This window comes from Mirounga angustirostris, unplaced genomic scaffold, assembly GCF_029215605.1.
Source record: "Mirounga angustirostris isolate CCGP_5_RB_7025 unplaced genomic scaffold, mMirAng1.0.hap1 SCAF_15, whole genome shotgun sequence".
Taxonomy (NCBI): domain Eukaryota; kingdom Metazoa; phylum Chordata; class Mammalia; order Carnivora; family Phocidae; genus Mirounga; species Mirounga angustirostris.
In genome coordinates this window covers 17415844-17487932 of record NW_026991723.1, presented here as the reverse complement: position 1 = coordinate 17487932, position 72089 = coordinate 17415844, and the positions used below count along the sequence as shown (strand labels likewise).

General features: G+C 40.9%; 1 long non-coding RNA gene across 1 annotated transcript; it reads right to left on the bottom strand.

Moving 5' to 3' along the window:
• Window positions 1-28049: 28049 nt before the first annotated feature.
• LOC123849568 (uncharacterized) lies at window positions 28050-66261 on the bottom strand. The gene is made up of 4 exons (XR_006792107.2): window positions 66132-66261; window positions 55091-55212; window positions 38563-38656; window positions 28050-28149 (listed from the first exon to the last, which is right to left on the bottom strand). It is a non-coding gene; the product is annotated as an uncharacterized LOC123849568 (long non-coding RNA).
• Window positions 66262-72089: the final 5828 nt, after the last annotated feature.

Below are 72089 nucleotides of genomic sequence, written 5' to 3'. Positions count from 1 at the left end.
ATTTGCAAAGGACAGAAATAATTCATGCATGATCGGGGGGACCAGGAGAGAGGGAGAAAAAGATGTATTCTTTGGCTGCTTGGGTTACCTACTAATGAGGGACTGGGGTTGAAAAAAGGAGTTCAGAGCTCTGTCCATTAGAGGTGTCCACTTCCGCTAAGTGTTGGATTAAACTGAACTATGGCCACGGGGGAGGAGTGTGACAGGTTGCTTTGAAGGAGAGCATCCTGAAGAGGGACCGCGGCACTCCCTCTCACCCCACTCCTGGCTCTTGGGTCATTACCATTATAATTACCATTCATTATAATGCTACAGCATTTTAAATGCCAATTTCAGTTGGTGACTTAAATAAAAGCAAGACGATCAAACCACACACATCCTAGCAGTCAGAAGAATTTTTAATTTGGTCAAGAGCAAGCTTTCTCCTCACTGAGGTTCCAGATCTCTGCTGTATTACCACCTCAGCAGGGCACAAGCGAATGAAGGAGTGAAAACCTAGAGTCTTCCCTTTACTCCTTGGAATTCTTTACACTAAGAAGCAGAGCGCAGCAGTTTAGATACGGTTGAGGTACTAGGTCACACAATGAATCCTTCTGGGGCCCTTTTCTCTGAATTCCATATCCAAAGCCAAGCAGACAGCAATACTGTGATCTGAGTATAAAAGAGTTTATACCACCTAGAGGCTTGGCATAGGGTTTCTGGATGCATGAATGATGGACCTGCTGCCACTCAGCCAGCCTTCTGAATAACTCTCGGAGCCTGGGAAGAGTTTCCCAGATAACTAAGTGACCTTTGCATCTCTGAGAAGGAAAATGCTAATAATTGAACTGAACTGAATTAAATTTAAAAGTCTAACTTGTAGCAAGTAAATACTTATATCACAATGTCTTCCAAAAATTAATGTACAATTTCACAACTTCTTCTGCAGTGCGTTCAAATAACCTTTAAAAATTAGGATAATTACAGTGCTTGTCTTCCTGAAGACCCTGTGTTCCCCAGAAGAAAATGGTTTCATTTCCTTGTTTCTGTTATATCAGTAAAACATTTTATGAAAAAAAAAAAAAGAAAAGAAAAAAATTAGGTGCTTGCATTTACAGGGGATAAAATTTTAAATTCACTCAGATACACTTTGGCGTTTCTTTATCATCTTCTCTATTCAGGTATTTTTAGTAAAGGAATAGACTTTATCACACGTGGCCAGGTCCAGGACTAGATGGGGTTACCAAGGCACCTCACGTGCAAAATTGCATGAAGTGTCACTGTCAACAACAAGCAAGTGCTCAAGCTAACTGCGGGGCCCCACCTTGCTAAGTATGGGTCAAACAAGAGCTCTGGCCTATGAGCATGAGCCCACTGCCCTGCACTTCATTCACTCCCTCATCATTCACTCAACAAATACTGAGCATCTGATATGTACCAGGTATTATGCTAGATGCTCACTGAACAAAATCGACAGAATTTCCTGGCTTCCTATTCCCAGGAGGGAACACAATAAGAAACAAACATGATAATTAAGACAGACTACAGTATGTTGGAATGGGATAAGCACTCTGGTTAAATAAAGAAAGAAGGGGTAGGGGAAACCTGGAGTGCCAGAGAGAACTATACTGTTAGATGGAGGGGTCTAGATTTATAAGGATCAGTGATCCTCAGTAAGAAGATATTTGGGCAATTACTTGAGGGAAATGTGGAGTGGGCCAGGCAGCTATCCAGTGGGAAATCATTCCAGGCATCAGGGACAGTCAATGCAAAGGCCCTGAGGCACAAATGTGTCTGATGTGGTTAGAAAGCAGTGAAGAGTACAAGGTGGCTAAGCAGAGTGAATAAGGGAGTGAAGGACACTGGATATGGTCAGAGAGATCAGGAAGCACATGCAGAACTTGCAGTATATTGTTAAGACTGTGGATTAAATTCAGAAAGAAATGAGGAGCCACTGTGCAATTTTGAGCAGAAGAGTGAGACCATTATGCAATTTTGAGCAGAAGAGTGAGATCATCTGTTCTAAGTTTAGCAGGACCATTCTGGCTGCTTTGTTGATGATGACTTTTAAAGGTAGAGCCATCAGAATCTCCTGGTGGATTGGATACAGGATGAGATAGAAGGGAGTCAAAGGAAACTCTGAGGTATTTGTTCTTAGCTATTGGAAGGAGAGCATTTCCATTTTCTGACATGGGAAAGATTATAGGTGTAGCAATGTTATGGGTAAAGACCTGAATTTTGATTTTGGATAAATTGGAGATGTATATAAGAGTTCTAATCAAAGATCTTAAGAAGGGGGTTAAAATATACAAGTTGAAAGCAGGAGAAGAATCCAGGCTAAAGATGAATATTTTGGAGTCATCAGCATAAAGAGGTTGTCTGAAATTCTGAAACTGGATGCGATGCCCAAAAAGGAAGAAGAGAGAACCACAGGCTGAGGCCTGCAGCATTCCAGTGGCAAGAGAAGAGGAAGAAGAGGAACCTACACAAGGAAAACCAAGGGAATGTGTTCTCAAGGAGTCCGATAAAAGGAGTGATCAGATGTCAGGTGCTGTTAATGGTCAAACTGGATGAGGCTGAGAGGTCATTAGCAGATCAAACAACACGGAGATCATCAGTGATATTTTTTTTTTTTTTTGAGCACATGGAGGGAGGAGGAGGGTACATGGGAGGGAGAGCGAGATCTTAAGCAGGCTTCACATTCAGTGCATGTGTAGCCCCCCTGACATGGGGCTCTACCTCATGACCCTGAGATCATGACCTGAGCTGAAATCATAGGACGCTTAACTAACTGAGCCACCCAAGCACCCCCATCAGTGACTTTGGTAAGAGCGGCTTGAGTGGAGTCAGGTGACAGGTAAAAGCCTGATGGGAGAGGGATTGAGAAATGAAAGAATGGGAGACAGTAAGAATAAACACATTTCTAAAGGCGTTTTGATGTAAAGGAAAGTTAGCAAAATGGTACAGTGGCTTTCAGCAGCAGAAGGGTCAAGAAAGTATTTTAAAATAAGATCAGAGAGAGAAAAGATGAAAAAAATAATAGTGTGTTTCTATGCTGATGAGAACTGGCTCTTGTCAATGCGGTTTCTCTGCTGCGGCACTCTGCTATTAACATTCTATTTCACCGGGAATATCTTCATATACACAGCAAATAGTTTCATGCTTTCACAGAATAAATGAATTTAGGATTATTTTAATAGGCAAAGAACCTGGCAGATGATAAAACACAATTCAGAAGTTAAAAAGCAAGCCCCTAAGGCTGGGAAAGTTGGGTGGACATAGGTCAATAATTCAAAGAATTCTCTAGAAAATGGAGAAGATAAAGATATCAGCCAATAAAATAATAACCGTATGTTAATCAAAAGTAACAAATTGCCATGTTAGAAATTCATCACCATAGGGACTATGCCATCATGGTCCCTAATTCAGTTATTGCTTAAATATCCAGTAAATATATTTGCTAATATTTTAATAAGTACTCATCTTTTTCCAAAGAAGTTCCTAAAACAGAAGTGAGGTCTCTGGAACCAAGGAAATATAGCAGGTGTAAATTCATGACCACCACAATTGCATGCAAAATAGACCACATTAGTTCAGTCTTCTAAATAAAATGTCTAATCTTGTTCCCATTAGGGTTAGGCTAAAATCCTGGAATGGGGGCTTACACAGTCTAGATTTTCAGGGAGACCCCAATAGTTTTAGATCTATGATGATCCTCACGATGTGATTAGGTAGAGAAGTCAACGTGGTTGATCCCCTCAATTCGAGAAGGCTAGAAGCTCATAAGACTAACATTTCTTCCTACTTAACTGCATTAAGCTGTTTGTTTTTCTCAGGTCAATCTTCTATTCCAGGCAGAGAAATGGCAGAGTAGGAGTAGGTGTGGGTTCCTGAGAAAACACTTTTTTCCTGGGTTGGGCAATTTCTCTGTCCCCCAGATTGATGGTTTCTGCTTCTACCTAAACTGCATTCTTCCCTATCTCCCTTGTTTCAGGCAGCAAGTTATCCTGCAGTAACACACTCTCAGGGGGCTCACAACACAAAAGTTTCTTTCTTGACCATGTTTCTTGTCAGTCGCATGTTGGAGATGGCTCTAATTCCTATCTTCTTTACCCAGGTGGTTGGGGCTGGCCCCAACTGGCTTCATGAGAAAAAGAGCACTAATACCTCACCATGAAACAACCCTGTAAGTTTCTTTTGGAAGTTGCATATAGCACAATGTATCTTCTGAAACACATCACATGGCCAACTCGATACCTGCAGAAATCAACTACCCACCGGGAGAAACATCCAAGAATTGAGAACAAGAGCACAATCTACCACACTCCCCCCTCTGGGGACATTTTAGAGAAACAAAATGTCAAGTCCCTTTCCTGGAGGGGAAAAGCAGTTAGCATTTTCTTTCTTAAGTCAGTTTGCTATAATATTACTAATCAGGCTCTGATCAGGCATTTAACACATTAATTCATCCAACCTTTAGAAGAATTCCGTGAGGTAGATACTATTTTACTCCCTCATTTTTATAGATAAAGGAATTCAGGCATAGAGATAAAGTCACTTGTTAAGAATAAACAAGTAATAAATTGTGGGTGCAGGAATAAGATCCCAGGGTCTGAGCTCTTAACTATTGTCCTACAGTTTTATTAAGAATTAGACCCAGGCACAGTACCTAGGGAGTCCTAATAAGAGAATGAGTGGCAATCATCTTGTTTCATTCTCCAGAAGTCCGAAAGGGGGATTTTCTTCCCCTCTGTGTTCTTTTGAAATGTAAAGTCTCGCTGTGCCATTTTCAGATTAAAGCCCAATTAAGGGCATAAAATACTTGTCCTATTGATTCTTCAGTAGGGAGGTTACAGCTATAATCATCTACTCCTAGGAGCCAGTTATCTTTCTAGATGCTCAGCTGTGACCTTTTATTCATGTATAGTGATTCCTCAGTCCACAGTCCAGGCCCTAACTTGTCTTGCTATGTGCCAAGAATTACCCACAAATTATTAAGGCTGTGTGTGCAGATCCCCCAGCAGGAATTTCTACCAGTTGCCCACTTCCTTCCATCCTCCCTTCTTTTCCCTATACCTGATATGAGTAATTGGGGTGACCTGCTGAACTAATGGAGTTTATAAAAGCAACAATCCCAGCATGCACTGTTACTAGGACTCTTCCTCTCCATCACCTTCAGTTGTGCGGGACGTGGTGGAGGGGGCTGTTTTTCAGGATAAAGGGCCACACTGCCATTTCTGCACTTTCTCCCTTACTTCATATATATGCAAACACAGAAATCCCCACATAAACACACAAAGACATGTACTTATGCACACAGGCATGCACATGCATTCCTCCTGATCTTTTGTCTCCTAGAAGTTTCACTTTCTGCAACTTAAATGCCAAGTTGTTGAACATAATGCTAGGTGAGACTGTCTCAAAAGAAGTATCCAAAGCACAGAGATGGCTCCCATTCCATATATCCCATCTTTTCCTTTTTAAGGGGTTTATAATTTAAGTACTTAACTGGCCAGTTGTAACTTCTTTAGAAAATACTCAGTGAATTTTCCATTCACTTTTTTTTAAGAGTTAATGAGATGATTTTAAAAGCAATTTTTAACCCCCGGATTAGTATCAAGTACAGAAAATCCTCATGGATTTCACAAAATAATTTGAAAACTAGGTTGAAAGGTATATTTTTTTCTTATGAAGCCATGTTGGCCTTTTACACAAACGAAAAAAGTGAAAAGTTGCAAGGCAAATGCTTAACCTATTTAAAAGAGCAAACTATTTCCAAATGCCATAGAATAATGTACATCAAATAACATAATGTAAGTATAAGCTAGCATTGATTTTATTTTTTTTAGCATTGATTTTATTAACTTAGTTACTGTATTTTATCCAACTCAGTGGAGATTTACTTCTTTATTCAATCTGAAATATTAAAATACCTCTGACTTAATATGACTATCATTATTATTAGTCTGTACTTATGTGATTGTTTTTATGTTCTCTCTTTTTAAAAAATGTGTGTAACCTGGGCGCCTGGGTGGCTCAGTCATTAAGTGTCTGCCTTCAGCTCAGGTCATGATCCCAGGGTCATGGGATTGAGCCCCGCATCAGGCTCCCTGCTCAGTGGGAAGCCTGCTTCTCCCTCTCCTACTCCCCCTGCTAGTGTTCCCTCTCTCACTGTGTCTCTCTCTGTCAAATAAATAAATAAAATCTTAAAAAAAAAAAATAAAATAAAATAAATAAATAAATAAATAAATAAATAAATAAATAAATAAATAAAAGAAAATACTCAGTGAAAATATAAAATAGAAATGTGCTTCCATGGGCGCCTGGGTGGCTCAGTTGGTTAAGCAACTGCCTTCGGCTCAGGTCATGATTCTGGAGTCCTGGGATCGAGTCCCACATCGGGCTCCCTGCTCAGTGGTGGTGGGGGGGTGTCTTCTTCTCCCTCTGACCCTTCCCCTCTCATGCTCTTTGTCTACCATTCTCTCTCAGATAAATAAATAAAATCTTAAAAAAAAAAAATAAATGTGCTTTCTTCATTCCTTTATGCCACAATCTAGGACATGTTCTTCCCAAAGAGCGTCAGGGTTTCTCTCGCTATTAAACACCCCATGTTTTATGGCTAGGAAATACAATATTCTGTAATTTAAATATTCTAAAACAAAATAATTTTTTAAGAAATGTTTCAGATTTAGAGAATGTAAATCAAATCCCTACTTTACAATTTTCACCAAAGTTGATTTCAGGTGCATCAAGGGCTTAGCTGTGAATGGCAAAAGGTAAAAACCCTTAGGAAGAACTACAAAAATATTATCTTTGTGACCTTGGAGAAAGAGAATGATTTCTTAAGAAACAAAAAGCACAAACTATGAAGGAAAAGATTGATCAATTTGACTCATTAAAACTAACAATTTTGCTCACCAAATGATTAGGTTAAAGAAGGTGAAAAGATAAGCCCAAAACTGGGAGAAAATATTTGCAGTACCCAGAACCAACAAAGGATCCACATATAAAATATATAAAGAAAGACAGAACTTACTTTGGTACTTAATCCCAGAAGCCCTCTGCAAGGCGGCAACTCGGGAAATGGAGGTCCCAGGACTAGAAGGAAATGAAGGGAGGAGGAGAGGTCCAGGAGCTGGAAGGACTGAGTTCAAAGGCTGCCAGGTGGAGCAGGGCAGTGTGGCTGGAAAGCAGAGGAGAGAGGGTGGGGAGAGGGTCTCAGAAGTAGGCAAAGGCAGAACAAGCAGGATGGTACAGGTGAAGCCAATGAAAGGTTCAACTGCACACACCTGACTGCTCTGCCAAATGGGGATGGGGGCCGACAGTCCTTGCGGGGAGACTGTGGTACCTCGGTAAGCTAGTAGAGGAGCTTTGATAGAATCTCGGAGAGGCAGCCACAGGGTCTTGGTGAACGTCATGAACTCTGGAGCCAGATTACCTGGGTTGCTATCCTGGCTCTGCTCATTATCAGCTCTTTGACTTTGGGCAAATTGCTTAGGCTTCCTGTGCCTCAGTCTCCCGATCTGGGAAATGGGTAACAGTAGTGCCCATTAGGTGTTATTATTCTTTTCTATGCCTTGAACTTCTGGGCAGTCTGGTGATGCCTATGGACCCCTTCTCAGAAAAAAAATATTTTAAATGCATAAATAAAATACATAGGACTCCAAAGGACATCAAATACATACTAAAAAAACAGTGATAGGGACGCCTGCGTGCCTCAGTCAGTTCAGCATCAGACTCTTGATTTTGACTCAGGTCATGATCTCAGGACAGGGAGGTCAAGCTCACTGGGAGCCTGCTTAAGATTCTCTCTCTCCCTCTGCCTCTTCTCCCTCCCCACACCCCTTGCACCCTACTCGTGTGTGGGCATACTTTCTCTCAAAAAAAAATTATGAAAATATTTAAACAGATAAAAATACACTACTTATTACATATATATATAACTTATTAGATAAAAAGAATTCTTAAGGGGTATAACAACTACCATATTCTGAAGTTGTGATGACTGAAAATGTTTTAAGACAATAATTGTAATAGGATACAAAGAAACATCAGTATTTACAGGTTATAAAGTCACAGGTGCTGCCAATTCCACTCTGTGGTATGTTGCCTACATTCACAATTGAAGGAAATGTTAAATTTCAGTTAGAGGTTGCGGAAAATAAAGATATATACAAATACAGATGTCTACCTAGATCCAGCTCACTCTATCTATCTAAGCTCCAAGTTGAAGGACTCTAAATTCTAACCACTAATTCCTTGGACACCCATGGATCCTAGGATAAAACCCCTTGCCTTAGTCTGTCTGTTCTCCTGTAACAGAACACCATAGACTACGTGGCTTACAGACAACAGACATTTATTTTAAAAAAATGTTTCAGGTTTTCCAAAAGTAAAATGAGGGCCCGTAAACTCTCTGCTGGGATAAAATTTGTTTCTTGCCTTGCCTCTCATTTTTTATTTTGTGAATATGAATAAATTCCTCTAATGTCCAGTAAAAGCAAAGTAAGTCATGAAACTATGATAGCAGACCAATGGCTTAAGAAGCCTATCCTCAAGCTGTTCCTTTCAGAACACTAGGCTCTTCCCAACTGTTAATCAGTGTTTGGGGTTGAAGTCTTAGGAGCACCATGAAATGATGGGGAAATGAGACAGGAGAGGGAAGAGAGTCAAGAACATGTGTGTTGGGGCCCTGGGTGGCTCAGTTGTTAAGCGTCTGCCTTTGGCTCAGGTCGTGATCCCAGGGTCCTGGGGTCGAGCCCCGCATCGGGCTCCCTGCTCGGCGGGAAGCCTGCTTCTCCCTCCCCCACTCCCCCTGCTTGTGTTCCCTCTCTCGCTGTGTCTCTCTCTGTCAAATAAATAAATAAAATCTTAAAACAAACAAACAAACGTGTGTTATAGAGCAAGATTCCACTATGAGCAAATGGGGCTTGGTCCCACTGGGGCACTCCGCGAGATACTAAAGAACATGCTTGCCACCCCGTGTCTCACCCAAGAAGCAAGGAAGCTAGGGTCTTGACTCTTTCTCATCCATCCATGATGCAGAGCTGCATCTAGCAGCCGTAAGCCCCTAGCACTTCTAGCCTTCTTCTGACCTCAGCTGCTTGTGGCTATGGGCTCTTGCTGGGATTTTTGAATTTGGAGGGGATATGGCCTCACTTCAATAGTGTCACTGCAGTTGGTGCAACATTACAAACAGACATCTGGTTAAATAACTTTGCAATACATAAAAATAATAGGGAGGTTGCTTAACTGCGCATCTTTCTGTGTCCTTTTTTTTAAAGATTTTATTTATTTATTTATTTGAGAGCAAGAACACGAGCAGGGGGAGGGGCAGAGGAAGAAGGACAAGCAGACTCCTCACTGAGCACAGAGCCTGATGCAGGGCTCGAACCCAGGACCCCAAGATCATGACCTGAGCCCAAGTCAGAGCTTAACCAACTGAACAGCCCAGGCGCCCCTTTCTATGTCCTTTTATATGTTAAAATATATATTGACTCTCTAATCCCTATCAGCTTTATAGATGCATTATGATCTGAAATTGCCTTATTTTTATGACTTGAATATTACCTAGTTCACCCTACTAGAATATACATTTCATAAGGGAAGGACTATGCCTCTTTTGTCACTATATGTAATTTATACTTCAATATAAAATGTAATTTAAAAATGAGAAGAGAACCACACCCAAATATTGGGAAATAGAAATTTTCACTTCTCAAAAGAAAAAATCATAATGGAAATCAGAATGTTTAGAAGTAAATGACAATGAAAACACTACACATTAATATTCATGGGATGTGACAGTACTTAGAGGGAAACTTAGAGCACATAAATAAATAATAAATTAATAAATAAATGAAAACACAAAGTTTGAAGATTGAAAATTAATGAGCTAAGCATCCAACTCAAGAAAATAAGTTAGAAAAAGAATAATAAAATGATCCTGTTCTCTCTTGCACATAAATTGTGAAGTATCGACATTCTAGAAAAGTCAATGAGAAAACTCTGATGTTTTGTCTGCCTTAGCTGCTGTCCATGTAGTCCTTGGCCTTAGGCTGTGGTCCATCTGAAGACACTCAGCATCACTCCCTATAAGAACATATGCTTAGCATTTCCTTTGTATATCCTTTTGCTTTTCTTTTTGTCATCTTGTATCTTCACAATGTCTTCTCTAAGTAGAATATAGCAAAAAAATTTTAAAAATGGAATATAGCAGTACTTTTTTAATGCCAACTGGAACTGTCTTAGAACTGGCAAGTTAAGCTCATTGACACTTACTGTGATTAACGGTATATTTAGATTTATCTCTTGTATATTATCTTGTATTTTCTTTGAATAATTTTTTTTTCTTAGCTTTCTTTCCTTTTTTCTATTGGCTTGAGTTCTCTTCCCTCCCTTTTCCACCTGACTCATTTAGAAGTTATACAACCTGTGACTGTTTTGGAATCGGTAAGGTTTTCTTGGATGTGTGTAGTCTTGCTGAGGGAAACACTAGTGAGATTGTGTCCGCTAAGATTTATCCCAGACACATGTCTCTTGCTTTGTTACTCCTCAAATGGCAATTCTGGAAGCAGATATCCTCAGTCCTGCCCTGACAGATGTAGGAAACAATAAAAGGATACAAATCCCAACACCAGACAATGAAACAATGAAAGTAATACTTGGAAACAATGAAAGCAATTTCTGATGATTAGTTATTTGTTATTTTGAGAAGAGGATAAATAGACATTGAAAAAACATTTTCACTAATGACTTTTCTTGGATTTATGAGTTTTTCATTTATTGTCATATAAAAAAATTGATTTGAATACTGGCACAGACTGTGACCAAAACTTTCCTTAAAACAAGGTGAATTTATATATTCATTTAAACTCCTAGGGAGTTGTGTGCATTCCACCTGAAAATATATATCTTTAATCTGTTCTAGAGATGTATTCAATCATTGGTTATAGAATATTCTATTGGGGGTGCCTGGGTGGCTCAGTTGGTTAAGCGACTGCCTTCGGCTCAGGTCATGATCCTGGAGTCCCTGGATCGAGTCCCACGTCGGGCTCCCTGCTCGGCAGGGAGCCTGCTTCTCCCTCTGACCCTCCCCCCTCTCATGTGCTCTCTCTCAAATAAATAAATAAAATCTTTAAAAAAAAAAAAAAGAATATTCTATTGGGTATTGCCAATATGCATTCTCTCTGTTCTCTCCTTCTTAACTCCTAGTAGATAACATCAGACCTTCTCACCACATACTCCATGGTGCTTCGACTCTCTTACATTTGTTCCAACTCTTCAGATCTCTGAGCCACTGTCTGGAAAATTGCCCAGATCTCTCTTCAGCCAGGTCTAATCTGCTAATTAGCCTGTTGATTGGCCTTTTAACTGAAACCACTATGTTTTTCATTTCAAGAAATTCTAGCTTGATTTTTCTCCATACCTGCTTGTTGTTTTTTTCAGTGTCTTATTATTTCTCAATGGGCTCTATCTCTGTCATAATTTCAGATGTCTATGTGTGCACACACACACACACCTGCATGAGTCTATGTGATTTCCTAAGTGCCTCAGGGATTATCACATTAAAAATAAATTCATACAGCTCTCCAACTAGCAGTACACGAGAGTTATGAATTAGCTCGGTTTGCCAAGTTGCTAGAACTGAAAGTCAAATTAGAGTCATGTGTATGCATTTTTCAGTTCAACGCTCTTCGTATTTTCAATCTGTATTTCATGACAAGCATTACCTGAAGCCATTCTGTGGACACTTGGTTATTTAACTTGGCTAATAAAAACACTTGATTACAGCACAGTGGTTTAAAAAAAAAAAAAAAAAAAAAAGCCTTAGAGTTAGATTGTCCCATGTTGGAATCCCAGCTCTTTTTTTCACTAGCTCGGTAACTTTGGCCAGCTTACTTAATCTTCCTGATCCTTGGCTTCTTCAAGTAAAGAAAAAAAAAATCAGATAAATCTGTTTGAACTGCATAAAATCTGCATGTAAAGCTCTTAGCATAATGCTTGGCACATAGTATAAATTCAAGAAATGTTACCTCTTCTGAACAGAGATAACTTTCTGGGTCATCTGAAGCATCTCTAGAGTGGTAAGTCATCTTCATTACATGCTGAGCTAGGACCTAAAAAAATAGATTCCTATTCAATTAAGTTCAACTAAAACTGATGGAGCACCTATTGTATGCCCTAAATTATGCTAAGTTCCAATTTCGGCTCTTCTATTGACTAACCGGCAAGTCACATCACCTCCTGAGGCCAGAGTTTCCCTACAATCAAGGAAAGATGATCTTTTGGTTCTCCCCTAACACTTCTTTCTTTCTTTCTTTTCTTTCTTTTCTTTCTTTCTTTCTTTCTTTCTTTCTTTCTTTCTTTCTTTCTTTCTTTCTTTCTTTCTTTCTTTCTTTCCTTCCTTCCTTCCTTCCTTCCTTTCTTTCTTTCCTTCCTTCCTTCCTTTCCTCTTTCTTTCTTTCTTTCTTTCTTTCTTTCTTTCTTTCTTTCTTTCTTTCTTTCTTTCTTTCTTTCTTTCTTTTTCAGTTAGCCAACATACAGTACATCATTAGTTTTTTTGTTGTTTTTTTTTTTAAGATTTTATTTATTTATTCAACAGAGAGAGAGAGAGACAACGAGAACAGGAACACAAGCAGGGGGAGCGGGAGAGGGAGAATCAGGCTTCCCGCTGAGCAGGGAGCCCGAGGCAGGGCTCGATCCCAGGACCCTGGGATTATGACCTGAGCTGAAGGCAGACGCTTAATGCCTGAGCCACCCAGGCACCCCATTACATCATTAGTTTTTGATGTAGTATTCATTTTTTAAATTTTTTATTTTTTTATTATGTTCAGTTAGCCACTGTATAGTACATCATCAGTTTTTGACGAAGTGTTCAATGATTCATTAGTTGCGTATAACACCCAGTGCTCATCACAACATGTGCCCTCCTTAATACCCATCACCCTGTGACCCCCTCCCCTCTGAAACCATCAATTTGTTTCCCAGGGTCCATAGTCTCTCATGGTTCGTCTCCCTCTCTGATTTCTCACCCTTCAGATTTCCCTCCCTTCCGCTATGGTCTTCCATGCTATTGCTTATGTTCCACATATGAGTGAAATCATATGGTATTTGTCTTTCTCTGCTTGACTTACTTCACTTAGCATAATCCCCTCCAGTTCCATCCATGTCGATGCAAATGGTGGGTATTCATCCTTTCTGATGGCTGAGTAATATTCCATTGTATATATGAGCCACATCTTCTTTATCCATTCATCTGTTGAAGGGCATCTCGTCTCTTTCCACAGTTTGGCTATTGTGGACATTGCTGCTATGAACATTGGGCTGCATGTGCCCCTTCTTTTCACTACATCTGTAGGTTTGGGGTAAATACCTAGTAGTGCAATTGCTGGGTGGCAGGGTAGTTCTATTTTTAACTTCTGGAGGAAACTCCATACTGTTTTCCAGAGTGGCTGCACCAGCTTGCATTCCCACCAGTGGTGTGAGAGGGGTCCCCTTTCTCCACATCCTTGCCCACATCTGTTGTTTTCTGTTTTGCTAACTCTTAAACATTTTTATGATTCAGTATATTGTCAGGAAAGTATGATGGTCACATTCTATTTATAATCAAACCGATTTCATAAATAGATGCAGGAAAATATAAACATCAATGTATTTCCTTTTTCGGTAAGTTCCAAAGACTCAGCCTCAGATGGAATAGATGATGAGAATTCAGAGCAGAGGTGGGGGAACCACTTTGCTATTGAATGACTGCAGAGTGTCCAGGGCCATCTGACAGCGACATTTCAGAAATCAATGATTCCCATCCATCTTTTACCTCTTGGGAGGTGTACTTCTTGTCAGCTGTAGCTATGCAAGAAGGGATTGCCCAGATTTCATAAAAAGGATGAGATACATTTGAATTGTCATGACTGAAAGAGCTCGGATCAACTGGCACTTCACTGTAACAGGAGTTAATTCAAAATAGACATTTATCACCTTTATCACTTTGCTCAAGAGAATTGCAAAGATGCAAAACATGCTGGCAAATCCCTACCTAAAGAAACAACTCTTCAGCAACCACTGAATTATTTGCTGATGTTTTATGTGCAGAACACAGAAATATAATTCTACTCTCAATATCCCCTCAACTGAAATATGTATTTTTTTATTTTAATGTAGCAAACCTAATCTATAGGCTTCTGACGAGAAGACAAACCTCCAATGGGCAGTGTTGTTTTTGGTTTCTTTGAAACATTTGTGTTATTTTACACTTACGTGTCTGCCCAGCAGAACAATATTTGCTCTCATTATATTCCCAAGAAAAATTTAATTGTTTTTTCAAGTCTTTCAGGGGAGAAAAGTCATAATAATACAGGTAATCAAAACGTGAAACAAGGTTCAATTTCACTATCATTCCCCAAGATTACTCCCAATGTAATTTGTGCCAAGAGGAACTAATTCAGTAGATAAACTTGGCAACTATATTGTGTATTAGATGCATCAAAACAACATTAGTTTGCAAATCACTCCTGAACCTTAATGAAAACATTTCTAGTAACAGAACATAGAATTTACGGAGGCTTCTTAGAAGAGGATGATTTTTGTCTATCTAGATTAAAATATTTCCCTAGTTAGTTGTCAGGGAGAATTAATTTATAATGAGTGTTATATATAAAAAAGGTTGAAATAGCTCCTCAGAGAGGACTATTTTATGGATTTGTAACCAGAGATGAGCAATTCAAGGCCTTTGCTGGTGTATCAGATTTATAATAAAAGGCAAGTGACAGTCTTTTGGTTTGCAGTATTTCTCAGCTTTGATTGGAAACATATTTCTGTGTAAGATTCTTTTAACTCTGCTAGCACTTTTGTTCCTTTCCAAATCAGGGCTACACACAAATTTTATTTTTTTCTGTGCAAGTCCTCTTTGCTGCATTTAGCAGTGACCAAATTAAGCAAGTACAAATCCCTCATCAGCTACACAAATGAATCAAAACAGACAAGCTTGCCATCACACTGGGGGTCAGAGGGTCCATTCCAAATTTCTGTTCACCTAAGGATAAATGCACGTTGGTCAGTGTGTGTGTGTGTGTGTGTGTGCACAGGCGCACGCACACTTGCACCTGTTGGGGGTGGGAAGGAGGAGATAGAAGTGTTTCAAGAAGATGTACTGATGGGGCGCCTGGGTGGCTCAGTCGGTTAAGCGACTGCCTTCGGCTCAGGTCATGATCCTGGGGTCCCGGGATTGAGTCCCGCATCAGGTTCCCTGCTCAGCGGGGAGTCTGCTTCTCCCTCTGACCCTCCTCCCTCTCATGCTCTCTGTCTCTCATTCTCTCTGTCTCAAATAAATAAATAAAATCTTTAAAAAAAAAAAAAAGAAGATGTACTGATGAATGCAAAGGTTTGGTGTCAAGGAAACTCATGGTGTGCTTGAAAAATTGGAAAATTTGTAACTAAACGGGAGTAAGGTAAAATAAAATTTCATATATGTATAAGGTAAAACTGAGGAGGTAAATTTGGACCAGGACTCTAGAGATGTAGGAAAAAATGATAGTTCTCTTTATTCCTAAATTTTAAAAGGTGACTCAGTTCTGATCTGCTAAGGACTGAGGAATAGCTATTCTCAGTCACATTTCTGTGCTCCTTTCTTCTCCCACGCACAGGAATGCTGGAGGGTTCATATTCCAGCAAAGTTGATGAGGGACCTCTGATGTTTCAGCTCTGCTAGCTCTGCTCTCAGTGCTCTTTGGCTTGGGTTCTTTCCACGTGAGGGCCAGAAACATCTCTCCACCCATGATGAACACTGCAGAGACAGGCACATTTTCCATAGAGCCTGAGATGCAGGGCTCAGGGCCTAACATTCCAGAACACATGTTCACCTGAGGTCCTGCCATGCCCTGTGGACCAGATTTCTGGTCCCGGCTATTCATGAAACCCAGAATTCACCTGCACTTCCAGTTTCATGGAAGCCAAGAATTGGTTCTTTCTAGGATTGTGTCACAATCCTTTATTTCTCAAAGTACCTATTTCTATTCTCTCTTACATAGCCCCATATTTTCCAAACAAAGGTGTTCAAAGGTATTTTTGGTGACATTCTGGAGAAACAAGGGAATTCTTAATCCCTACTATTACTAGGGCAAGCAGTCCAAAAGACAAATGCTTGGTTATCCTTTCAGAAGATGAATGAAAGGAATGTTTAGCTTTTCATTCTTTTGAGTCCTCCACAGTAGACTTAACATAAGACAATAAAGTGATATCTAATGGACTCTCATGCTATATAAGCCATCTTGAGGAGCTTGGACTTTACCTTTAGGGCTGTTCTAGGTTGTTAGTGTAGAATGAGATGAGAAGAAGGAGCAAAGACCTTTACACTAGACCCATCCTTTTGAGGACCATATAAAAGGGCTTCCAGAAAGTTCCATCTAGAAGGTGAAGGACCATCTAAGGTAATGATGGACAAAAACTCAGGCAAGGAGCCTGCATCAGGACCCAAGGTACAGGAGAAGTGGGACCCAACAGAGGAGGACCAAACACAGATAAAAGAGATGTGGGGAAGAGCAACCAGTGAGGCACATCTGGAAGAACAAAGGAGAGTTCCAACCCTTTAAGCTGATGAAGATGCTGGATAAGTCACTTAGGAATAAGCAGACACTACATTTTGACTCAGGTGGGAAAAGCATCATCAAAGCAGATCTCCTTCCAGAACAGGTGGGAGCTAACAGCTCTTTCTATACTTTTTGCTTCAAGCCAGAGTTTCTTAGATCTAGGAGAGATACTGAACCTACCTATGTCAAATGGGGATAATAAAGCCTACACCAAAGCATGTTTGTAAAAATGACAGATAATGTGCCTCAAGTGCCTCACATCATTCTGGGCACAGAGTAGGCACTTAATAAACGATAGATCATCTTATTTTGCTGTGGCAGGCCCACATACATTCACCCATGGCCACCTGTAATTGAATGACCACATAAAATACAACTTTCTTTTTCTTGTTTTCTTTGTTGTTTTAATAACATGCTCCTCATGTCAACAGATTGGCCAGTAATATGTTCCCTCACAGTAAATATACTTTTTCTACCAACTTCCACTCTGGAGGGCAAACGTTTCTACCCCCCCCCCCAAGTCACTGTAAGAGAATTTTGTATCCTGCTAACTGGAGCACCCAACCCCACATTCCACACGAGCACAAGAAATGATTTGGGGATTTTAAATGTTTTCATGAATGACTCATAACTGGATCAGAGATACTGAGTGAACTGAGTTTACTTTCCTTGATGCTTGATTCAGTGATTTCCCATGTGCTTTCTTCTAACTGTTGATTTTTTTTTTTTTTTTTTTTTTAGGGATTAAAAGTCTTCTGCTTTGAGACGACTCTGGGGCAACTAACCAAAGAAACTAGGAACCAAATTAGGGGAGGGGTGTTCTTCCAATGCCTGCTTCTTTGTGGGTGTCACATGACCTCCACATGTGTTTTGGGGCCAAAAATGGTGCTCAACTCAGCTTTGGTTGCTGCTGAACCAGCGCCACTTCCAAAGACGAACTGAACTCTTCCTAACCCAGTGAACTGTATGTTAAGAAAGAACAAAAGTGTTTATTTGGAAATCCTTCATGTGCTCAATGAATGACTGCGATGAATATCAGTTACAGATGCAGAAGGCCTGAGAGGAACAGTCAATGACTCCTCTCCTGACCCCTAATGGAAGCTTTAACCTCTTTCAAAGCCCTTCCGAAGTTGCAAATACTTTAATGAAATAAAATTTTTTTCATTGTGAACTATGTCATACATATGAAGAGAATATACGATAAAGGTACATTGTAAAGGCTAATAATAAGGTAACCATTCATGATGTTCGCCATCCAGGTGAAGTAAGAGAGCCTTGTCATGAATGAGTCGGTGGCACATTGAAGTGGCTACTGGAAGTGTGTCCCCTTGGTGAGGCCATGGTATCGCAGGCAATCCCTCCTTGTCCAGACGTGGGGGCTTGGAAATTGCCTTAAGAAGTCAAAAAGGACAGGTATTTGCAGGCTAGGTTTGTGCGTTCTCTGGCCAAATTCCCTTAGGCTTCTTAGGTTGCTTGCTTCTGGCCAGTTCCATGTTGGAATGACCACAACTAAAGATCTGATGTAAAACAGAGCTATTCAGACAGTGTGCTGGGCATACGGTTTAGGCACAGATTAGGTTACAAACACATCCAATATATTGTTCCCCTGAGCCTCTGTTTGGGATGATGGGAGTATGCAGGCTGGTCACCATTGGCTCTGAGTAGCCTCATTCACGTGCCCCTATGGGCCACACAAATATTATATTATATTCCGAGCGCATGATGTGAACAAGGTTGAAAAACACTATTCTAAGCAGTTTTACGGTTCTGGAGTTTTATTAATGATCTCTGTGCTCTGCCAATCCGGCTCTGCTTCAACTTATTGGCAGCTACCTTGAAGTCATTCAAAATAAAAGAACTGAAGGGGAAGGCTGTGTCAGCATGTGAAAAACCTGCCAAAGTATCTGAGGAGACAGATTTGCCAAATGGTTTGCCCCAGGCCCCAGATTTTCAGCCTGCCATGAGCTCATTCTTGCAAGCCTGCAGTGTGTCTTTCCAGCAAATGTCACCTAGATTCTGTTTCTCCAGCTCCACTTCCAGGGACTAAATCCGTATTTGTTATGATGTAGAGGTTGTATCAAAGACCCAAAATAACAGTGGCTCAAAGCAGACAGGAGTTTACTTTCCTCGAACATGACAGTTACCACGTAAGCAATCCAAGGTGTTTACCGTGTCCAGGGCCCACACTCCTATTTTTTTGCTCTTCCTTCAACACATGGCCTCTGTCTCATGGTCCATCTCTACCTCTTGCCCTCACATCTTCATTCCAGCCAGCTGGAGGGAGAAAAAAATGGACCTGGATGGCTGGCCCTTTCCTTCCAAGGGCATGACCCAGAGGGTGTACTTACTGCTTCTGCTCTTTTTCCTTTAGCATGAACTTTGGGTCACACAACTGCCCCTGAGTGTCAGGGAAACAGGGAAATATAGTCTTTACTCTGGATAGCAAAGTCCCTATTTAAGGGAAGAAAAATAAGCCCACATATTAGAAGGAAAGTAGCTGTCTCTGCCACAATCTTTGTGATTTTTCTGTTTGATCTAGTAGTTACTGCATCTGCTGTTAAAAATGTTCTATGCTGGTAGATTTGTCAATTTCTCCTTGGATTCTGTATGTTTTAATTTACATATTTCTTAGCTATAGTATTAGGTGTATACAAAGTTAGACATGTTATATCTTCCTGGTGAAATTAACCATTTATTAATACACTGAGATCTTTATCTCTTATAAGAGTTTGTCAAATTCTATTTTACCTAAAATTAATGTTTTTATCTCCCTCCTTGGGGTTATATTTTGCTTTATATATCTTTTGCTGTCATTTTACTTTCAGTCATTCTAAGTTCTTATATTTCTGATATGTTTCTTATAAACAGCAGATAGCAAAAATTTTTTTGATATTCAATTAACTTCTTAGTACAATACTACAATCACTTATTCATCTAGTACTCTACAAACATTTGGGTTGTTTCTAGTCTTTCTCTATTACACATCAAGCTGCAATTTTTTATTTTTTCTTTTCTTTAAAGATTTCATTTATTTATTTTTGCTAGAGAGAGAGAGCACGTGAGAGCACAGTAGCAGGGCGGAGGGGCAGAGGGAGAAGCAGGCTCCCCGCTGAGCAGGGAGTCAAACTTGGGGCTCGATCCCAGGACCCCGGGATCATGACCTGAGCTGAAGGAAGACACTTAACTGACTGAGCCACCCAGGCACCTGAGCTGCAACATTTAGTCATGCGCTGACATCAATTTGTGTTTTTTTTCTGACATCTTCGGAATAGATTCCCCCAACAGGATTGATGTGAATTTTACCAGCTATTCTCCTCCAGTGGGGTCAAAGCATTTCGTCAGACCATCAGCAGTACGTAAGAATGTCTGTTGCTCCGTAGCATCGCCAGCAACGGAAAAGGAGGCACTACGATATTTTTACCAATTCGGTAGCTACAAAGTATTATCTCCGTGTACCTACATTATGACCAAAGTTCATCATCTTTCATCATCTCGCCCTATGTTAAACAGTCATTTGCATTTATTTTATCTACGAACTGCCGGCAGTACTTCAAATTATATTTTTGGCCTGAGCATCTTTGTTTTCACGTTTAAATGCAAGCACCCACACTATTCCTTATGTCCCACATATGAGTGAAACCATATGACAATTGTCTTTCTCTGCTTGACTTATTTCACTTAGCAAAATCCCCTCCAGTTCCATCCATGTCGATGCAAAAGGTAGGTATTCATCCTTTCTGATGGCTGAGTAATATTCCCTTGTATATATGAGCCACATCTTCTTTATCCATTCATCTGTTGAAGGACATCTCGGCTCCTTCCACAGTTACTGAGGTTTACAGAAGGGAGGGGGTGTGGGGATGGGGTAGTCAGGTGATGGGCATTAAGGAGGGCACATGTTGTGATGAGCACTGGGTGTTACACGAAACTAATGAATCATTGAATACTGCATCAAAAATTAATGATGTACTATATGTTGGCTAACTGAACATAACAAAAAAATAATTAAAAAAATAAATGCAAGCACCAAAATCAGGTAACCGGAGGCTGTCGTAATGCATCTCAGAGTAGCCTGTTTTTGTTTTTCTGCTCTATCAGAAGATTCAGCCAAGGGTGAGACTGCAGGAGCCTTGTGGGAGGGTAGAATTTGGCTGATTCACACTGTAGGCTCATTCCTTCAGGTCCACTCTCTGTAAAGCTTCTAACCTGGAGCTCCTTCTTGACCTCCAGATGTGTTTCCTGTCCCCTCTCACCTGTGGCCTGTTGAAAACCAGTTTTGGGGACAGTAGGGATGCAGCCCTTGATGCCCATGATAGCTTCTTTCAGAGCAATTCTACCATTTTTATATCAAACCTGTCATTTTTTTCTCTTTATTAGCTACTCAGCTATGGTTTTAAAAAGAATTGTTTGAAAAACAATTTTATCCAGCATTTTCAAGTCTTTAGAGTCATATTCTTATAGATATACATATGAATATTTGATTACAGTTTATGCCCTTTATTATAGAGTCAAGTTCATGAAGATAGGAGCAATGGCTTCTTTGCTCACATCTGTGCTCCCAGGGTCTAACACAGGACTAGTGGGCACTCCAGAATAATTCTTGAATGAATCTGGATGAATGTGAGCAATATAAAGCCCCTGAAATGAACGGGACAGCAGGTGGCATCAAGAAGCAAGTTCAGGGCGCCTGGGTGGCTCAGTTGGTTAGGCGACTGCCTTCGGCTCAGGTCATGATCCTGGAGTCCCTGGATCGAGTCCTGCATCGGGCTCCCTGCTCGGCAGAGAGTCTGCTTCTCCCCCTGACCCTCCTCCCTCTCATGCTCTCTGTCTCTCATTCTCTCTCTCTCAAATAAATAAATAAAATCTTTTTTAAAAAAAAGAAGCAAGTTCAAACACTGGGAGCACAGCAGGACCCAAGACAGGCAGGCAGCTCGCAGAGTTGTGCATTTGTGCCAGAAATCAATACGAAACTGGAGGAGGGGCTGATGCAGCGATTTATAAGCAACACAGATCAATTGAAAAAGTGAATTACCCATGCTTATTGACTAGAAATAAAATAATAAAGTTATTCCCATTGCCTATTTATTTATGAACTAGAGACGATGTGACCAGGAAGGAAATCTGAAGCTGGCATTGTGAGGGGAAGAAAGGAAGAAGAGACATTTGAAGAATCCCCTCATGAGTGGCTGAACAAGAGGCTGGGAAAATCCAAAAGAGACCAATGACCTGCTTCCTGCCAAGATGGAATAAGGAGGACTGGATTTCTATTCCCTTCCTGAATGCACACTCTTAAGAAATAAATAGCCAGACAAATCTAAGAAAAATGTTTTTCAGACATTAGACAGCACATGGGGTAGTGCAGTGGTCTCTGAGAGAGAGAGGAGACAAGGAAGGGGAGTTGTGTTTTTACCCCAGCTTGCTGCTTGGAGACAGTATCCTGGTCCCACTTAGGGAAAGGAAAACCCAAGTAGTCTTGAGGTCCCTCTGAGTTGGGAGATAGAGAAGGCATTTCTGAAGGTCCAGGCAGCTAAGGTTTGTAGCTCAGGTACCAGAGAGCAGAGAACGGTGAGGAGAGTGAACTCTGCACATCGTCATACTAACCAGTTTATGTGTGTGAGGAAACTATATGAGGCCAGGGGAAAAACTACCAGAAAATTTGCGGGTGGGGACATCCTGGAGCTTACACAGATCTGGGATAGATCCCGCTCCTGCCGCCAGAGTAGACAAACCTCGTGGCTCATGGGATGTTGGGCAGAGTGCTCAGGAGGCTATCACCTTAATAGTGGGGCATAATCTGCCCTATGATAATGGTTCCTCTGCTCCCACTCTATAGAGCTTAAAGAGCAAGCCTCAACATGATGGCTGAAGGGCTGCCCAGAACATCATCCCTGCTTCTACTGGCACTGCCAAAGCTATAGACAAGGTCATCCCTGAGCCGAATGGGAAGCTCACTGGCATGGCCTTCTGTGTTCCCACACCCAACGCGTCAGTCGTGGATCTGACCTGCCACCTGGAGAAAGTTGCCAAATATGATGACATCAAGAAGGCAATGAAGCTGGCATCGAAGGGCCCCCCCTCAAGGGCATCTTGAGCTACACTGAGGACCTGACACCCACTCTTCCACCTTTGATGCTGGGGCTGGCATTGCCCTCAATGACCACTTTGCCAAGCTCATTTCCAGGTATGACAATGAATTTGGCTATAGCAACTGGGTGGTGGGCCTAATGGTCCACATGGCCTCCAAGGAGTAAGAGTCCCCAGACCACCAGCCCCAGCAAGAGGAAGAGAAAGAGAGAAGCCCTCAGCTGCTGGGGAGTCCTTGCCCCAACTCATTCCCCAACACACTGAGAATCTCATGACCTCTACACAGTTTCCATCCCAGAACTCCTGAAAAAGAGGAGGGGCTTGAGGAGCTCTACCTTGTGATGTACCATCAATAAAGCATACTGTATCCTCCTCCCCCCCACCAAAGGAAAGCCTCAAAAGGTTTCAGGAATTTCGAAGTGACTTATATGGATCCCAGCACCAAGTCCATGGGTATGTTTTTAAATAAAAGAATATCCAGCACCCAGGAAGGTAAAATTAAAAACATCTGGCATTCAGTCAAATATTATCAATCATTCAAAGCAGGAAAATGTGACCCATAATGAGAAGAAAAATTAGCTTATCAAAACTGACCCATAAATAAAGAAGACGATAGAATTAGTACCAGGCACATTAAAACAGTTACTACAACTATAACTTATATACCAAGAAGGTAGAGAAAATGTACGCATGGTAAGGAGAGGTATATAAGATCTTTTTAAAAAATACAAATTTAACTTGAGGTATGAAAAACATGAAGTTTGAAAATGGAGCTACTCTATGACCCAGCAATTGCACTACTGGGCATTTACCCAAAGATACAAATGTAGTGATCCGAAGGGGCACCTGCACCCCAAAGTTTATAGCAGCAATGTCCACAATAACCAAACTATAAAAAGAGCCCAGATGTCCATTGACAGATGAATGGATAAAGAAGATGTGATGTGTGTGTGTGTATATATATATACACACATACACAATGGAATATGACCCAGCCATCAAAAAATGAAATCTTGCCATTTGCAATGACGTGGATGGAACTAGAGGGTATCATGCTAAGTGAAATAAGTCAATCAGAGAAAGACAATTATCATATGATCTCACTCATATGTGAAATTTAAGAAACAAAATAGAGGATCATAGGGGAAGAGAGGAAAAAATAAAACAAGACAAAATCAGAGAGGTAGACAAACTGTAAGGAAACAGAATGAGAGTGGCTGGAGGCAAGGGGTGTGGGGGGGTGGGGTGACTGGGTGATGGACATTAAGGAGGGCACGTAATATAATGAGCACTGGGTGTTATATGAGACTGATGTATCACTGACCTCTACCTCTGAAACTAGTAACACTTTATATGTTAATTAATTGAATTTAAATTGATAAAAAAAAAGGAAAACCCAAAGTTTGAGATGAATCATACACAGGATGGGATTAAATATACTAGAAAATATCTGTGAATTTAAAGATACAGCCATAAAAACAACCCAAAGTGAAACATGGTAAGGAAAACATCTGAAAAATAGTGAACGTCAGTTGAAGGACTTTATGTGCACCTAATATATGTATAATTTTGATGGAACTGTGGTCTATCTTGATTTTGGTTATGGTTATGGTTATATGATTGTATGTTTTCAAAATTTGCCAAACCATACACTAATACTGGGTAATTTTGCTGTACGTAAATTGTATCTTAATAGTAATAAATAAACAACTAGAAAAAAGTGACCAGTAGCAAACTGAACTCTGGCAATCTAATCTTAGAGGGGTTTGCATTTGGTACATCCCTCATGTTCTGCATTCAATGTTTTTCCTTTGACTACCTGGTGGACAGAACGGTGAAGTCTCTCTGTCCTGGCTCTGCCCTATTTAACAGTAAGAACTTAGACACCTTACTTAGCCTCTCTGGGACTCAGTTTACTCATCTTAAAAATGGAGATAACACCGATTCATTCACTCACACATGTAGTCCTGCATCAAGCAACACATATGGAGTGCTGACTCCCTGCCAGGTACTGTGCAAGATATTGGGGGGAAGGGACACCGTGTTTGCCCTCAAGGTGCTTGATCACAGAATTGCAGAGTAAATGAGAGCAATGGAACCAGGCAGAAATCATTTAGTCCAACATAAGAAAATGGAGATCTCAAGAGTGAAAATGACTTGCTCCAAGGGCTTTGAGTTTGTGAGTGACAGAGTTTTGAGTACAAACCAAGTCTTTTTGCCTAAAACACAGACTTACTGTTAATTACATGCCAGGTTGATAAAAAGTTGTTTGGTTTGTTTTTTTTTTTTTTCTCCAGTGAAAGGTATTTCCTCTTTAATCTTGGAATGAAAATTTAAAATCAGTGGATGCTCGCACAAGGGAGGTTTTACAGGTGATGAAGATGAAGATGATGATCATGATGATGATAATGAAGATGATGATGATGATTTTACCTGGACTGTGTTTTTAAAAAACTTTAACCAGTCATCTACATTTTAAAGAAGCAGGAGTTTTACAGAGAAGTTGAAATGGTTTAGTTTTCCTTGAAGAATTTTAATATCTGACTCGACTGGTACTGAAACCCACCTTCTGATGGGGTGACAATCTCTGGAAATGATTATCAGCTGCCCCAAGCAGCTGGAATCTGGGCTCTCCCGTACCAAAGCCCTCACCCTGCTCGCCTCTTGTATTTCTGTTACCTGCTTGGCCCTTAGGACACATTATATTTTGCCTTAAACTTACAAGATTACTGGTTTTAGTTACCACTCCACACTGGCTATATTGGGCATCTCAATCTTCTAGTGGTTTTGCGAGGCAACCAACACCACAAAATATCAACAAGATGGGCCCCAAGCCAGGCTGTAATGATACCTCGAGGAAACTCAAGGCAGCAATGAGAGGCATCTCCGGCCACACTCAAAGCTACAGGACACCGAATCTTTATATAAAAATAAATGCGTAGGGCATTGCTCTTCTATTTTGATTTGTAAATTAATTTTAAAAATTTGGATTTTACTTGCCCTTTCAATTCAAGGGTCTACATAGCAAGAGGTAATTTCTATTTTCCCCCTTTTGGCCATTTTTTTTCTGGCTTCGGGTTAGAGTTCAATCTAGTTCCATAAATCTGCATTACAAGGCAGCCATTAGCACTGAAATGTGCCAACAAGTCAAAGTGACTCTCAAGAACCAGGCTCTTCCTTTACTGGGAGGACAGGAGTGTTTAAACCATTGTCAAGCAAATCTGTCAATGCTTTCTCAAGTATTTATAAAAGGATAAAGTGGATTGTGCCTTAGAGTTGATGTGCCCGGTCTGAGTACCTGGATAATCTCAGTGAGCTTTAAGCCCCATTATTGCAACCAAACCAAATTGCTGCAGCCCCCATACCAAAATATGCCCCCACAGCCCATGCAACAAATGCCTTTCTGGAAAAGGCACAGCTGAAATGTCAGAGCAAGCTGAATGCCTAACACTGCATTTTAATAGCAGCAACCCAGAGGGTCAGTGTGCAAATCTAACTTCTGTGTCCACTCTTGGCCACGGACTCAATGAAGTTGGCAATCTTGGGCTGGCGTGGAGCCTCTAGGTGAAGGGAAAGGATGTGCTTGTTGAATGGTATAAAATTGTGTAATGTGTCTCTGAATCCAATTACTGGTGTCCTTATAAGAGCAGATACACAGACGGGGCTCCTGAGGGCCTCAGTCAGTTAAGCATCCAACTCTTGGTATCAGCTCAGGTCATGATCTCAGGGTTGTAAGATCAAGCCCTGGGTCAGGCTCTGTCTCAGCATGGAGTCTGCTTGTCCCTCTCCCTCTGCACCTCCCCCAGCTAGCACTCTCTCTCTCTCTCTCAAATAAATAAATGAAATCTTTAAAAAAAAAAAAGTTAAGGGCAGATACAGAGAGACAAAGAGAAGATGCACACAGAGGGAAGAAGGCCATGTGAAGATGGAGGCGGACATTGGAGTGACAAGGAAGACCAAGTATCGCTGGCACTGACTAGAAGCTGGGAAGCAGTAGGAAGGATTCTTCCCCAAAGTCTCCCTCAAAGTCAGCATGGCCCTGCTGAGTCCTTGATTGGACTGCTAGCCTCCAGAACCATGAAAGAATAAATCTCTGTTGTTTTAAGCCATCTGTTTTATGGTGATTTTTAAGGCAGCCCTAGGAAATGAAGACAAACTGTAATGGAAGCATGCCATCTAAAGGAGGAGGACTGCTGATGCTGTCCAGTCCGGGGCTTAGGCTAGAAACAAGTTCAGGATGAGATAAGGCCCTTGGAGTATGTGGGTTCATAGAGGAGAGAATGGGGTAGAATCAGAAAAAAAAACTTAGCAAAATTCATTACGACTGTGATACACAGCACACAGTAGAGAGAAGATAATATTCAAAAGCCAAAAATTTAGGACCAGGTATCTGAGACAATGCCTTTGTTTCATCACCATTGTCTAAATTTGTGGGTAGAATAATATCCCAGCACCTACAGTCTTATAAATCCATAAAAACTACATTAAAAAAAAAAAAAAAACCTTGATGAATTGGGTAGGAAGATGGGGAGAAGTCAGAAGGAGGAAAGTGTGAGAAGGAGAGAGAGACAGAGATATCTTTTCAAGAAGAGATAGGAATGCTTATGTGATGTGATTCATGTGGTTCAGTGTCACAGTAAAGTTGCAGTCAAAAGAGCACTGTCCATGTAATCAAAAGTAATTTAGAAATAACTCATGTCCTTTTGTATGTTTCTCTTAACACCAAAAAAAAAAAGACACAATTTCCAGCAATACTTATTTAAAGCTCCCATTTTTTTTCCTGCTCTGAACAGTCCTCACTTGCCACAGTTGCTTTCTTCCACTTGGGATTCTTCCCAAATCCCTCCACATCTTCTTTTTATGTGCCTCTTTCCATTCTCTTCTTTACTCCTTTTCCTCTAGATTCTCCAATACGATAGTTTCAGGATCAGTCTGGCCAGGCAGGACCTTCCTAAGGGGAAGTACATAGATTGAGCAGATCAAACCATCATCCTCTTGACTAACTAGGGGTTCAGGGTAAGACTGGGGACATCCAGAAATGAGTGATGAGTACATATATTGTTGGGAAGAGGCACAGATTGTGGTTAAACAGTAACCCATGCTTCTTTTGCTTCCAAGCTTGAAAGCAAAGGTTTTGATCTTTGACACTAAGCAAGATCTTGCACTAAGCATGCATCTCTAAATGCATGAAATACTAGTGTATTTAATTCCATCTCCAAAGTGATACAGGTCTTCTGCATTTGTTGGCATGGGGATGGGAGAGTCAAGGGAAAGCAAAATAGTTAAAATGCTGGGGAATAATGTTGCCTGAGTGTTTCTCCATCTAGGGCTTGGCGTGGAAAGTGTATAGTCCTGACTATGATAATGTCCCTTTAGCCTACCTCTGTTTTCAAAAGCAGTTCTTGAAAGAAAGTACAGAATCAGCTTATAATGGTGGCATCCTATGACAAACGACAAGCTTCTTCTGTCAATCTTCCCATCTTCTGCTTTAAGTCTGTATCTAAAAGATGTAAAACAACCAGAATTACAGGGAAATATGCTCTCTGAGGACTGAGCCAGTGGTTACCTGGGACAAGCAGACATACCAGAGGTGTACCCACGATAGCTCTATAATTGAATAAACCTAAATTCCAACTAAGGTCTCTTGCTTTTGGAGTCTACAGATTGGAGGTTACAGATCAGAGTCTACAGATTGGAGGTTACAGGTTGGAATCTACAGATTGGAGGTTACAGATTAGAGTCTATAGATTGGAGGTTACAGAAAAAAATGAACAGCTCCAGGGGCAATGGTGATCCAATGGGGTGGAGGCGGGGCAGGGAGTAAGAGCCAGAAAAGGGACTCTGAGCATATCTCCCTAAATTTTGCACCCTAAGCTTCTCACTTGCCCCACCCTAGTCCTAGCCATACTTAGCTCTCCCTTTCTTCCCATCATTGGGTCCCCATCTTTTCACATCTAGCAGTGGTAAAGGTCCACTGTTACCAGCTTCAAGGTATTGTGCTCTCTCCATTTCCCTGACATTTACTCCCAGCTATGTAAATACTCCCATTTTGGAGGAAGTCATCAAGAAGACATGCCAGCCAGCTGACCCAAGAGTTGGATCTGGGCAATTGGAGGCTCCTCATCCCTTGTTCTGTCTTTGGAATGTGGGTTCCACTTGGCTTCCCCACTTCCAGAAGTTTCTGCAAGGACATAGCCTTGAGATAGTAGTATGATATTGAGACCATCTGCATGGTATACTTGACTTAACCTAGTTAAGGCTGCTATACTGAGTCTGAAGATTTGGTGGGCAGACGTGGAGATCTACTCATCTTATGGCCACCCAAGACAAGGCTCATATGTAAGTTCTCTTATTTTTTTAAACCTGCCATTTACCAGTCTGGAACACCCTTCCTCTTTCTTCAGTCTTTCCCACCCTCTGCATATTGGAGCCAGTTTCAAATTATATTTGGGAAGCTACCATGGAGGTTGTGAACCAACATCCCATTATTAAATTTTGTTTAAATTACTCAGTTGGAGTGTACCATCTATTTGCTTCCTATATTCTGATTGACATACATATTTTAAATGCTCAGGAAGTAATCTTCAGTATTATTTTGGTGGAATAACCAGTCCCCATGAATGTCCAAGAGTTCAGTCATTTTTAAAGAGTGCTATTCAAATGGATGAACTTCCCCAGCATCTGCCTTGGTCAAGGGAAGTCTAAGACTACTGCTCACCCTCCTGATGGAAAGCTGATACTTTTCATTCCCTCTGAGTTGTAACTGGAAGGATCTGTAACCTACTATAGGACAAACACAAAGATGGCTGAGCACAGCATCACTTTGACAAATTAAGGAATGTTATAGCTTCCCAAATCAATGTCTTCCCTCAACCACAGAGTTTAAACTTTGGTCCTAATCTTAGACGAATACTTTTAAGAACAAGCTGTATTTGACTGGGATGAGAAAAGAAAGAAAAAAATTAACATTATCCACCAGGGGATCCATTTTCCATACTTGCTCTGATTAGTAATCAGTTTGAATAATGCCTTCCAAGGATGATTGAGTTTAATTTTATTCATAAAGTTTGGGCTTTTATTATGTGATTCCTTCTGAAGCTTTCCATATAAAGAAATAGCACTGTCAAGTTCATGGTCCCTGAATGAGACATCACTCCAAATAGGAAACAAGATTAAACTTTGACAAGCTTCTCCCTCAAAGTGGTTTGTTCTTGTTTTCATACATATGTAAAAATTGTATCATGGGACTTACACACAAACATCAATACAGCAAGCTCCATGATGATATGATGATTAGAATAAAGTTATGGAAAACCATTTGCTTTCAATCTTAAATATATTGTAAATAATTTAGAGGGGCCAGATTAGCTTTATGCATTTGACTCCTGCTGGAAAAAGAAATCTAAATAATGAATGGATTATTAACTGAAGTAGCATAAAGATGATAACATTTAATTGAAAAAGAGACAGTCTATCTGGGTCACCACTAATCATGTGCACAGTGCTGGGTGGGTCCTCCAGTCCTTGGAGGTGAATAAAGGACAAGGATGGAGTCCAGATCCATCAGTCCTACTTCTTTCCTCTGTGTCTTTTCCTTAATGATCTCCTTAACAATTGGCTTCTTCACCTTTCCACAGTTGGCTCTAGCAGTAATGGAATTAGTAGGTTAATTTTGATCAGACATATATTAGAACCCCAGTCTTTCAAGTAACAGGAACAGAACTTGTCTTGTGTTATCAAGCAAATCAGACTGCAAGCCAGTCAGGGGCTGAATTTCTAAGTGCTGACAACCATCGTCAGAGGGAGATAGTAGAGCGGGTGTGAGGGGTGATGAGCAAGAGTCTGGTGACATGAGTCCTGGGTCTCTGTATCGTCAATGACATAAACTCCAACCCTCACCATTATGAGAGCCCACAATTCTCCTGCTTGTCTAAACCTTTTTAGGTGCTTTTCTGTAACTTCCAATTTGTAGAATCCTGACTAATCTGAAGGTAGTTGGAGTTTAGATTTATTCATTCAGTTATGGAGCTGTATCTCAGAGATGTCTCAAGTGTCTGCTTGTCTTCTGTACACTCTCGGGACCGTGGGATACAATTTCAAGCCCAGTTTCCAGAGAGCTTGTTTCTCCGGATGCAACAGTTGAAAAAGCCTCCGAAATTGGAAATGATGATATTCTTTTGAGACCTAAGATATAAATTCAAAACATAGTGGGCCAGGGTAGAGAAGAGATCATATCTGAGATGAACTTCAATATTGAATTAAACCCAACTATAAAGGCAAAGGTAGAAAGAGAGATGGATGGAGAGGTAGGGAGGGAAGTGCATCCTAAGCTTTAATGTGCACCCAAGTCCCTGAAGAGCTTATTAAAATGCACAATCTGATTCAGTAGGTCTGGGTAGGGCCCAAGAATCTGCGTTTCCAGCAAGCCTCCAAGTACCACCAATGTTGCTGGTCCCTAAACCACACTTTGAGCAGTGAGGTGCTTTAGGATACTTCCAAGAAAAGAAAATAGTCTGAAGAACAAACTAACAATAATGACAACAACAATAATAATACCTAACTGACCTTATTGTGATATCTAAAGAAAGAATCCATCAAATAGAAAGACAGGGAAGGAAGTCATCAACAATTATAAAAAAGAGTCAGAAAAGAAAAAAAAAAAAGAGAGTCAGAAAAGTAATGTCCAAAAAAGCTCAGTGTCTTGGCAAGAAGACACCCAGTTTTGCAGTTAATCCTTGTTATGAGTATGGATGGTTCCCAATTTCTAATGACATTAAACTTCTGTCTACCATAGTGAACTTCCCATGTTGATGAAAACAACCTTTTGAATTTTATTTGCCTCTTCGTGTGGTTTTTCACTAGGAAGAATATGGGCCCTCCAGGTTAAAATGAATAATCTGCCCCCTTGTGAGAGTTATGCTATTCCTTGTAAATTCTTAAATTGTCATTATGTTTCTAATAACAGCCTCTACCAGCTTAGTTTGGGTGACTCAGCATCCCTGGAGTTTCTGGCACTCAAGTTGAATAAAATAAAATAAATAAAACAGAGAGTGTGTTTAAATCACCACATTTAAATGCTACCAGGTATGGTCTATTGGCAATAACCAGACAACCAGACAACCACCTCCCCAGCCCAGCCACATCTGACACTGCCAGGTACTTTCTTAGAAATTTAACACGTCCTACACAGTCGTCAGGACACTGATCTTTAATTTGTTAACTGGTGTCATTTTATAATTTTCTTTGTTTCTAAGATTTTTTTTTTTTTTTTTTTACTGGTCAAGTAGATCAAGTAGATTAGAAATACCCCTTCCCCATCTTCCCTATTCTCTCCTGATGGCCTTGGAGAGTCTATTGCCTTATTTTCAGGACATTTTATCATTTGCAGTTCCATCAGGCCCTACCCCCTTTTCTATTTCTAGTCCTTTTCTATTCTTGGCAAAAACGGGAGTATTGTTGAAATAAGCTTCATATAATTGATTGTGTGAGCGTGGTATTAGAAGGAGGCCACTCAAATTCACCTTTTTCATTTCTAAACCTCATATATCGGCATGTCACATATGATTCAGAACTGTTAGAAATGGAGGCGTTCGCTCTGTGGAAGGCAGACACACTTTGGCTAATAGTCCTCACAGAGCTTCTTGCTTTTGTGTCCACATTAATCCTATTCTCTTAAACTGGCTGCTTTGGTGGCATCTTGTCAAATGATTCACTGGGGAACACAGAAAGGGGGCGAGATGGCCTTCAAATCGCTCTTGGGTCGGTTGGTTATTTATCTTCTGTGCAACCATAAGATCAAATTAGTTTAGATGCTGCTGATACATTCCTTTATTAATTCATGAAAATAATGAGGAACAAAAGCTGGGAAGATGGGCTAAAGGAAAATAATGGCTTATTATAGAGTCTCGGGGAGAAAATAAGAAAGGACAAACAATTTATTTTCACCTTTGCAGGTTTATTGTTTCTGACTTGGAGGTAGTTTCACACATGTACACCCACCGTCATGTGAAAATGTGACTCAATTTTCATCGCACGTACACTATTGAGACCTTTGCTGTTGACTTTGTTCTTCTCTAAACACTGGGGAAGCTAAAGATAAGTGATCTGAGTTTTCTGCATCCCTTGTGAACCAAGTCAAATTTGTCTAAAAAGTTTAAGACCTAGCTGACTTTTTGTCAGTGAACCCAACTTTTAGGCTGCATATTAAGTATGTCATTCTACCTTATTACAAATCTCTTTCTCATTTCCTTTTTTCTACATGCATACATAAGCCCTTTTAAGACAAGATTTATGCTCTGGTTTGTGGCAGTTTTAATTTAACCGGATATTAATTGTTAAGCCTATCTACTAAAGGTATCTTTTAAAAGGACATAGAGAAATATTTTATCAAATGGCTAAATACATCCCTCATGATTGTTAAGATCTCCCTAGATCAAACCTTCCTCAGGGAAGGTCTTTAGAGAACTATTTTGCTGGCTGAATTTCCAACACAACAGCACATATGATTGTCACGTACCCAAGACCAATGACTCCAAATGGAGGGCTTTGGAACACCAGTTCCTATTTCTCATAGGTGGCAAATTCAGAAACAAAAACCTCCACCCACAGAGCATGAATTTTCTTCCTATAAGCTTCCTGCTGATTCTTCCTACTATAAGTAGGAAGTTAACCTGGCTTTTGGGTCACAAACGTGAAGATGCATAGAGAGTATCAGTAGAAGAGGAAAAAAGACATGAGCCAGACTATTTCAATGGTGTAAGAAGGGGAACACTAAATATGCGTGTGGGTCAGCACAGAGGGCAAAGAATTCATGGGATGTGGGAGGAATACTATGTTCCATACACATTGCACCATATGCAATCCCCAGCTGAATAAAGATAATGGATGGGCACAAAGACATCCAATTCACTGGCTTATTGAAAAGTAGTTCTGATGACCCGGGGGCCAGATGCAGGGAGGTCTCTTTCCAGTAGACCAAAGAGTATTTCCCATTCAGTTGGGAATGGCTTCTAAATTCTTTTTCCCCTCCCCTAAAAAAAGGTACTAGTTAGATCCAAAGGAAGGATACTTTAGTAGCCAATGGAAAGCATGCATGGTTTTAACAACAGAACAATATTTGTCACTATTAAAAAATGTCAATTTCCTTAAAAACCACAGGTAGACATATGTACCATGATAGTTCCATAGCAGGAAATAATCTACATTTCAGAGACTGCTAATTGCTTCCCCAGATCCATTCTGACCTTCTTCCTTGGTAATGAGAACCCTAACATTTAGCAGTCATTAAAACCAACCTGATTAAAAAAACCACATTCTCCATGTGTCATGTGACTTAATTCAAGCCAGTGACATGAAAAACTCAGTGTTCTATGGAAATGAGAGGAAATACACTGGGTATGTTCTGTTCACCCCTCCAAATCAATTCTACACCCTTCTCCATCATGCTTTCTGCCCTGGAAAATGGAATTTTATAGAATACATCAATGGGCTCCCTTGATCTCTGACTTCCATTTGGGCTCGGCCAAGGAGACACTAAGAGGAGACTCTGAAGGATGGAAGGGGAGAAAGTTTGGGATCAAATGCATTGATGACATATTTGCAGTTCTTTTTGTCCCCAGGATATATCCAATGAGGGATTTACATTCAAAGTAGTTTGATTTAAAGTCATTTGAAAAAAAAAAACTCTTCTCTGTCTATGCCAGGCTATAAGTTGGCATGGTGTATTCCTTCACCAAAGCCAAGCCTCCTGTATGATGGCCCTTCATGACAGCTACAGCTCTCTGTACATTCATACATCTGATACGTGACTCTGTACTCTTCCCTCTCCCTGTCCCTTCAAGCCTACTGGTGGTAACAACTCCCCTAGTTGATAGTCCCAGGTAACTAGTTACTTTCCTCCTAGTTCTGCTCACTCTTGTCAGCAGTTCTTTTATAAAACCTGCTCATTTATCTCATTTGAGTATATCATTAGGGCTGCACAATTCCCCTCCTCAATTTTTCTTCCCACTGGCTGGAATGTAGACGTGATGATGAGGGCTGGAGCAACCATCTTGGACCATATGGAAGGAAGCAATGGATGGTAGAGCAGAAAGGTAAAAAGGACCCTTAGTCTTTGATGACCATGGACTGACACATCAGCTCTTGACTACTTAAATCTCTAGTTGTTTTTTTATACCTCAGTCCTGCCCCTGAATGTCCTCTTAGTCACCACTGCTCATGTACTTCAAGGTCTGTTTCCTCCATACCAGACATCTCCACTTACTTAGTGGAAGCCTCCTTAGCCCAGGAGTGGTAGGTCCGCATTTGGTCTCTGCAGGGCAAAGTGACCTTGTGGTCTTTCATGCTTCCGTAGTCACAAATAGGAAGTGAAACAAAAGCCTCTTTGCTCTTAGATTTCCCCTTGATTTATCTAAAATAACTTCCTGCTCCAGGACCTGTTTCTCTACTTCCAATTTTTTCTTCCCATAATCCATTGAGACTGGAAGGGACTGGCAGAGTTCCTTTGCCTTACATGGTACCTGGAATTTTCTCTACCCTTTAGCTTATAATAGGATTCCATGATTAAGTTAGCTAGGCCTCATGTACTAATGGGAATGTAAAGAAATTTAGAAAATCTAACTGATCATCTTGCAATGCACTCAAAATATTTCAATTTTCCAACCAAAGAGGAATCCCCCCTTTCTTATAAAACACCAAAGCCCACTGCTTTAATTGGTGTAGAGACCCGGGGGCAATAGAATTCAGGTAGGAAGATGCATCTGAAAACATTTAAAAGAGTGTGATCCAATTGTATTAATATCCCCGGAGTCAAGCTCAGTGCCTAGCTGCACTTTATTGAGTGACTATATGACCACCAACCATCAGACTGTGAGCTTGGCACTGGGGACACGAGAACCAAGGGTCACTCTCTTTAGGAGCTTAGGATCTATTTGGGAACACAGCTGCTAAGTGACAAATGAACTAGGCGGTAGGTGCTTTAAAACACTGCCTCTCAAAATTAATGTTCATAGGAGTCATCTAGGGATCTTGTTAAACTGCAGACTGATTCAGTAGAGCTAGGGTGGGGCCAGAGAATTTGCAACACTAACATGCCTTCACAGGATGCCAAAGCTATGAGAACGTGGACCTCATTCTGGAAACAAAGTTAAGGAGAGCCAGGGAAAGCAAGGCTTGACACAGAGAGGATTGACCTGAACCCTAACAAACAAACAAACAAACAAACAACAAAAAAATGAAGAATAGAATAGAGAGAAGCAGAGGACATACAGAGAAAGAGAGAGAAACAAAGAGAAGGAAAGAGGCAGTCTGGATGGGAGTGGTAGTGTGAGCAAATGTTGGGAGGCAGGACTATCTCCAACATGCCTGAGGGTTGGTAAGCAGACCAATGGGAAGAGAGCAGGTGAGGAGAACCGAGGGAAGGGGGAACAACAGATGGAAACCAGATTCGGAATGAAGCGTGAATTGGGTGAATGTCACACGCAGGCTCTGCCAGCAATGTCATCAGATTAAAGGCCATCAGTAGGTTTTGATGTCTTAGCAACACCCGGACAAAGAATGTACTGACCCAGTACAGACAGAATCCATACCAAAAAGCCCAGTTAGTCGTGGACTTCCTCCTCAGCCACGATAAGGGAGAGGGCTTCTAACTTCCCATAGGAGGAAGGGAAATCTAGTTCTGCTGGGCTTCCTTAGCACCTGTCTTTTCCCCTCCCACGTGACCACAGGGCTTTAGTAAATTCCATGCATCTTGAAGTCACAGTGACAGCCATCCCCCCAAATCCATTCCTGGTACTTCTCTTCACTTGAAATACCCAGAAGACAGCTGGGAGGAGAGGAGAGAGCTTAGAGTTCTCCGTAAGGAAGCACAATACTCAGCTTGAAAATCTAAATCCAGGCCATTTTGATCGAGAACACAGGAAGCACTAGTCATTATTGCTACCTAGTCTTTCCCACTAATAGACGGCAGGCAGTTGGCCACCGGTGCTTGGAGGAAGTCAGGTTGTTTTATTTTTAGCTCAGTACAGAAGGGGGGAAAGTTCCAACCTGTTTACACCAGAGAGTCAGTCCTTGCAAAGCCCTAAGGGCCACTGCCCTGTACTGGAGGCATTTGCTACCTCTCGAACACAGAGACGAAATGACAGAGGTCTTCACCTGCTCTCAGCTGGACCACGGATGAGGATTGGAGGGTACGTTGTTTCCATTTGGTACAGCTGAGAAGTCAACATTACTTACCGGCCTGAAATTCAGCTGCCAAGATTTGCTCTCCAGAAGAATGCTGGTTACTGGGTCTGTTGAAAAATCTGAATGCCCAAGACAAGCCTCACATGTAACTGCCCTTGCTTATTAAAACTGTCACCTACCAATCCAGAGTGGTCTGCCTCTTTTTTGGGGGTCTCTCCCTGTCCTCCTAAGGGGCCCGTTTCAGATTTCACCCCTGGGAAATTCTCAAGTTTGCAAACCCACACCAGTGTGCTGTAACATCAGACTTTGCAGGACTCGGGATTCCCACGTGGCTCACGGGTCGCCTCCGCCACAGCACCCGCTCTCAATCCCACCCTGAAGAAGGCACCGTTGGCACATCGCGTCTTCCCCTTGCTCTTCTAGCTGCTGTACTGGGTAGTCATGAGACTTTGGAGAGGACAAAAGAAGCAGAGGTGGGAAGAGGAGCTGTAAAGTCCCCACACGGACACCTAAAAGTAGGCAGGATGGGCAATGGCTTCCCAGATGTAATCAAGGTTCACGAGAGAGCTTCCAGATGAATCCTTCAACAGCCTGCCATCCCGTGAGCAGACTGACTGGAGGAAGACCTAACACATTAACTATACACACTCTTTGCTAGGATTTCTTTGTCATGGTAGCTAACACCAGATGTAAGGCTTCCAAGGGACTAGGACATAGTAGGCGTAAGTTTTGTCTGTGAATGAAACTCACACCAGGAAGCAGTGTGAGAACTAGGAGTGTTGGTAAAAAGGGGGAAAGATCAAAGTGTGGAAGAAAACCTTGCAGGAGACAGACTGCTAGCATGCAGGAGACAGATTCCTTCCATTTCACTGACTACTGACATGTGGGTCCAAGGTCCTGGTATTCCCTTTAGAGCCTTTCTGCCATCACTTTCCCGAGTCAATATATTTCAAAGCTAAAAGAGGCCACTTTTATTTACTGCTTACTGCTTACATCCCTTGCTTCCTGCTGCTTCTGCTAATCATGTCTGGATTTGCTGGTCTACCACAGGGCCAACGCAGGAACAGAAAAGACTAGGGAGGAGTAAGGGACAGCTGATCAAATGTCCCTGGGACGGAGGCCACCAGACCTGAAGAGCAGAGGTGTTTGGGTAGGAGAACATGAAAGGCAGTGGGGAAATACACATACCGTATCAGTGAAAAACCCCCATATTAGAGTCAAACAAACTTGGAATTAACGATCATCTGACTTGAGAATTTGAACATGCCTCCAGAGTCACTGAGATCTTACTCCTACCACCTCCTCTCATACCCTTGACAACTGATGGATCATAACAAGGTCCACATTTGGATATCTCCCATCCTAAAGAAGTGCTTCCTGATGATGCCACCATGTAAAAAATATATAGCGCCACGCACCCACAGTTTCTACTTTCCATCTAATATCCAATTTAAAATCCAAAAATAAACTATAGTATATCAAAAAGTCACTTGCTCAAACCCAAACGATGGGGCTTTAGTTACTAAATAAAGACACTCACTTTATCTTGTTCATGCTGATGTCCAAGAGGATTGTTAAGGCTTATATTTAGAACCTTTTAAATCTAGAATGTAAAGACAGGAAAGCTCTGCTTTCCCCCAAACCACTTTATCAGCTCAAAATATTAGCTATTTATTCAACTCTATTCCCCTCAAGTAAAACTAAAAATGTGTAGGTAACAAAGAAGAAATACCTTTAGTCCCACGTTTGAATCAATTCGGCTCTAGGGGATACTTTGCCAAAAAACCATGCTTAATAAGTATACTTCGTAGATTCTGGACAAACATCTAAAATAAAACAAAGTTAAATGAATTTACTGAAGGATCTCCCCCAAATTATTAATAAACAAATATTCTTCGGTTTCCAAGGCATTTGATATTGCTCTCCATTTTTAGGAAATTTTAACACATGCTTTCCTTTTGAAACCAATAGCTAGTTACGAGAAAGAAGGAATCCATGATAAAGATGGATGGGAATCCTGCCAATTGAAACAACATGGATGGACCCTGATGGCATTAATAAATGGAATTACTTGAATTATTTTAAAAATCCATTTTCACTCACTGACATTGTAACTCTACATTTTTTTGGTGGTTTTTCCAGGCATAGTATATGTCCCTAAGTTTCACAGTCTACAGAAAGTTAGTATTGAACTACCTCACATAAAACATAGAAACCTTGAAATCACATAGTTTTTTTTAATTCTGGCAAACTTCGTGCCACAGTGCTTATACAAATAATACTTAAATACATTTTAAAACCACAAACAATGGGGCGCCTGAGTGGCTCAGTTGGTGAAGCGTCTGCCTTCGGCTCAGGTCGTGATCTCAGGGTCCTGGGATGAGTTCCGCATCGGGCTCCTTGCTCAATGGGGAGTCTGCTTCTCCCTCTCACGCTCCCTTTGTGTTCTCTCTCAAATAAATAAATAAAATCTTTTAAAAAAACACCACACAAATAACGTTATTATGTTTTGTTTTAAATAGTCCTGTTTTTTAAAAATTAAATAAAAAAAAATATTTGTTTACCAAGACATAGCCATCTGATACTCTTTATCCCTTCCCAAAGACCAATGTTTTCTTCTTATATCATTTCCCTTCAGACTAAAGAAATTCTATTAGCATTTCTTGTATTGAAGTTCTGTCAGCAATGAACTTTCTTAGAATTCTTTAATCTGAAAGTGTTTTTATTTTACCTTCCTTATTGAAAAATCACTTTTTGTAGGATATTGAACTCTTGATTGTCATGTATTGTGTGGTTTTATTTTGTTTCCTTTCAGCACTTTGAAGATGTCATTCCACTGTCTTCTGGTCCTTATATTTTCTGATGAGTAGTATGAGCTCATTAGAATTGCTGTTCTTCCACATGTGTGTCATTTTTACTCTGCCTATTTTCAAGATTTTCTCTTTGTGTTTTTAAAATCCATTTACTGGGGCCCCTGGGTGGCTCAGTCAGTTGAGCAGTTGCCTTTGGCTCACGTCATGATCTCAGGGTCCTGGGATGGGGCCCCACATCAGGCTCCCTGCTCAGCGGGGAGTCTGCTTCTCCCTCTGTCCCTCTCCCATCTTGTACATTCTCTCTCTCTCTCTCAAATAAATAAAATCTTTTTAAAAAATCCATGTACTATGATGTGACTAGATGTTGTCGAACTTCTTGAATGTGTGAATTTTGTCTTTCACCAAATATGGGAACTTTGGTTAATTTCTATTTATATGTGTTCAAGTTCTGCATTCTGCCAATTAAGTCCATTATTTAAAAAAAATCTCAGATACTCTATTATTTCATTTCTAGTATTTTCATTGGGTTCTTTTTATGTTTTCTATTTCTATGCTGAGAATTTTTGTCTTTTCACTTATTATGAGAATATTTTCCTTTGCCTCATTGGACATAATTATAGGAGCTCACTTAAAGTCTTTCCTGACTTTCCAACATCTGGAGTATCTTGTGGTTTGTTTCTGTAAATTACCTTTTATGGGTGACATTTCCTTGATTTGATAGTTTGTTGTTGAATCATTTTGAGTCATATCCTGAACACGATGGATGTGATATTGTGGAGTGTCTGGATTTGGTAATGTTTTTCTGAATAATGTTAATTATTTTGTTTTAGCGGGCAGACTTTGTTATATTCAGACTAAAACCAGTCTCACCTTAGCTCCCCGGCACCAAGTCACAGCCTGCCCACAGGCTAAGTCTGTAAAACCAGAAAATTCACCCATGCCTTTTTCCAAGTTTTAACTCCTCTCCAAAGTCGGCCTACCTCTTTCCATTTTCCAGAGCCTTTGTTGTTGTTGTTGCATTTTGCCCATGTCTGTAGTCTGTGGGACTGTTCTCTTAGGACTTTCCTTCATTATACTGGGAGTAGAAACCTCTGGGGGCTTGCCCTTAAAGTCCCCAAAAAGTCCTAGAAATAGGGTATAAATAAATGTGTAGTAGGGAAGGGAGTAAGATGTTATATCATAACTGTATCAATAATGTGTGAGTCTTCCCAGAGAGTGGTAAGAAAATGTCAAGACCCGGGAGGTCTAATAAATATTAACCTTGCGGATCCATTTCACTTCCATGCATGAGACATGTGATTACTTCTAGAATAATTACTAATTGCTTTCAGTAGAAAGAAAAAAAAAAGTAGCAGATGTTGGTGCCCTCTTCAGCCTGCAAAAGCCAACACTCACATTTCTTTGCCTCCTGTGCCCACACACACAGCAGACTGGGAAAAGTGAGTCATCAAACTTCCAGGAGCATCATTAAAAGACTGGCTTCCCTGGGTGCATAAACATCACAGCTCACTCACCCTGGGGCACTAACTCTGCAGCATCTGCTCTATACCAATGCTTCTCAACCCATAAGTTGTGAGGTACCAGCTTTTGTTTGTTTCTGACCAATGTTTTTATAAAATGCAATAAAAACTATGTGTATATCATAGCAATGTGAACTCGCTATAAGAGTTTATAAACGGGGCACCTGGGTGGTTCAGTCGTTAAGCGTCTACCATCGGCTCAGGTCATGGTCCCGGGGTCCTGGGATCGAGCCCCGCATCGGGCTCCCTGCTCCGCAGGAAGCCTGCTTCTCCCTCTCCCACTCCCCCTGCTTGTGTTCCTTCTTTCGCTGTGTCTCTCTCTCTGTCAAATAAATAAATAAAATCTTTAAAAAAAAAAATAAATAAAAATAAATAAATAAAAAAATTTTAAAAAAAGAGTTTATAAACATTGGGGGAGCCTGGGTGGTTTGGTTGGTTAGGGCCTTGGTCAGGGCTCTTGGTTTCGGCTCAGGTCATGATCTCGGTGTCATGAGATGGGGCCCCACATTGGGCTCCTCGATCAATGCAGAATCTGCTTAAGATTCTCTTTTTCCCTCTCCCTTTGCCCCTCCCCCCACTCTCTCTCTCTAAAATAAATAAATAAAATATTTTTTTTAGAAGAGCTTATTAAAAAAAAGCCTATAAATGTTGTACCTTAACTTCTGGACTTATTGTTGACTGATCACAAATGGTTTATAAAGTAGCACCAGCTACAGTTGTTCACTGTAGTAACTGGCTTCATAAACACAGTTTTATTGGCTTTATTTCCTTCCCTGTCTCACTTCTCCACTTCCTTACTGGTGTTTTCTGGGATCATCTCCCAAATAAACTACTTCTTCTCAAATGCTCACCTCTGGTCTGCTTCTAGAAGAATCCGACCTAAGTCATGGGAAAAATCCAGCTATACTATTAAATATAACACTAATTGGAGTGCTTAGTACTGAGTCAATAAACAAAATGTTCTCTTTTGCTCAATGAAAAAGAAACTCATAAATGTTAGATGTAGTGATGTGTGTTATATAAGAAAACTCAGCAAGAATTCAGCATCACGTAATGGAAATTATATGGCTTTTGAGTTTTAATCCGGACTGCTCTGGCTGAAATTCTGATCTTGCCAGTTACTAAGTATGTGATGTGTGCAAGTTTCTGTAATGGATATAATGGTTAAATCTATCTCTTAGGGATATTGGAATTTAAATGATACAATGATGCATTTGAAAATATCTGGCTCAGTCGAAGACATAAAGAAGTCAAAAATTATTTCAATGCCTAGTCCAACTCTGGGAAAAAACACGTGAAAGAGAAAATACCCCATGATGTTGGGGGTCGAGGAGCAGTATTCCAGTAAAGGGGAGAATAGCCTCATGTTGTTTATCATTGTTCTACTGGATAAAATTTACCAATCCAAATTCCCTTTTCTCTTAGAACCAGAAGGGACCTAGCTTAAATGGAGTACAGCACATTGAACAAGAACCTCTCTGGCTTTCTTTGATTGTGCTCTGTGGAATGAAATGAAGCTCGAAAAAAAAAAAGAAAATCAAAGCAACGTCAGCTGCATATGAGGCCACAAGGACACTCAATGTAACCATATCATAAATCATCAAAGAGAAATGCCAGGGAAGATCTATGCTTGTAAGACAGTTTGCCTCATTTAATATATCTAATGCTGCGGTAATAGTGACTCTTTCGTCCCCCCTTTTCCTTTGTTCAGTGGTGATTGTCCCTCTGCTGGACCATTCATCTCTTGCTGAGTTGTCTCCCGACTAGGAGATGTGTACTACTAGCCCTGAGTTATGGGTCCTCAACCTGGAAAATCTTACGTTTCGGTTGGGTGGTGTTCAAAGTTAAAGTGAAGAGCAACCAAAAGCACAGAAGGAGAAAAAATGACCCTTGGCAAAGTTGGTTGAAGAAAAGAATGGATTTTGATAAAAATAAAAATCACTTCCTACTGTGCTTCTTTAGTAAAGAATACATAATGAAAGAACGAGTTTTGGAGAATAATTAAAAGATGATGCTCGTGATGTAAAAAGTCATGAGGAGTCCAATTTAAGCACCCAAATGCACTATGTTACCATCCATCCACAATCATCATTGGGTCACAATGAAATCTTCATCGTGTAGTTTGAAGCCAGTGAATTAAAATGTCAAGTATATTTTCACCTGAAGTCAGTGTCCTAAAAGCAATATACAACCTTCGAAATTCCTTAGGATTTTTGGCAAATCCACTAGGACTACTCACAGCCATGAAACGGTACTGAAACATTAAAAGCTTTAGTCCTTCTCAAGTTGGTCACTAAATCTCCCACTGGAAATCTATTCACGCACAAAAGAGATTAACAGATTTAGCTGAGAATTTGAGAGAAAAACAAAATGAGCAAAATACAAAGGCTCAGCCCAAACGAAAATTATGTGAGTAAAAATAGAATAAGTAGCATTAGTATTCTGACTTTACGTCACACACTACTTACAAATCCTTCAGAAATAAACACACAAAGAAACATTCCAAGAACACGAGGGATCCAGTGTAAGCCCACAAAAGGAAAACAATTAAAAGCTAAGAACAGAAAGAATTACAAGAGGATTAGGTACGCACCCAGGGTAACTGGTTAGAAGCAGCAGGTATAATAAATATCTTTCTTGATGAGGTGCGCAGTCAAACCTTTTCCTTGATTTGTAGCTACAACAGCAAGATAGATTTCCTTATTCTCATGCACAGCGGTATGCGATACAAAGATAAAACCCAACTTTTCAGAGACTAGAACACACGCCGTTTACCCAGAGCATTCGCCTTATCTTCCAAAGGGCCGGGGGCAACAGCAACAGAAAGCCAAGCAATACTCGGAGGATCTGAAGCAATTCAAGTTCCCCTTAAAATTCATACAACAACTCCTGAATGTTTTGACTATTTAAGTGGTTCCATCCAAATTCTCTTTTCCTGTCTGGGTGAATTCTGTTTAAACTGGTAGTAGAGTTAATCTTCACAAGTCAAAACGGGCACTCAGTAAGGGGCGCGACCTAGGGTTTCATGTTTACTCTTCTTGGCCTCCTCTCTTCTTTTAAAAGACACACCTGACCCCCTAGTTGGAAAGCCAGTGGGGGGATTTCCTTCTGTCCCCTGAGGATGGAAGCAGAGATCAAGCCTTGTTGCTGGTAGCTTGCGGTAAGTCTCTCCCAGCCTGCTGTAGGATGCTGAGGGATCAAATTCAACAAACCCCAAACTAGACAGCCCCACTTGGGTGGCACTTGGGTGCGAAGGTCAACCCTTTAGCCTCATCTGCCGCTGAAATCTTTGTAAGACATTCAGTCGCATGCATGACCTTCAGGTCACAAGTTTGCATTTGCTTTCTGGTTCTCATGATGCAGCAGTTTCCAACTTCATGTAGAAAGTCCTCTCGTACAGGCTATGTTTTTTGGCACAACCTAGATATAGTGCCATTTACACAGAGGTAAGACTCTAGAGACGCTCTGTTCGGGCAGGTGGGAGACAAAGCCCATGCCCGAGTGGTCTGCTTTTTAGCTCACAGCTCATAGTTATTTCTAAAGCCTCAGTCCCATTCTCAACCGAGATCTGCACAAGAGTGGATATTTCTGCGCGCTAGATCGGACCTTTCACTCTCAACAGGAATCCCCTGTAACAGTGGCAGGAGCCTAAGCTGGCATCCCTTAGCCCTTTCCTCCAGGTTCTTTGGTCACGTGCTGCTCTCTCATTCGGGGAAGCCGGCCATGTGCAGCATACTGAGCTGGGACAGGCAACTCCTGCCAGACTGCCCAGGGGTAAGGTCTTAGAAGATTTGGTTCAGTGCTGTAGTGTTTCTCTCCTCAGACAGAGCCACCAAATGTAGCAGGAACCTCCTTGCCAGGTCTTCAGGAAAAAAGATACAGCGGAAAGCCCGGAGCTGCCAGTACTAATGATTGGCCCATGTCCCTCTTATAGACTTCTCCACCCAAAGTGCTAATCCGGACGGCTCTGATGATTAAAAGAGATACCCCAGCTTCCACCAAAGAGACTGAGGGGGTGATAAGGACAACAAACAGCCAACAGGAAAAAAAAAAAAAAAGTGAAGACAGCTTAAGTCTATGGCTTTGGAGCGTTAACAGAGAGAAAGACTGATGCCTCTGAGACTAGTCCAGAACAGTCGGGGAGGTCCAAAGAGGGTATAGGTTGAAGTCAGGGTGTTTCAGTATGAGGTATGAGCAGAAGACAACGAGGAGGAGAAGAGAATGGAGTCCTGTGGGCCATCATGGGCTTTGAGGTTACATGGATCTGGGTCCAAGGCTGGCTGAGCCATGTCCTGGTAATGTCATTTTTTTTTTAAGTAGGCTCCATGCCAAGTGTGGAGCCCAGTGAGGGGCTTGAACTTACTACCCTGAGATCAAGACCTGAGCTGACACCAAGAGTCAGATGCTTAAGAGACTGAGCCACCCAGGTGACCCTTGGCCATGTCATTTTAAATAAATTACTTAATGCCTCTAACTTTAAGTTTCTTAATCTGTAAAATGGGGCTGATAATACCAACTGCATTATACAGGTGTGAGAAATAAGGATGACGCATACAGATTAGCTAGGATTCCATAAATAGCACCAGGGCAGGGATGATGAACACCTAAACAGAAACCACACGTTAGCCTAATGGGGTCAGAGGCTACAGCACTGAAAGAAAACCTTTATATTTTTTTAAGGATTTTATTATTTTTTTGAGAGAGAGAGCGCGCACATGCACGCACAAGAGAGAGCACAAGTCGGGGGGAGGGGCAGAGAGAAAGCGAGAAGCAGACTCCCCACTGACCAGGGAGCTATGATGTGGGGCTGGGTCCCAGGACCTTGGGATCATGAGCTGAGCTGAAGGCAGACGCTTAACTGACTGAGCCACGCAGGTGCCCCAAACCTTTAAAATTTATGATGAGGCCAATTAAGAGTGAGCCTCAGATACCCAGCCAAAGAGTTTGGGCTTGGAGTAGGGAATCCCCAAGATTCACAATTACGTGGATAATATCATAAAAGAAATGTTTTTGAATGTTGGGCTGGAGGGATGAATAACTGTAACCTTTTATGAGCACTTACTATGTACCAGGTACTATTTTAAGTGCTTTAAGCATTATCTCATGTAACAAATGGTATTATATAGGAAAAGCAGAGACTGACTCAGGGAAAGCTAGAGGCCATGGGAGGAATACAATGGTGGGGGATGAGGAGCTTGAGCGGCATGGTGGGGGAGAGAGAGAGAGAGAGAGAGAGATGGAGAGAGGGAGGGAGGGCAAGATGGAGAAATACAGTAGACACTCAGAATGGGGACAAAAGAGAGGGGAGGGTCACATGTGATTGACACCATAGGCTAGATGGCATAATTCCTCAATTAAGACAAAAAGCCATGGAACGCAGAAGCTATGCCTAAGAGAACTTCCCACTGACAAGCCCCTGTTCTTGTCAACCTTGATTTAGTTTTTCAGCCCCCTTTACTGTCTAGCTTTTCACACCCCAATCTGCGTGGCTACTAAAAGGAATCCAGTGGGATCTCTTGCATTTTCTTGACATGCTTCAAGGCCTTTGCTACTTTTTTAAGCTCTTGTGTTCCTCTATTCACCCCCAAAATTGATATAGTTCCCCTTTTGATTTTTTAATTTGCACGGTACCTTCAGGTACTAGTTCGACAAAGTACATGTGAAAACACCAAAGAAAATGCTACAGAATTCATGTGGGACTTGCTGGGGAAGCCGGTGAACTAAGATCATTCCCAGCTTTTCAGAATAAGAAATAATTAAAAATTGATACTGCAGTTTAGAAAGAGGGAGAGGAAAAAATGTTTCTGAGCTGAGAGACATTCTGGGCTTCTCATTCCACAATAATTCTTTTATAGACAAGGGATACGGGGCTGAAAATAGAGGCTTGTTCCCAGATACGTGACGGACCTTTCCCAAGTGACAAGATGGGTCATAATTTTAATGAACATTGTGACACACCCATCAATTATCCTCAGATGTGAATGTGACCCTGTGAGTGTGCAAAAGGCAAGAGGCGGGTAATTTCGGGCCGCGGATTCCTGCATACCTGTCTGTCGTTGTCAAGAATGGAAATGACCCATACCAGGTAAAATTAATTTAATGTTTAAAAAGAATGTCACCTGCATATTCAAAACACCTTTCGTTTGGAACCACACAGAGAAAATTACAGAGCAACCCACAGTAAAATATGGCATTGAAGTAGAGTAATGGAGAAAGTGCGGTGAAACACACCTTGGCATTCAGAGCTACAGAAGTTAAAACTGTTGATGGAAACTTGTGTTGTCATGGAAACCTGATGCAACTGAGGGGCCAAGAAAGCCATTGCTTAGCCATATCCATAGATGGGCTCAGATGCTATTCAGAACAATTAGAATTATCTGGCCAGATGACAGTGATGAATCTAAAAATTATGATGATGACAACAACAGTAACAAAAACAACAACAACAAGATCTGAATAATGAAGGTAAAGAAATGAGTACTGGGCCCAGGTAGAGTGGAACAGGAAAAGAATAGACAAGAAAAGAATAATTAAGACCAGTAGGATGTTCTGATAAAATTAAGGATAACAGTAGATTTGTGTAGAAAAGGAGGAAAATTGTAGAACAAGTAAAGAATATTCTTTCATTACTGTATTAATCACACTATAATGTATTAATTGCTAATATATTTGTCTCCCTACAGACCAGGAGCTTCTTTAGAAAGAGTCTGCGGCTGTGTTTATCATTCCTTCCCCCTTACCCAACCATGGTGTTCGATGAATGTTTGGTGAATGGTAATAATTGCTATTATTTATTTAAAAGGGATTGTGGTACGTTGCTGTAGCAAGTTGTATTAATTTTCTAGGGCGGCCGTCATAAACTAGCCCAGGCTGGGTGGCTTAAACAACAGAGATTTATCTTCTCACAGTTTGATTTCTCCTGAGGCCTCTCTCCCTGACTTACGGAGAGCTTTCGTGTATGCGCACATCCTTGGTGTCTCTTCCTCTTCTTTTTTTTTTTTTTTTTAATTTTTTTTTTTAAGATTTTATTTATTTATTTGACAGACACAGCGAGAGAGGGAACACAAGCAGGGTGAGGGGCAGAGGGAGAAGCAGGCTTCCCGCCGAGCAGGGAGCCCGATGCGGGACTCGATCCCAGGACCCTGGGATCATGACCTGAGCTGAAGGCAGTTGCTTAACCGACTGAGCCACCCAGGCGCCCCTCTCTTCCTCTTCTTATAAGGATGCTCCGTCAGATTGGATTGAAGCCCTGCCCTAAGGGGCCTCGGTTAACTTAGTCATCCCTTTAAAGACCTTATCTCCCAACATGATTACATTCAGAGGTCACGGGGGTTGTGACATCAACCTATGGCTTTTAGGGGGACACAATTCAGTCCATAGTACCAGCTTCTAGTTTATTTTACTGGAGTCATCACCACAATATTTGTATAGCTTTTTTCTAGGTGAGGCCATTTGAATCTTGGAAAAGTTAGGTAAGTGGTCAGTGGCCCCACAGCTCGGAAGAGGCCCAATGGGGATGTAAACCCAAAATACTGACCTCAAAGCCCAGTTCTTTACAATGTGCTCCAGTGAATGGATGAAATGGAACTTAGTAGAGCTGAACTGGAAAAGTGAAGCTAATAGTAGAGTATTATCATCATCATCATCAGGTTAAAGACTTGGTTGGTCAAGCAGTTTGGTCCCTCAGGGCTCAGCTTGTTGTCTTAAATGACCCAGCTCTATTTGCTCCCTCAGTCAGGATCAGGTAAATTCTTCCAGTGTCTCCGTGAAAGACCAGAGATGAAGGGCTCCTGAGACGAGAAACAAGGACACACTGAAGCCAGTCTCATGCAGTGCAAAGCATGATGTGGAAATCGTGCAAAGACTAGACTATCTTTTGCCTCTCAGAACCTGTCCTCTTATGGTGATGAAAACATGCTTTTTTGCTGTTTTCGCTTGCTTTGATGTGCTCTTAAAACCAAAGTGATCTTGTCTATTATGAACTCTGCTGATTTCTTCCTGTTCATTCAAATAGGTAAATACCTCTAGAATTCAGTGGCAAAACTACAGTGTGTTTTCCTGAATTAAGAGAGAGAGAGAGAGAGAGAGGAAAAGGCTTTAAAATTCCAATGCCATCCACGTGATTATCCTTCTAAGGAAGTGGTGGGGCTTTTTTTCCATTGCTGGAGATTTAAGGGCCGCCCAGGAAATCAGCCACTCCCCAGGCCTCTCCCAACTGAATAGGACTCATGAGGGTCACATTTATAAACCGAGGCAGAGAGAAGAGGTGGCAGCTGACAGATCCAGTCTCAGCCCCCAACCACAGCGTGCTCGGCTCTTCATTGCATGTTGTGTATTTCTCAACTAGAACAAACCCATTTGTGGAACTCCTCCCCATGGGGAACAAAAGTTCTTTAAGTAGAAAGTTTCTCCTGCAGGCTTATAGGCCCCTGATGTTCATGGATTGATGGGGAGTCTGTAAGGTTGGGCTCCATGGAATCCCACAGCCCCCTGCATTGCTCTTGGCTCCATCAGCAGATCCAACCAATTAACATGGCATGTTCTTGGGATGTTCGTGCTGATTCCTGGGGCTCTTTACTTTCTGTGGTTTTGCTGTTACTCCCCTTCTCTGTCCGCTAGACTCTTACACAGGCCCCGGAGGCAGCTTCCTGAAGCAGAATAGGGAAGGATCCAAGAATTTTCCCCAAATTAATGGCACGGCAGCTCAATGGAAGTGACCTAACAGAACTCCCTGGGGATGATGGATCTGTCCCCTCGTCCAGCAGGGCAGTTTGAAAAATCAGTAAATTCTATCCATTCCTAAAAAATGATCTGGCTACCTTGCAACTCACGGCACAGTGCTCAGTGAAATGTTCTAAAGCATCTGGACGTGGAGGGGTTAGGTGATAGACAAGGCCACACAAAGCAATCCTCAAAGTCATTTGGAGAAGAGTGATTTGGGACGGATGGGAGCAAAGAGAGAGGTGCCAAAGGAGAAATAGGGAACTCCCAAGGTAATTCTGTAAACTCCAGCACTTATTGAGCATAAGCCATGTTCCAGGCAATATGCCACAGTCTGGCTTAGTGCTAACATAAATATTGCCCGGTCCCTCCCTAGTTGGTGCTCAGGGTCACCTTAGATGCTTAAAAAGGAATCTTTGAAGTTCCAACAAATTATCCCATTCTAAATTTATGAGTTATAGGAGAAATATATATATATGCACACACAGACATATATTCAAGTGTTTCTATACATTGTATAGAAGTCAAAAATCTTTTTTAGAAGTCAGATGTTTTTTAAAAGATGGTACTTTTTTTTTTTTTTTTTAACAGTTCAGCTCTTATGGTTAAGGAAGAGAGAGTAGAAATGGAGCAATGGCTTGATCTTCCCCATTTTGTAAGAGAAAGCGAGGATTATGCACCCATCAAGAGGGAAGATCTTGGGAGCAGAGAGCCTCTTGCTTTTCTCTCTGTGCGGGTTCAAGTTCAGCTCCCACAGGGCTCAAACCCTGCCTGTGACAAATAGAGCAGGCGCAATTAAATAATTACTGTGTCTGCAAGCTCTGCAGAGAAAAGGCACAATGCTAGGCATCAAAGACACGAAATCAGAATAAAAACTGCTTTCACGGAAATTACAAGGTGCATTCTGGTTTTTGTCATCCTGTCCCAGCTACAAGAAGAGACTCGAGCTAACCTCAGAGAGAAAGCAAGATGAATGACACTCTCGGAGGCCAGGCCTGGCCAGGGCCTCTTAAGAACAAGTAAAAAAGCCACTTCATGGAGAAATTAAAGTTCCTCTTTACAGCCTCTGAAGAGGAGCTATTGATGCTTTTCTGTTTCTGACACCCTTGTTCTCTTCTCAAGAGTTCATTTCAATCCTTACTGCTACTATCCTTATTTTTCTTCTCCACCAAGAAAGCCGGATGTTTTAAAAGCCATTTCAGACCGAAGGTAAAGATCTGTCATATCCCAAGTTTTTCCTCACTTGTTTCATGTTTCAGAAAGGTGTGAGCGGTAAACATGAGAAAATTACCCTTACAGGTAAGCTTTTTTGTTTTAAATGAATATCACCTTTAAAAGTGGCACTTCTCAAGGGTAAAAATTGGACTGATGACATTAGAATTATCTGGGGATTATTATCTTAGATAACTGATTTATTGAAATGTAATCCCCATACCATGCGTTTTAGCTCTTTTTTTTTTTTTTAAGATTTTATCTATTTATTATGACAGAGAGACAGCAAGAGAGGGAACACATGCAGGGGGAGTGGGAGAGGGAGAAGCAGACTCCCCGCTGAGCAGGGAGGCCAAGGTGGGGCTTGATCCCAGGATCCTGGGATCATGACCTGAGCTGAAGGCGACACTTAAGGACTGAGCCACCCAGGAGCCCCTCGTTTTAGCTCTTTAAGGAGCACAACTCAGTAATTCTTATCATCTTCAGAGTTACACACCAGCATACAATCAATTCTGCAACATTTTCATCATTCCTAATAGAAAACCCCTACCCACTAGGATCACTCTCCAATCTCCTCAACTCCAAGCAACAACTACTACTAATCTACTTTCTGTCTGTATGATTTTGCTTATTTGGGACATTTTATATAACCGGAGTCATAAAATATGTGGTCTTTTGTTCACCAAGTTCTTTCACTTAGTGCATTGTTTTCAAGGTTGATCTATGTTGCTGCATATATCAGTAATGCATTTCTTTCTTTCTTTTTTTTTTTTTCAAGTAAACTCTATGCTGAGGATGGGGCTCGAACTCACAACTCTGATCAAGAGTCTACCGACTGAGCCAGCCAGGCGCCCCTGCATTTCTTCTAATTGCCAAATAATATTCCATTGTTTAGATCTATCGAATCTTTTATCCATTCATCAGTTGATAGACATTTGGGTTGTTTTCACTTGGGGCCTTTTATGAATAGTAATGCTGCTGTGAACATTTATGTACAAGATTTTTTGTGGACATTACTTTCAATTCTCTTGGGTACATATCTAGGAAGGGACTTGCTGGCTCCTCTTGCATAACTCTACATGTAACCCTTTGATGGACTTCCAGAGTGTTTCCAAAGTGGCTGCACCATTTTACCTTCCCACCAGCAGTCTGTGAAGATTCTGATTCCTCCACATTCTTGCCAACACTTGTTATTAGCGTCTTTTTCAATACTGCCAGCCAAGTAGGTGTGAAGTGGTATCTCATTGTGGTTTTGATGTGCTCTTTCCCGATGGTTGGGATTATGGTTAAAATTGCATACTTCAGGGCTAGGGCCTGACCCCAAATTAGAATCTATGAGTTTGCATCTTACTGAGACTTATATATCAGTTATTTGTTCCTCCATAATAAATATTTATTATCTCTCAGAGTCCCTGTGGGTCAGACACTTGGGAGGGGCGTGGTTGAGTATTTCCAGTTTGATGTCCCATAGGGTTCTGTTAGATCTCAGCCAGGGCTGCAGAAATTCAAGGGGCTTGGCTCAGACGGGAAGATCCCCTTCCAGAGTCTGCTTCATGGGCCTGCAATTTGTGAAATCACAGAGGACACCTCACTCAGAAGGGGTTCACATACTTAGTTGGTATGCTGCTAAAGCTGTCTTGAAACTCTTAATCACTTAATGTCTTTGAACTTGTGCTTTGTCAGTAAGGTCCAGGAAGACAAGAGAACACATATTTGTGTAATATGTGTGTCTGTGCTCCCTTGGGCCCTATTTGCATGTGATGATGGTAATACCCATGAGCACAAAATCCCGGTGAACCGTGGGTATTGGAGAGTTCACTGTGACTCAAAGAAAGTACAAGGTAAACATGTTCTATGTTGTGTTAAGTGGAGGTACTGACAGTCTGGAGAGGCCACGCTTTCTGTGAGAGCCCGACCTTGCTATGACCACAGTAAAGACTGAGTATGGCCTTCGAGGTGAAGGAGGGAAAGAGAGGAGAGATAAAGCTGGTAAGATGACCAAAAGCGTGTAGTGTACCATCCCCCCCGTCCCCCCACCCTGCTCCCTTTGAACTCTCTAGGAAAGCTACCAAACCCACCGGAAGCTTTGTGGGAGTGAGTCCTTTTTGGTGAAAACCAGAGAAAAGTGTCAGTTGGGGAGTATGAGTGGATATGAGGGGAAAGAGAGCACCAGAGGGTGCAGGTATAAGAGCTAAAGGGAACCAGGAGGAATCGAAGATTTCATGAAATCCTGGGGGAAGACTTGGGACTGCCACTGGCCATGGAATGGGGAGAGGGGACTGAATTTGAGTTGACTTTGAGATTTTCATACCTCAGTTTACACTTGGGTTTTACTTACAAATTCTGCATGTGGGACAGAGGTATAGCTTCTCAATTCCAAATGAGTAATGTCTACTTATCATTTATCTCCTCTACTTACACATCCTGGATTGTGATGACAATTTTGTGAGACATATATCCCTGGATCTTTATGAGACGTGTGCAAATGATGCTCATTTTCTAATTAGGAAGAGTTAGACTATTCCATACTCTGATTTCAGTGTGCCATGTTGCTTGGGCATCCACAAGATCACAAGTTTGAGCAGCTGTTAGAAGCAGATTTGAGCCAGGTTCTACAATGCTGAGCCTAACTGAGATTCATTGATCCCCCAACCTCAGTGTGAGCTAAACTGAAGGAAGAGAGTAGGGGGAAGGTCTTGCTGGGGCTTGGGGTGGGGTTGGGGGGGCGCTTCTAGAAACTAAGTTCAACATGAAACACTGGCATTTGAGGAATATGAGGCAAAGGGAAGAGAGAATAGAACGTTCAGGTGTGTAGGTGAAACGGCTCCTGGGTCCTGCCTGGTGTGACTTGCCCAGCAGCCCACCATCATTCACTAATTGGCAGAATTTCCTTGTTGGTGTGCTCACTCCATTGAAAGTCCACTGCGGGAGGCAACCTGCTTGTCAAAGCCTGGCTCCCATGATGCAGTGGTTCTTCACCCTGAACAGCCTTTCTGCCTGGAAACCGGTGAGTGCACCAGGACACTGTACAAAACCAGATCATCAAGCATGGCATTCAGCGAGGCAAAGGATCTTACCTCCATTCAATGGAGCCTTGTTGACAAGCCCCTGCTGTGCTGGTTCAAATGATGGGCAGAAAAACCACCACAGCACAGCTCTGAACACAAATTGAAAGAGTCCATTTCTTAGAAAACTGCTCTGGCAATTCGTATGGTATTTCAAAATCAGCGGGTGATTTGTTAGGGAGCAACATTTGCTATTACTTTAATCTATGTTGCATGAAGGTGACTCTTATATTCGACTTTGTACGTATTTTTAATTTAATTATACACATGCTTTGACCTTCAGTCCCATACGACTCAACATGTACTTTGGCTTCCAGCCTCATCTACCCAATCGTTTACTCACCCCTTCCATTTGGATGGCCAAAGGGCATCTCAAACTAAATACATCTAAAACCAAACTCCTCCCTCCCCATACACCCCTGTCCCACCCATCTAGCCAAACCTGTCTTTATCTCACTGATCAGTACCTCCATTCATTCTGTTGCTCAGGCCAGCACCTGTGATCAAGCCTTATACTCTGCATTTGACCAATCTTTGTCTGGAAGGATCCTCATCAAGACATCTGCATGCCTTACTCCTCTAGGTCACTCATGTCTCTGGCCAAATGTCACCTTATCAGAGAGGCCTTCTGGGACCACCCTACATCCCCTACCTTGTCATTTTTCTCCTCTTTATTTTTTCATAGCATTATCACCATAGGAGAGGTTATGCACTTGTCGATTTACTTCTTGTCCATCTCCTCTTACGAAAATGTAAGCTCTCTGAGGGTAAAGCCATCCTTTGACTCATTGTTATATGCATAACACAGGAGGGTACTTATACATAGTAGGTTCTCAGTGAATATTTGCTGAATCAATTAATGAACAAATAAATAAAATAATTGTTTGCATGTAGATCTAAAAGGTGACTATTCAGGGTGTAGCATTTACCTGTGGACAAATTGAAGCCATGCTTTGAGGAGACACAACAAATGACCTTCAAAGAGCATCTCCTCAGAAGAGTGTTTACATGATGATTTCTTGGGGTGTTTTCTCTCTGGCTATTCTCAGATCTAAAGGAAAAATAGAGAAAAATGTAAAATTGTATTTAAGAAACATTTATTGAATATTTGCTCTGTGCATGGTGTTAAGAGGGATATAAATGTAATGCAGACACAGTTCTTTCTTTCAAGGATACTGCAATTTTACATATTACTACAACCCTAAATTATTCCACTGTAGTGAAAAATCCTCAAATGTCTCACTGTTCCATTTAGCAAAAACAAATTATTATTATTAAGATTTATTTATTTATTTGACAGAGGAGGAGAGAGAGAGCACACAAGAGGCAGAGGGAGAGGGAGAAGCAGACTCCCCACCGAGCAGGGAGCCCGATGTGGGACTCAATCCCAGGACCCTGGGATCATGACCTGAGCCGAAGGCAGATGCTTAATGACTGAGCCACCCAGGCACCCTAGCAAAAACAAATTATAATCAAGTAATTACTTCAATGTCATATTAAAAAATGAAACCTATACCATAAATAATTCAAACAACACAGAAAAGTATAAAAAAGAAAGCAACAGATCCCTTCGAATACCAACACCACAAATAACCAGTGTTCCTGTGTAAACATCTACAGAGACAGAAGAAATCACAGAAAATGTATAAGAAGAGAGAGGAAAAGAAATTGGTTGATAAAAATGGGATAAGGCTATACATGGAGTTTTGAAAATGAAAAGTGATTCATTTTCCTTGACTCATCAGAATAAAAAGAATTATGAGGTAAGACAGAAAGAATTGTTAATTTTTACAAAAAAAAAAATCTTTCTTCACTACTCTAGGCATTGATTTCTTAAAAATCCTTTTAAGTTAGGGCGCCTGGGTGGCTCAGTCGGTTAAGCGACTGCTTTCGGCTCAGGTCATGATCCTGGAGTCCCGGGATCGAGTCCCGCATTGGGCTCCCTGCTCGGCGGGGAGTCTGCTTCTCCCTCTGACCCTCCTCCCTCTCATGCTCTCTGTCTCTTATCCTCTCTGTCTCAAATAAATAAATAAAATCTTTAAAAAAAAATCCTTTTAAGTTAAAAGTCACATTATGAAGACCACTAAGACGTTGGTGTGTATGTGTGTGTAGCTAATTCATTGCTGACAGTGCCCTGCTAGGAAATAGGGGGCCCATCAGTGCTGCTCCCCTCTCCCATTCATTTTCAGTTGGTTGTTGGGGGTGGTGGGGAGGGTGGTCAGAGCTTATAACAGTAATTTTCTGTTTCGTGACCATAGTCTTCCCATTATTATTATTCTTAATTCCATATTAAATGGATTCCGTGCTCTTTACAATGACTTCCCGATACCTGAATTCTTTATTTTTTTTAAGTTTTATTTATTTAGGTAATCTCTACACCCCATGTGGGGCTCGAACTCACGACCCTGAGATCAAGAGTGGCATGCTCTTCTGACTGAGCCAGTCAGGTGCCCCATCCCCCCACCCCCATATCTGAATTCTTTACTCCATCTCATTGGCTGGATTTGAGCATCCAGATTTTTTTTCCCTACTCATGAGTGCTGTTTCTAGACTTCTCTCATATTTGAGAATTCCTTTTGTCTTTGAACTTGAGTGGCAATATGACTGGGCCAGACTTGGATGGGAAACTTTTCTTTCTTGAAGAACTATGTAGTTATTGCTGCACTGTCTCTGATAGTGAGTTCTGCTGTGAGATGTCTAAGGACCACTTGATCTTTTCTCCCTCTTTTTCCTTCAGGGATCTTTCTTCATTTTTTTTTTCTTTTTAATGGAAGGAGCCGAGATGCCCTTCAACAGACGAATGGACAAAGAAGATGTGGCTCATATATACAATGGAATATTACTCAGCCATCAGAAAGGATGAATACCCACCATTTGCATCGACATGGGTGGAACTGGAGGGGATTATGCTAAGTGCAATGAGTCAAGCAGAGAAAGTCAATTATCATATGGTTTCACTTATTTGTGGAACATAAGGAATAGCATGGAGGACATTAGGGGAAGGAAGGGAAAACTGAAGGGGGGTAATTGGAGGGGGAGACGAACCATGAGAGACTATGGACTCTGAGAAACAAACTGAGGGTTCTAGAGGAGAGGGGGTGGGGGGAAGGGTTGGCCCGGTGATGGGTATTAAGGAGGGCACGTATTGCATGGGGCACTGGGTGTTATATGCAAACAATGAATCATGGAACACTACAACAAAAACTAATGATGGAATGTACGGTGATTAACATAACTAACTAACTAACTAACTAACTAACTAAATAAATAAATAAATAAATAAACTTTATGGTTCAGAGGAGTTTGAGGTTCCCAGCAAAATTGAGTGGGAAGTACAGAGGGTTCCCATAAACCCTCTGCCCTAACAGGCTCACAGCCTCCCCTTTATCAACATGCCTCACCTGAGTGGTACATTCGTTACAACTGAGGAACCTGCACAGACACACTATTATGACCCAGAGTCCATAGTTTACATTAGGGTTCACTCTTAGTGTTTTACAGTCTATGGGTTTAGACAAATGTGCAATGACATGTATCTACCATTATAGTTTCAAATATATATATATAGTTTCAAAAATACATATATTTTATATATATTATGGGCTTATAAGATTATAACCCATAATATAGCTATATATATAATATAGCTTATAATATCATAGCCCATATAATATTATAATATTATAAGCCCATAATATATATTTTTATATATAGCATAACTATATATAGTTACAGAATAGTTTCCCTACCCTAAAAAGCCTCTGTTCCCTGCCTATTCTTCCCTCCCTCCCCTCTAGCCCCTGGCAACCACTGAACTTTTTACTGGCCCCATAGTTTTGCCTTTTCTGGAATGTCATATATTTGGATTCATACAGTATGCAACCTTTTCAGATTGGCTTTTTTCTTTTAGTAATTACATTTAAGGCTCTTCTAGTCTTGTCATATCCTTTTATTGCAAAATAATGTCTTTCTTCATTTTTAAAATTCAAACAATATAATCAGGAGTATCTGAATGTTATTTTTCTATATGTCTTTTTTTCTTGCTATAAAGTGTGTCCTCTAAATGTTACAGTTGTAATATTTGGCACATGGAAACATAGTAATAAAATAAACTCCTCTAAACTTTCCTCCTCTCCAAAGACCAGAAATTTTCCAGAATCACTGCTTTTATCAATATTCTTCTCTGCTGTCACAGCCCATTGTCTATCTTAACAGAGATAAACACTGGCGTGAATTTTGCATTTATCATTCCCTTGCTTTGTATGTAGAAGTTTTACCATATAACCATAAATACATCCCTCTAAACTATATATTTAGTTTGATGTGTGGGTTTTTTGTTTGTTTTATAGAAATGAACTTATGAATTTATAATATATAGTCTTCTAGAACTTGTTTTTTCACTCACTACTATGTTTTTAAGATTCATCCATCTTGTTGCATAATATTCCATTGTATGAATATCACCTAATTCTCTTCTCCTGAAGAGAGGCACTAAGAAGTTTCCAGTCTGTTCTTTTATAGACAGTGCCACCAGGATCACTCTTACTTCTGTCATGATGCACACATTCAAGCTTCTCGGGGACATGTACCTAGGAGGGCAATTGCTGGACGGCAGGCCAATGGAAACATCTATTTTTACAAGATAATGCCAAATCGTTTTGCAAAGGGTGTTGACTAATTTGCACTCCCACCAGCAGTGTACAAAATATATGTTTATCCATATTCCTGCTAACACTTGGTATTTCAGACTTCTTACCTTTTGCAAATTTAGTAGAGGGAAAAATCGCACTTCATTGTGGTCTTAGTTTGCATTTTTCTGGGTTACTAATGAGGTTGGGCAAATGTTTGTTGGTCATTCAGTTTTCCTCTGGGAAATACCTGTCATTTACCTATTTTTCTATTTAATTGTTTTTCTTTTTCCTTTTTTTTTTAATGTATAGATCTTTTTATATATTGCTTATATTCATTGCAAATATTTTCTTTTGGGGGGTTAGTCTTTTTACTTTTTTATCATATTATTTGAAAGAAGTTCTTAATTTTTTTAAAGACTTATTTGAGAGAGAGAGCACTCGAGTGAGTGCGGGGGTTGGGGAGCAGAGGGAGAGAGAGAATCTTAGGCAGACTCTGTGCTGAGTGTAGAACCAGAGGAGGGGCTCCATCTCATGATTCATGAGATCATGACCTGAGCTGAAATGATGAGTCTGATGCTTAACCAACTGAGCCACCCAGGCGCCCCAAAGTTCTTAATTTTAATATAGGCAAACATCAATCTTTTCTTTGATGTTAGTGCTTTTTGGTTTAAGAAGTTTTTCCCTTATTCCAAAGTCAAACAGATATTCTCCTATATTTTCTTTGAAGTACTTTACTGTTCTTCCTTTCACATATAAGCCTTTAATCCATCTGAATCTTGTATATACATGATCTTGTATATGGTATGAGGTAGGGACAGGATTTTATTCTTTTCCACATAGATAACTGTCTCAGCAACCTTATCAAATAGTATCACTATAATATATCAAGTATTAATAAGTGTGTGTGTCTTCTCTAGGCTTTCTCTTCTGTTTGTAACAGAAGCTACACCAATACCACAGGTCATAATTAGTAAAGCTTTATAATAAGTATTGATGTGGGGTGGGGCAAATCCCCCTGCCCTACTGTCTATTCTTGTTTTTTTGTTCTTTGATATACATTTTAGAAACAACTTTTTAGTGTCTCTAAAAATCCTATTGAAGTTGGTTTTGTTTCTGTTTTTTTGTTTACACTGGAATGCATTGAATCCATAGATCAGATTAGGAAGAATTAAAATCTTCTGATATTGGAACTTTTTACTTGTATGCCTGATAAATTTCACAACTTACATCTTCTTTAATGTCTTTTCATGAAGTTTTATAATTTCTTCAAACATGTTCTGCACAATTTTGATTAGATTTCCATGGGTCTTATATGTTTTCATTGCTATTTTAAATGTCATGTAGTTTTTAAAATAACGTTTAGCTGGTATTTTAAAAATGCAATTAATGTTTGTATCTTTATCTTACATATATCCATTTTGCTTTATTCTCTTGTTTATTCTAATAAATAATGTAAATCATTAATCTTTAAATAATGAGGGTCTTATTCCTTAATTTTTTTCTTCTTATAGAAATGATTGGCCTTCAATAAACGTGTATATGTGGTGATAGTGAGCATCCTTATTTTGGTCTTAATTTTAAAGGGAGTCCTTCTAATATTTTTCCATTAAGAATTAAGTTTTCTCTAGGTATTTGTAAATAATATTTATTAGGTTGAGAATATTTTCTTCTATTCCTAGATTGTTAAGGTATTTTTAACCTGAATAGCTTTTGTATTTTATCAAATGATTTTTCTGCTCTCATCGGATTGGTATATGGCCTCTCTTCTGTAATTCATTAATGTGGTAAATTACATTTATAATTTCTCTAATGTGAAACCCCTCTTGTCATTCCTGGGATCAACTCATTTATATATGTGATGTAATAGCTTCTTTAGATGCTGCTGCTGTTTGCTTGATATTATTTTGTTTAGGTTTTTACATCTATTTTTACACACACACACACACAGCACAGCACACAAACACTAATATGGTTATAAACAACCTACCAGGCTGTGTTTTACAGACTATGTATTGTTGGTTAACTATAGGATTTGTTTGATGACAAAAAGTTAATGATGAAAGTAATAGAGTTGACAGAGTGTCTTTCTATGTTAGAAAAATGCCACTTTAAGACTCTGGTTAGGCAGGTAAGGGAAAATCTCTGATTACAGAGTCCATCATGGGCCCTCGACTTACAGCCAGTCCACATGTGTCCAAATAATATCTATATAGCCAAGAGAGAGTAAAAATATTTTCAAAACAGGATAATATTTCTAAGTTTCTGAAATACAACAGTGAACATTATTTTGGGGGAATGGGATGTCCTTGTTCATGGAGTAGAATTTTCTGACTTTAAATAGAATAGCCTGTCTCTCCAAGAATATATTTCACCAAGAGTCCCTAATGCTGTGGTGGAAATTCAAAGGGACAAGATACTTGATTCAGTACTCATACTTAATTCAGTATGTCATTTGTTACTACAGTAATTACATTCACTGTCCTCCTTAGAGTCCTTGCCTTCCACACCTTGCCTTAAACATCAGAATTTATATTTGTTTTTTAAAATTGATTTTAGACATGAACTACAAAAAGAATCATCTCATGTTAAGGTCTTAGTTATAACACTTACTATTACACCAGTCTTTCTTCATTTTTTTCTTTGATTTGATCATCACTTCAGGCCTTGACATAATTGTTCTCTCTGTCATCACATTTTGTACTGTGTTATGGCATTCCTTTATTTATTTATTTATTTATTAATTATTTTTTTTTAAGATTTTATTTATTTATTTGAGAAAGAGAGAGAGAGAGAAACAGCATGAGAGGGGAGAGGGTCAGAGGGAGAAGCAGGCTCCCCGCCGAGCCAGGAGCTCGATGTGGGACTCGATCCCAGGACTCCGGGACCATGACCTGAGCCGAAGGCAGTCACTTAACCAACTGAGCCACCCAGGCGCCCATGACATTCCTTTATAACTTGCTTTCATATACCAAAATATATGCAATGAATCCAAACTCAATACTATAAGATGATAAAGCAACTCCAAAATAGATAAATAAGTAAAAAGCAAAGAAAATATGTAAGGCAGAAAAATAAATACATTTGCAGCCTGCATGGTAAATACAGTCTGAGGACTCAGATTTTTTTACAAGTAACAGTGACCCTGAAATTAGGAAGTGGCAAGAAAAATCAAAAGAGCAAATGGACCATGAAATGTTATCTCTTACGAAAGGAGAGAATTTCTCACATTAATGTCCCCTCGATGTATTATTTTTATCCTTCAGCTCATATGAGAATTAGGGAGGCTAACAAGTGAACTGCTTGCTCCACGATAAAAATAGAAGGGGAGCTGCATGGCAGGAACATGTCTGGGGCTGTTACTCTGATGAAATGACCTAATCCCAGAGATATCAGTGAACATGGAACATGATGAAAATCATTTAAATTCTAGTACCAAAACAAAGGCTAAGAGATAAAGAGATAAAGAGAAAGCCTTCAAATGAGCTGTAATGTAAGGGTCGATTTTGTTTATTTCTGAGGTATACCATGTGAAGAGACATGCCACATGGCAGAATTTGTCCTGATCGACTGTCATAGGTAATTTATTTTTAAGAGTCTCGCACTGTATCTATTCAAGGATGTGAGTCACTATATGGCAACTCCAGGCCTGGTGGGTGCTCCAGTGGGTGCTAATAACCCACATTTCTGTCACTGATATGTGTTATCAGTCATTTATCCAACACGCTCACTCCTCTCTGACTGAAGGGGAGAACAATGAAGATTATTCCAGGGAGTTACTAGTAAAAAACAAAACAAAACAAACAAACAAAAAACCCCACATTGTTTTAAAATACTGAAGGCAGCTTGAGGCATCCAACAGAAAGCTCCCTGAAAGATCATTTACTTTAAAGAACCAGCTCGTGTTGAAGTAGGTTCTTTTACTTTCTGCCCTTCCAGAATAGCTTTGGAGTATTAATAAGACTTCATGGAGAGCCCATGACACTCAACAAAGGAAAGGACTTTCAAAAAAGTCTGCACATTTAAATTAACATTGGCCTTCTAACTCCACAAGAAGCCACAGAATTTTAAGTGAGACTTCATTGGTTTGTTCTGTGCCCTGTAAAATTCCCCTGGATTTTAATGAATTATTAGAACTAATAAAACAGTGAAGAGTATATGACCTAGAAAGAATACTGGAAAGTCCACTTTTATATTTCGTATTGGTAATACACCTTTAGTCACCTCTGTTTTTCATTAGTATTTTAGTGAATGCCCCTGAGGACATAGTACAAAGACCAGGGAGAAGATATCCCTACACACTCCTGATTCTATGCCGCTAGGTAAGCCATTATCCACCAGGCACAGGCGCCACTCTTAGGCAGATGGGAGAGTGAGGAAAAATCCTGAATTAATGGCGTTAAAATCTGAAGTTACTGAATTATTCCAGAATGGATTAATGTTATTTTTTTCCCCATAATCAGACATAATGAAATTTAAGATAGAGATTAAGTTGGGTTATGGAGAAAAACGGAACATTCTTTTCTTTCCTACACCTGAGTAAGTGACCACAAAATTAATACCATCACATTTTTCTTTTGACTTGTATATTGGTTATCTATGGCTGCATGACAAGTTATCTCCCCTCCCCAAGATGGCACCTGAAGACAGCTATAAACATTTACTTCACAGAGTTTCTGTGGCTCAGGAATTCCAGAGTGGTTCAGCTGGATGCTGGCTGGTTCTGGATCAGGGTCTCTCGAGGCTGCTGTAAATACGATGATTGGGATCACAGGCATCTGAAAGACTGACTGGCATTGAAGGGAATGCTTCCAAGATGGCTCATCTGATCACTGGCCAGTTGGGGCCAGCTGTTGGCAGGATTCAATTCCACACCATGTATATTTTTCACAAAGCTACTGAAGTGTTTGCTGACATGGTGGCTGACTTCCTCCCTAGTGAATAATTGCAGAGAGGGTAAGGTGGAAGCCACAAGTCTTCTACCATCTACCCTCAGAAGTCACACACCATCATTTCTATAGTATCCTGTTGGGTACAACTGGTCCACCCTGCTTAATGGGGCAGGTGGGAACTGGGGGACCCCTCAATTGGGGGACCCCTTAGAAGATGGCTACCACAATGTACAAACTAGAATCACATGTTTAGGAGGCATTTCATCAGTAATTACAGACATGGAAACGGCATTTCAAAGAATGGACGTTCAGATCGGCATACCCAGGCAAACAGTGTGAGAACTCAGTTTTGTATTGTTTTCTTGTTGGCACAACATCACCTGATAAAAATACCAGGATTTTCCATGGTGCACAGCTCCTTTTCTTCCCTCGCCATAGTGTAGTGCAAATGAGATTTTACCAGCCCTTATGTCATACTTAAGTACAGGTTCCTTGCTAAAAGTCACACCATATGGGCGCCTGGGTGGCTCAGATGGTTAAGCGTCTGCCTTCGGCTCAGGTCATGATCCCAGGGTCCTGGGATCGAGTCCCGCATCGGGCTTCCCACTCCTTGGGAGCCTGCTTCTCCCTCTGTTTCTCTCTGTCTCTCATGAATAAATAAATAAAATCTTAAAAAAAAAAAAAAGTCACACCATATATTAGATGGCAGTAAGGCTCCGGCTGAAGTTATTTCATACCCATGAAGCATTTCATCTACATTTTGTTGTTACTATAAACAAGAGCCAATAAAATAAGAGGGATGGAAATCAACATCTGAATAAATGAAAACATAAACTAGTCGCAACTGGTTGGCAATATTATATAGACATCTTTTTTCAAGTAAGGTAAGTGGAAAAGAAAGGTAAAGAGGGTGCCTGGGTGGCTCAGTTGGTTAAGCGACTGCCTTCGGCTCAGGTCATGATCCTGGAGTCCTGGGATCGAGTCCCACATCGGGCTCCCTGCTCAGCAGGGGGTCTGCTTCTCCCTCTGCCCTCTTCCCTCTCGTGCTCTCTGTCTCTCATTCTCTCTCTCTCAAATAAATAAATAAAATCTTTAAAAATAAAAAAAATAAATTAAAAAAAAAGAAAGGTAAAGAAAGATGAATAAACCAAAGATGGACCTTCCATAGGGCCTTCTAGTTTACCCCCTCCATTTTACAGATGAGGAAACAAAGGCCTAGCAAATTTAATTGACTTATCCAAAACTGCACAGTAGATTAGCCAGTTATATATTCAGAGGTGATTTCACAGGCCCGACCTTTTTCCTCTTAATTAATTTTGTATTTATACAACATCAGATGACAAGTCAGAAGTCCAAAGTTGAGTGAAATCATCAGTTATTTATGATCACCCAGACAAATAAGAAAAGTGATTGCGGGCACCTGGGTGGCTCAGTTGGTTAAGCGACTGCCTTTGGCTCAGGTCATGATCCTGGAGTCCCTGGATCGAGTCCCGCATCGGGCTCCCTGCTTGGCAGGGAGTTTGCTTCTCCCTCTGACCTGCCCCCCTCTCATGTGCTCTCTCTCATTCTCTCTCTCTCAAATAAATAAATAAAATCTTTAAAAAAAAAAAAAAAGAAAAGTGATTGCTTGGTAGATTTCAACTACTCGCAGTTTTTTAGAAACATCAATTTGGTCCAACAGCTTTGTAATGTGTAGATGATGCAAGCCAATGGAATCTTTCTTTCTGACTCCCAAACTTTGAGGGTTTTGTTTTTTTTGTTTTTTTTGTTTTTTTTTTTTAAATAAAAGGAACCTTTTGGCACTCTTGGGAAGACACTGTCATGAAAAAATAAATATTTCTGTTTCTTTTTCCTTTTAAAAATAATCTCATTTTTTATATAATTTTGAATATAAAGGATACTTCTTTCATGTAGGAAGCACACTAATCATAGAAGATAATGTTACATTGTGCCAAAATTCTGATCTGATGGAATTGGTATGCTTTAGCTGAATGTCCCTTTTGTTGGTATATTACGAGTATGTTTTAGGAATTGTTTTCCAAACCAGGTGACTCATTGCTTCCGTCCAATTCTGCACGGTCTGCTCCTCCTTAGTGTGCAAAACTTTCTGATTGTAACTTTATGTTCATGCCACATTAGCCTAGAAAACGTTCTTCTAAACAAACAACTGCTGTCAGAAGGCAAAAGATGCACTATTTATCCTGGATTCTAGCAAATGAAAATAACTCCTAGTAGTCTGTGGCTTGGTCTAGAAACATGGCCACTGCACAAGGAAACTGAATTAGCATATGCCAAGTGGCAAGTCTTAGTTGCTAGGACAAGGTAGAAGAGGTCCTTAGTTTAACTGAGGAGAAAATGTGAACATTAATGGGCTCTGTAGATGAAGAAATGCAGTGATGAGACACATTTTATAATTTCCTTATAAAATCAAACATTTATTGAGTACCTACCACTGATCATGGGTGATGCTGGTGTTAGGGTTTCAAGGTTGAGTTTGTGTGTTAGGGCTCAAATTCAATTTCTCACCTCTTCGATCCTCCAGGTTGGATGCGAAATGTACTAAACAGAAAGAAAAATGGCCAGACACCTTAGAAAATTCTTGCTAATCAGGGCTCTTTGAGATGAAAAGCAGTAAAGGAGAGGGGCCTTGGCTTCCTTCTACATGGGAGAAGCCCTGGTCCCGCCTGCCTCTCTGAGGTGTGTCAGGAGCACTGCCCAGATCGCCCTACTGTTTGAGAACAGAGAGCCCCAGGGAAGAAGCAGGAAAAAGAGTCGTGAGCAAGGGGCCTGCCCTGCGAAGTCGGCCATCAGAAGCAGAGGAAAGCATTAGTCATTCATGGGTGTTCAGCCATTCTCAATGCAACGACCCCACCCACTAGTGAACTATGACCCAATGAAAGTCAGACTCAGACCAAAAAAAGAGAGAGAGAGAGAGAAAGGGAAACTTTCTGGGAAGGAAGTTGAGTTGTAGCAACTGATAGTTCCTTCTGTAAGCCTCTGACTAAGGAAAAGAAGCTGGGGCAGAAATTCTGTTTTCTTTTGAGGTGAAGTCTATGGAAGAAGGAATTTCCTTTCCTATTAGGTACCAACCGGATTCTTTTTTTTTTTTGCCTTTACCATGAACATTTATTTATTTATTTATTTATTTATTTATTTATTTATTTACTGCCTATATAATCTTTTTTTTAAAATTTTTTTATTCTTATGTTAATCCCCATACATTACATCATTAGTTTTAGATGAAGTGTTCCATGATTCATTGTTTGTGCACAACACCCAGTGCTCCATGCAGAATGTGCCCTCCTCAATACCCACCACCAGGCTAACCCATCCTCCCACCCCCCTCCCCTCTAGAACCCTCCGTTTGTTTCTCAGAGTCCATCGTCTCTCATGATTACCAACCGGATTCTTAAGGACTCCACCATTGCCACCACCATCTAACCGGATAAATGTCAGCAGCTATTTATCACCCTGGAATCTCAAGTCCCTTCTGCAAAATGTGTCTCCCCACTAGCTGGTAATGGTAATAAAGACATACTCCCTGTAGGTTTACCCAAGGAATTCTCTGGGCCAATCCTGAGTAGGCCTGGGAGTCTCTTAGAAGTCTCTCACCCGCTAAGGGGTGGGATGCAGTAGAAAGGTCTAGAATTAGTCATGCAGCAGGAAGATAGTGTGCCTGGGGCAAGCTATTGACTTCAGTGGGATCGCTGAAGTCCTCCTAGGATTTCCCCAGGACTGGCTTCTACCCGATCCTTTAAGTACGTTCTAGTTTTCTCACGTGGGAACCTCTTGTCACCGTGGTGTGACTCCTCTCGTGGCTGGAAGGAAGAACCTGTGTTTCCCTTGCAGTGGCTGATGGGGCCTCGCTGAAAAGACACTGTTGCCGCTGACTAGGCAGAGCAGCGTGTCTGCCAGGAAATATTACCATCATTCCTTCAGTGTCAGCCCCAAGTTCACCACAGCCCTGGTTTAGTGTCACGTGCACTGTGGGTTAGTTTCTTTTGGGGCCACCTGCACATGGCCCTGTTGGCTCTGGCCCACATGTTTCCAGCTTTCTCCCTGATTTCTATTGCTATTCATGCTATTGAGGTTCTAGCATGCCTCTTGTTTCCACAAAACTGCAGAGTCCGCAAAGGTGATGGGCTCTCACATCGTAAACAACCCAACAGCAGTGGTCAGAGAGGGTCAGCAGTGGTTTTATTTAGGCTGTGCCCTCTGCCTGAGTGCAGTGTGGCTAAGACATGTGTGAGGCTCACTCTAAAAAAAAAAAAAATTGAAGGTTCCTCAAAAAAGTTAAAAATAGAGCTACCCCAGGACCCAGCAGTGGCACTACTGGGTATTTATCCAAAGGATACATAGTGATTCAAAGGGGCACGTGCACCCCTATGTTTTATAGCAGCAATGTGCGCAATAACCAAACTGTGGAAAGAGCCCAGATGTCCACTGACAGGTGAATGGATAAAGAAGATGTGGTTCACATATACAATGGAATATTACTCAGCCATCAAAAAGAATGAAGTCGTGCCATTTGCAACAATGTGGATGGAACTAAAGGTTTATTATGCTAAGCAAAATAAGTCAGAGAAAGACAACTACCATATGATTTCACTTATATATGGAACCTAAGGAAAAAAAAAACTGATGAACATAGGGGAAGGGAAGAAAAATTAAAGTAAGATAAAAACAGGGAGGGAGGCAAACCATAAGAGACTCTTTAGCAAACAAACTGAGGGTCGCTGGAGGGGAGGTGGGGGGGGGTGGGGTAACTGGGTGATGGAGATTAAGGAGGGCACGTGATGTAATGAGCATTGGGTGTTATACGCAACTGACAAATCACTAAGTTCTACCCCTGAAACTAATAATACACAATATGTTAACTAAATTGAATTTAAATTAAAAAATAAAGAATGCAAGCTATTTCCTCTACCAGGAAAGTTCTTGACCCCTCCCAAGAGCAGGTGTACACCTCCTTTCTATTCAGCTCTCCCAAAGATCTTTGTTACTTTCTTTGTAACAAGTACAAATACATATCTCTATTGTTTCACTGATCATACCATATTGTAACTACTGCATTTAAGTCTATCTCTCAATTTTGTTGCAAGGTTCATAAAGGCCAGGACACAATATTAACCATCTTTGTACTATCATGGCAAACAAATGTAAAAGATCATTATATGTCCATCCCAATGTATCATAGTACTTGAGAGACCTTTGACATATCTTAATGTACTAGGCAAGGTGCTAGTTCTAAGACACAGATTTTTTTCCCCCATGTTTTACGTCTTTGAAATGGGTAGCCACCTCCTAATTTCTGTGGGCCAGGAGGCAGTCAGGAAAAAGCAGTCATGGTATATGCTGGTGCATCCAAAATAGTAGGGTGGGTATTAGGGGTTTGGAAAGAATTCATGGAGATGATGGAGGATGGTTTTGAAGAAATGCAACATTACCAACATTTCTGATACCCCAGAGTACAACAGTTTGTGGAAAATCACAGTATCTGCTGCTTTGGGTAGAAAAGTTTTCAGAAGAAAGAGCATCTGAATGTAAAGAAGTTTTGGGAATACCTTAACCAATTTAATTTGCTTCTGTTCTCCTTTTTACAAATGCACATGAGTACTATATCATAATAAGCTATGTCTAAATAACTCTAAAACAGATTTCACTAAGAAGAAAATAAAAACTCTAAGTGAGAGAAAAATGGTATGTAAATCTAATTGATAGCATTTTTTTTTACTTTCTTAGCAATCTATAAAATAATAGTGGTTCCCATAGTCACTGACATTATATTCCATGAAATATGGGGTACTTGCTGTAAAACTAGTGATTTTTCCCCTCTTTTGAGAAACAAATGGCACTAGTAAATTGCAACTGTTACCTCTTTCACTGAAGTAAAGGGACAGGGAGATCTGCATGTACTTTTCTTAGGTAAGTTTCACACTGTTGGAATAAACAGAACAGGGGAATGCTTGCAAATTCCCAGGGAGCGTTTCTCTGTTCAGACTGAGGTTTTGTTATTGTTTAATGTTACTGCTGAAGAAAAGAGAGAGACCCATCAGAGGGAAGCCACATTAAAAAATTCAATAGCACTGCGGATTACTGCCATCTTCCACAATCTCCACCCCAAAAGGAAGGCAAACAAAAGGGGACAAAAGGCCCCGATTCTCACCCACCCTAACTTTGAGGCGGATAGGAATTTATTGCAAAAACCCTCTCTTCCCTCAAAAGAAGGTGGTCAGTCCACATCTTAGGTGATGAAAAATAAAAGGAAAATGACAGGAACAGAGGAAAGAGTCTTGTAAGCAGAGAGCTAACCAGTCAAAGAGAAGTAGGAAACCCTTTGGATAATCACAAAGTCTCTGCCAACTCTCTTTATATCCTGAACTTTCCACTTTGCTGCTTATTTTAAGAACCAAAATCAGGCCTCACCCAAGTGGACTCCAACCCTGATACTGTGGTGAAGGCCAAAACCACACACAAAGGTGCCCACACGAGGTGCATCATCCCTACATTTTCTTCACTGTTCCCCACCCACGTGGGCCCACACACTCCGTGGCTTTCGAATTCTTCCTACCCCCCACTTGCCCTCCAAACAGTGGGAAGCCGGAGGAGGAAGGGCGTAATAACCATGATTCTGCTCTGCGGATTGTGCACTTGACAGTATCGGTCCTGGATATAATGCAGGCAGCACAGAGCCCAGTTATGGCCCATCCAAACAGAGGAAAGATACAAGCAGAAGAAGAAATAAGAGACTACCTCCCGCACAGAGGTGCCCCAGTGTGCAGTTAGAGCAAAGCCTGTAATTCCCAGCAGTATCATTTAAACCCTTGCCTTTTCAAGCTCTCACGGTAGACTGCAAAAATGCTGAGTTACCACCTTTCCCGATGAGTTGTCTTTGGAAATGCTCACCCTCCTCCACCCAACACTTCTTCAAAAAACACAAAAGGGTTATGGGTTCATCTCCAACTTCTGTATTGGTTCCTAGAAGAAAAAAAAGAAGAAAAAACCTAGCATTTTTTGTTCGGGGTCCAAAAAATGAAAGCAGAAAAGGAAAAGAAAATATTTGATATTCTAGGAGTGCCAAGTCCCAAAGCTTCAAAATTCCCTCCAACAGCATTCCTCAACATCTGGGATCCCTCTAGTGGGGCGGGGGGGGCGGGGGGGGGGGCTCGGAGCAGGTCCCCGGCTACTGTCTGTAATTGCATAAACATGCAATTTGGTGGTTTTAGAGAGAAGCGGCTATCCATGCCCCTTTTTAGTTGTTTAACGGCTATATCTCTTCTCTAAAAACATGCCAGGTTCCGGGGGGGGGGGGGTGGCCACCACCCTGGGCAGGTTACCCACGGCAGGCAGCCGCTCCGAGCCAAGGGGAGGGCGGTGTGGAAGCCGTGAGGTAGCGTCTGGTCTGAAGGAAATGAAATCCTGCATGCCGAGGCCTTATTAAATGCTTAATGCTTGAAAAATCCATAGTCAAGGCAAGTCTTGGGAAGCAGACGGTTTCCCCTTTTGCCGGTCGTGTTAACTTAATGGTTGGAATTTTGAATACAATTGTGACATTTGTGTGGACTTCCAAAAAAAGAAAAAAAGATAGTGAGGCGTGAAGCCATTTCTTTATTGAAAAAACATGCCCAAGAACAAAACTTCGCAAGTCAGCACTTGGCCAGCGAGAAGGGGCAGCCTGCCCTTCTGGGGCTCTGCATGCCACACGGTCAAGGCTGCAGGAAATAAAAAAGCCAAGCAGCGTAGGGACCGCGGGGCCCGGGGCTCTCCTGCACTGCTCTGACCAAATGGCTCTAGAAATTTCACCACGACACTTGGGGACATCATACTCCTGGTAGCAGCAATACAGCCTCCCGTGTTCCCCAAAATTTACTTAAAAAAAATTTAGGGATGCCTGTGTGCGTCAGTGGTTAAGCGCCTGCCTTCGGCTCAGGTCATGATCCCAGGGTCCGGGATTGAGCCCTGCATCGGGCTCCCTGCTCAGCAGGGAGTCCGCTTCTCCCTCTCCCTCTGCCTCTCCCCCTGCTCATGCTCTCTCTCTGTATCTCTCTGTCTCAAATGAATAAATAAAATCTTTAAAAATAAACAAAAATAAAATAAATAAAATAAAAATATAGATGCATCCCAAATACCCATACTTGATGAATTACAATGTGAGGATATCTCTTGCTCTTCATTTTTCATGAGATTGTGTCTTCCATCAATGTAGCTTTCTCTCTTACCCTGCTTCATTATGATCTTGACACATTCTCTCTGATGTTCATCAGCTTGGTTTTCTTTAAAATTCTTATAGTAATTTTTTTAGGGTTTTCTAGATAGAAATGGCAAAAATCATGATTCTATTTTAAATTGGCCAGTAGAAATCAATTGCTTTACCTCTGGCCACCCAAGGCTGCTCACTGGCAACATGA